This window comes from Carassius carassius, chromosome 34 (assembly GCF_963082965.1).
Source record: "Carassius carassius chromosome 34, fCarCar2.1, whole genome shotgun sequence".
Lineage (NCBI taxonomy): Eukaryota > Metazoa > Chordata > Actinopteri > Cypriniformes > Cyprinidae > Carassius > Carassius carassius.
Genome location: NC_081788.1, coordinates 2005452 through 2077540, shown reverse-complemented (window position 1 = coordinate 2077540; position 72089 = coordinate 2005452). Strand labels below are relative to the sequence as shown.

The 72089-nt window shown below is 38.7% G+C and overlaps 3 protein-coding genes across 8 annotated transcripts; 1 reads left to right on the top strand and 2 right to left on the bottom strand.

Moving 5' to 3' along the window:
* The first annotated feature begins 18795 nt into the window (after positions 1–18795).
* On the top strand, positions 18796–30887 carry LOC132115310 (uncharacterized). Of its 2 annotated transcripts, XM_059523704.1 has the most exons (12): positions 18796–19082; positions 19232–19307; positions 25038–25368; positions 25476–25549; positions 25677–25768; positions 25991–26188; positions 26291–26377; positions 26467–26720; positions 26884–27012; positions 27532–27666; positions 27792–27903; positions 30608–30887. In XM_059523704.1, the coding sequence occupies exons 3-12, from the start codon at positions 25198–25200 to the stop codon at positions 30823–30825; spliced, it is 1470 nt and encodes a 489-aa protein (XP_059379687.1). In that variant the 5' UTR covers positions 18796–19082; positions 19232–19307; positions 25038–25197; the 3' UTR covers positions 30826–30887. The 2 variants fall into 2 exon arrangements, with proteins under 2 accessions (XP_059379687.1, XP_059379688.1); XM_059523705.1 differs by lacking the exons at positions 18796–19082; positions 19232–19307; positions 25476–25549 and having other exon boundaries at positions 25242–25368.
* Positions 30888–31406: 519 nt separating this feature from the next.
* Positions 31407–34818, bottom strand: LOC132115311 (uncharacterized). 4 transcript variants are annotated; one of them, XM_059523706.1, is made up of 7 exons: positions 34277–34818; positions 33449–34121; positions 33303–33348; positions 33127–33218; positions 32245–32355; positions 31846–32119; positions 31420–31686 (listed from the first exon to the last, which is right to left on the bottom strand). In XM_059523706.1, the coding sequence occupies exons 2-7, from the start codon at positions 34045–34047 to the stop codon at positions 31477–31479; spliced, it is 1332 nt and encodes a 443-aa protein (XP_059379689.1). In that variant the 5' UTR covers positions 34048–34121; positions 34277–34818; the 3' UTR covers positions 31420–31476. The 4 variants fall into 4 exon arrangements, with proteins under 4 accessions (XP_059379690.1, XP_059379692.1, XP_059379689.1 ...); XM_059523708.1 differs by having other exon boundaries at positions 31422–31686; positions 31917–32119; XM_059523707.1 differs by lacking the exon at positions 32245–32355 and having other exon boundaries at positions 31407–31686.
* Positions 34819–65797: 30979 nt separating this feature from the next.
* LOC132115067 (mRNA-decapping enzyme 1A-like) lies at positions 65798–71670 on the bottom strand. Of its 2 annotated transcripts, XM_059523469.1 has the most exons (10): positions 71331–71670; positions 70898–70938; positions 70679–70806; positions 69517–69583; positions 69229–69358; positions 68234–68320; positions 67295–67708; positions 66261–66314; positions 65975–66160; positions 65798–65894 (listed from the first exon to the last, which is right to left on the bottom strand). In XM_059523469.1, the coding sequence occupies exons 1-10, from the start codon at positions 71463–71465 to the stop codon at positions 65817–65819; spliced, it is 1320 nt and encodes a 439-aa protein (XP_059379452.1). In that variant the 5' UTR covers positions 71466–71670; the 3' UTR covers positions 65798–65816. The 2 variants fall into 2 exon arrangements, with proteins under 2 accessions (XP_059379452.1, XP_059379453.1); XM_059523470.1 differs by lacking the exon at positions 66261–66314.
* Positions 71671–72089: the final 419 nt, after the last annotated feature.

Below are 72089 nucleotides of genomic sequence, written 5' to 3'. Positions count from 1 at the left end.
TTCCATATGAGATGTGTGCCTCGCTCTCCATGGCCGATCTCTGAAGAGAAATCGCATGTTTATTGTTTAAAAAAAAAAAAAAAAGGCTGCTTTTGCGTTCTAGAGTGGCAGTTGTAAGCACCGCAGTTCACTTCCTATCCACGCTATGCTCTTTGCTCTCACGAGGAACAAGCTGCTTCCCACTCATTAAGATCGCGCTCCGATCTGGAGGATCAGACGGTTCTCGCGCCCACCTTCGAAGCGTGCCCAAGCACTTCTTCGGATTGGGCAGAGGCTGCTGTAGCTCTAGCTTCTGTTGAAATGGACATTGAGAGTGCTCTCTCCTAGCGCTCCTCTCGCTATTATAAGCACATGAGGAGTTACTAGGTGGTGACTCGTGCAGTGACCAGATTAAAGCCTTAAAATTAGATTTTGTATATTATGATTTCAAAGGTGAGAGAGACGCTAGCTGCTATCTCTCCCCTATTGGAGCAACATCATTTAAATAAAAATATAAATAAATGATGATGAAATTATGATGATTATGATGATGGAAAATATATATATAAAATATATATATATATGAAAGGACAGCAATTGTTTCCTGCCAAGCCACGTACTGCAGCAGCATCTGCACTTGGATGGAACACATTTCATGCTGTGGGTCAGACTAGTACTGCCCTGCACACCATAGGTTCTGCAGGCGTATCAGGCTGGGTAAAATAAATAAAGAAATAAGTCTGAGTGCCAGGAGGAGACCTTTAATATGTTTCTCACTCACTGTGCTCAAGTGTCGGGGCTGTCAAGAAATAAATAAATAAACAGTCCCGACTCGATCCAGCTCCTCTGGGGTAGGAGGTTCACAGAGAGTGTGGCGAGTTGTGCGCCCCCTCATAAGACTGGGGAGCAGCTTGTAGCACTTGGCAGCCGCTGATGGAGCTGGACTAAAGTACGGTCATTACGATCAAAGCAAGGGCCTTAAGCTGTGCCCAGGACAAAGGGTGTGTCCCCTCAGGGAGGGCCCTGGAAAATTCTATCAGATGTATAAGGCTCCTCCCTGTCACCCTTAGGGGATCACTGAACAACCTCCGCCACCACCGGTGTTTCGGGGGGCAGTGGCCTCCAGTAAAATGATACATGCTCTGTTGCTTCCTGCCACGTTTCAGGACACCAGATATCTTAACCCCCATCCCCCCCCCCCCCTCCCACACAACAAACAAAGTGCTACGGGATTCAGTTTGCACATCGTCTTCTGCGTTTCAACAGCGTGGTCTCCACCTCTGTGAAACCGGCACGTGCATATCTGTTGACACAGGAATCACAGACTCTGCTGGTCAAAGGGGCCATAGAATGTGTTCCCCTGCCAGACAGAGAGTCAGGCTACTACAGTCTGTATTTCTTGATTCCCAAGAAAGACGGGGGGCTGCGTCCAATCACAGATCTATGGACGTGTATTTTCATTTTGAAATATTGCCACAACTTAGGAGGTGCCTGAGGTTCGCTTTCGGGGGCGAAGCTTACCAGTGTCAGGTTCTTCCATTCGGCCTAGCTTTGTTATCCCGCACTTATACGAAATTCATGGATGCAGCTCTGGCTCCTCTATGACTCCAGGGCATCCACATTTAAAATGTATATAAACGACTGGCTGAATCTGACCCAGTCTCAAGGGCTTGCGCTTCCACATCAGCATGTCGTCCTAGCTCATCTCGAATCTCTGGGGTTGAGACTCAACGGCAAGAAAAGCGTTCTCTCTCCGGCTCAGAGGACAACATATTTGGGTGTGGTATGGGACTTGATCATAATGCAGGCACAGCTGTCTCCTGCATGCATCAAATCCATTCTAAACACCCTAAAGAACATCAAGCCAGGCCAGAAAGTCACTGTTCATCACTTTCAGAAGGTTTTAGGTCTCATGGCAGCTGCATCCACGGTAATACCTTTGGACCTCCTGCACATGAGACCGTTTCAGTTGTGGCTCAGAGCCAGGGGATTTCATCCTAGGGCCAATCTCCAGTGGCAATTAAGGGTTACGCGCCAGGGGCTTCGTACCCTATCTATGTGGTTCAGACCCCGGTCTCTGACTTTGGGTCCCACTCTAGGTCCGTTTTGTCATCGCAAGATGCTAATGACAGACGCTTCCCTCATGGGCTGGGGAGCGGCCTTAGTTGGCTGTCCAGCCCAAGGGATCTGGAGAGGTCATCTTCTCGAATTGGCACATCAATTGCCTCGAAATGAAGACTGTATTTCTGGCCCTGAAATACTTCCTCCAGCAGTTGAGAGGCTACCATGTCCTAGTGCGGGTGGACAACACATCTGTAGTCTCTTAAATAAATCGCCAGAGCAGACTGCAGTTGCGCCGCTCGAATGAGTTAGCGCACCAGGTTCTGCTTTGGGCACAGGACAAGTTCCTGTCCCTCAGGGCGATTTACATTCCTGGGCATATGAATGTGGGAGTAGACTTGCTGTCCAGACAAGCTGTGAAACACGGGAAATGGAAACTCCACCCCTAAGTAGTCAAATCTGGGAAAGATTCAGGTAGCAGAAGTGGACCTCTGTGCTTCACATGAGATGGCACAATGTCCCCTCTACATCTCTTTGACTCATCCAGCTCCCCTGGGTCTGGACGCTATGGCCCATGCGTGGCCAAGACTGCGTCTTTACGCCTTTTCTCCGATTGCTCTGCTCCCGGGAGTCCTGGCCAAGGTCCGTCGACAGGGGTCTCGCCTCTTACTGATAGCGTCCCGTTGGCCGACCGGAGTTTGGTTCCCAGATCTAATATCCCTCCTCGATGGCTCGCCTTGGGCGATTCCAGTCAGGAGAGATCTTCTCTCTCAGGCACAGGGGACAGTATTTCATCCCCGGCCTGAGCTCTGGAACCTTCACGTCTGGCCCCTGAGGGGACCAACCACAGATGCTGGCCTTCCAGCCACAGTAATAGAGACTATTCTAAGTGCTAGGACTCCCTCCACTAAAAGAACTTATGCCCTCATATGGAGTGTTTTTGAGGGCTGGTGCATGACACACCATGCAGACCCAGCTCACTGCCAAATTGTTTCAGTACTGGAATTTCTGCAAGAGAAATTGTCCTCAGGCAAAGGCCCTAGTACTCTCAGAACCTATGTGGCCGCTATTTCGGCTTGCCACGTTCCGATTGATGGGGTTTCTGTTGGAAAGCACCCTCTAGTCGCCCGCTTCATTCGTGGGGCTAAGCGGTTGAGGCCACCCACTAGAGCTACGGTCCCTTCATGGGATTTAGCCATAGTGCTCGAAGGGTTGGCTGGCCCCCCATTCGAACCATTAGAATCAGCGCCTGCCAGGCTTCTGACTCTAAAGATGGTTTTTCTTATGGGCGTTACCTCTCTAAGGAGAATTCGGGATTGACAGGATTTGTCAGTCCTGCCATCCTGTTCCGATTTTGCCCCTAGGCGAGTCAAAGCTATTTTGCATCCTCACCCTAACTATCTTCCAAAAGTTCCTTTCTCGACCATACATCAGGTCATTCTCGAAGCTTTCTGTCCTCCGCCATTCACGACACCGGAGCAGCAAAGACTTCACTTACTGTGTCCAGTACGTGCTCTTCAGACTTACGTCCACCGCACTAGCCAGTGGCATAAGTCAGAGCAACGTTTCATATGCCATGGGGGCTGCAACCGGGGGGGGGGGCTGCCTCCAGGCAAACAGTTTCACATTGGGTGAGGGATGTTCCTGCTCAAGTGTGTGATGCGGCAGGTTGATCCTCTCCGCACACATTTGTCAGGTTCTATAGTTTGGATGTCCATCCTACTAATTTCCAAAGTCTTCTGTCCTCCGCCATTTACAACACCGGAGCAGAAGAGACTTCACTTACTGTGTCCAGTATGTGCTCTTCAGATTTACTTCCACCACACTAGCCAGTGGCGTAAGTCAGAGCAGCTTTTCATATGCCGTGGGGGCCACAGTCAGGGGTGCGGCTGCCACCAGGCAAACAGTTTCACATTGGGTGAGGGTTGCTATTGCCCTAGCCTACGATGCGCGTGGTCAAACTTCGCCTCTAGGAGTTAGTGCCCATTCAACCAGTTGGGTTGCATCTTCAATGGCTTGAGCAAGAGGTGCGCCCTTGCAGCAAGTGTGTGATGCGGCAGGTTGGTCCTTTCCGCAGACATTTGTCAGATTCTATAGTTTGGATGTCGATGCTACTCCGGGCTCCCATGCCCTTGAGTCCACATCCCAGAGTCATGTCTGAGACCTCTTCGATGTTTGTGCACACATACTACACAGCCTTGGGGGTCCAGACACTTACAGTGCGGCGGCGTTGGTATTCTCGTTCCCATTAGCGCTATTGAGCGCAGCATCGAGAGTAGCTTTTGAAAGGGAACGTCTTGGGTTACTTGACTGTAACCCTGTTCCCTGAAAAAGCGGGAACGAGATGCTGCGCCTCAATCCCGCACTGTCGACGTGTCCGGACGTCTCTTCAGACAAAGGGGTAACCTGAGGATGTTTCCGTTTCACGTCTATTTATAACCTGCAGGTGCACGTTATCAGTGACGTCACCTGCCGAGGTTATGTAAGCCAATTCTTGGCGTGTTTGACACACGTGCTTCACAACCGGTCGAACAAAGAATGTTCTCATTAGCGCTATTGAGCGCAGCATCGAGAGTAGCTTTTGAAAGGGAACTGCTTGATTTCATAAAATATTTTATCTCTTACGTTATATCATTATACTATCCTAGTTTATATCAGATACAAGTTTGTTTCTTCATATTTCTCTTACATCTACTCCCGTCCATTCTACCCCGTTAGAGTATCCACGATTTTTATGCTTCTGTCATACTCATTTGTAAGTCTCTTCGAACGTATGCTAAATCATTAAAATCCAAAAAATGAACTCGGTGAAAGAATATCCAGTGAAGGGATTTAAACTTTTATTTCAACAAAACAGTGTTGAATTTACATGCATACAATGAAGTAATGAAGAAAGTGATCAAATTGTTATTACAAACAATAGGGTTGACATCACAAGTTATCTAGCCAGAAAAGAAAATCTCGGCAGGCCCTCAAGTTTTGTTCTATTATGAAATTGACGACGGTTTCAATAATTTCATGTATCGCGAACCCATAATGTTTAGCGACTAACATCATACACAAATCCGTTATGCACGTACACAGACAGAGAGTCTCATTAATGTACATCTCGTCGCCACATTCGGCCGTCAAATACAGAATTTTTCTGGTGGTTACACAAATCGGCGCCTTGCTGGTCGTATACAAGCTCGTCAAATCGGGCCATGGATTATTTTTCAGGCTTCTTACAACGTCCATTTCTTTCTTGAGATTTGTTACCCGCTTGGAATCCGTCTTACAATCATGATTCGGATCAGACGCATCGCCTATGATTTTACGCATCAGATCAATCATTTGCTCTCTGTAACATTGTTTAAACATAGAGTCTATGTTGGCTTTTACAGGACACATCTTTCCTTCGGCACAGCCGCACTCCACTCGCTCATCCACAGCAGCGCTGGTAGTGGCAGACATCCTTTTCAGAATTTATTCCAAGACGTAAACCGAGTGTTTTTAAAATCCACGACGATCCAGGCCTTGTGCAATTTCAGTTTCAAGGCGTAAACTGAGCGTTTTTAAAATCCACGACGATCCGGGCCTTGCGCAGTTTTTTTTGATCGTTTTGATCGTTGAAGCCGATTCTGTCAGTCCACGTAGATAATGTTTTGATTGACAAGATGTTGCAGTTTGATTGACAAGATGTTCGCAGATCATAAGAAAGCCTGCGATAACTGCAGAGTTTATGAGGTCAGCCGCTCACAGGGGCTAAAGACTAGCCGTAGTCACGAGGAAGTAGTGGCGGATCTTCTGTACATTCGAACAAAAAATAAAAATGAGCGGTCTTGTTTCTACGTATCAAATGTTGCTTGGTTGGTTGTTGAAATAGGGGTGTTGCACACAAAAGCAGAGGAGGGTGAAGGGGCTTGGTTACGAATATATATGAAGAAACAAACTTGTATCTGATATAAACTAGGATAGTATAATAAAATATTTTATGAAATCAAGCAGATTCACAGAGATATCGCGGCGTATGAACAAAGAGGTTGACGGCCAAAACTAGAAAACAATCCGCGAGGCCTAGGAATTACACTTAGTTGGTGAAAATAAGATAAGAATGTGAAAGTCGGTTTAAACAAATTTAAACAGAAAGAATAAGCAAAGTCCTGGAAGCGTACGATTGTACTTGTTTAGATTAGATTAGATTCGACTTTATTGTCATTATGCAGAGTACAAGTACAGAGCTAATGAAATGCAGTTAGCATCTAACCAGAAGTGCAAGAATATAGTGTTTTATATACATAAAAGTGCAGAGTAAGTAAAGCTATGATATACAGAATATACAGTGGAGTTGCTATATACGTACAATATTGATCAGAGTATATACAGAATATAAATATGAATGCAATGTAGGGATTGTATGTACATTATGAACAGAGCAATGAAGGATTATATATACATTATGAACAGCAGGAATGTGACAACGGCGGTAATAAATACAGTCGAATGAGTGTGCAAAAGTATTGTTGAACGATGTATTATACGCAACTTAAGACAGTTTATGGTGTAATAGCTTTAACCATGTGCTGTTTTCTTAGCGTAATGCGATGAGAAAGTGTGTGGTTTACAGTTCGCTACGGCGCGATGAGATCTAGAGTCCATTAAACACGGCAAAGTCAAGAAATCTCGCAATTTTAGGGCGAAAGAGTTAGAACAAACATTTGTCTATGCGGTGTTAAGCTATATTGAACTCACGGTCATTATAAAGTTTTGTATGTTTATTTTCATTTCAACATATTAATGAACACTGTTACAGATTTTGTCTTAGTAACACGCAATACAATAGTTTGTTAAAAGATAACGTTATGGGCTGTTTGAGTAACACCGTCGTCTACGATGCTTGAAGTTTTCACCGCTTACAGGCACCCCACTAACCTAAACCTGTAACTCTATCATAATTATTTAAAATAACTATAAACTTCATGCGTGACGACTATGTAACTGACTAAAACTAATATGTATGCTAAAGAAAACATTTGCGGTTGTGAAAAAATGAAGTGAATTAATAGATGTCAGAAACTGCTCGCCTCGTGTTTTCTTAAAGAACAACGGGTTATTTAGACGTGACAAAGCGCAGTTCCAGTCGTAGCGCGGTTTCCGGATCAGACCTTAAGCACGATGAATGACTAAAACAGTCAAAATCATCCCGCCTCTCACTTAAATGAACGACTTATCAACACCGGTTTATTTATTGAAATACTGTACAAAGACAACCAAACAATAATGTATACAGTAGTACAAAAAAAAAAAAGAAGCTATTTACAGAGTTGCATTAAAACTTTCACAATAGTTTAGAATACTGGATTTCACTATTAGGTATTTGTTATTCTGATACACGTTTCCTGTATAAAAGAGTATGTCTATAACCTATTCAAGGGCATTTAGCGCAATCTTATGGATCTTAAACGTAATCACGTTACAACAAGGTGACATAGTCCCCTAACAAATCCGTCAAAAGTGGACAAAGCAGAAAAATCTCAGCACACGGCAGATGATAATGCTTACGACCGAGGGGCATAGGCCTACTCTTTAATGTCAAGCGGAGATGCTGAAACAAGTACTACGAGTAAAATGTGAACGTGGTCATCGGCTATATGAACAAGAGCTCTAGATGTAGGGGCGATATTTTTATGCTGTAAAATTCCTATGAACAGGGACTGTATGTTTGACCGCAGTCAGAGAAAACTCTTTAACCACAGTCAGAGAAAACTGCAAAACAACGTGTCAACAGATCGGTCGCCTATCTCTGGTAAAAATAAATAAATAAAATTATACATGTTTATGAGTCACACATTGACAATTTTTGTCTTATGTGCTCAATACAGCTAAAATCACTGAATTGTGAAATGCAAAAGTGTGTACGGCATTTTTCTATAACCGTTACAAAAGTGAGAACATCGTAGTTCTCAAATGTGATTGTATTACAACGGTAGCCCATCTAACAAATCTGGAGAAGTGGAGAAGCAAAGATGTTTAGCACATACACACGTACACCAGAGATGTTGCTTTATTTGAATCAAAGAAGATGGCCGTAGGAACTGATAACATTTTTTAATGTCGTCGTGTTGTGTTTTGTCAAAATAATAAAAAAAAGTTTGGGCAAATGTTGGTTGAAGGTTATGGATAAAAAATGTATCTCAACAAGAGTGTGGAAACTTTAACACGCTCAAACTTAAACGAGCGTACCGTTTGATTTGTTTAGGTTGTAATAGTTTTAAGTGTAAAACAGCTAGACTTCATTTTTGCGTCGATGCTTCATGCGATCACACTTTTTGGACAGACACAAAGTTGCACTAAAAGAAATATCTCGAAGAGAAAAACTAACTTAATTTCTTAATTTTAATTTATTCCTATTACGATGACGGCGCACAAAGATCGCCTTAAAACGTACGGCCGTCGAAAATCTTGATACGGCTAAATCTTGAGGTGTAAGAAAAATGTCATTTACAAAACATTGTGATTCTTAGATGTGAAACACCCTTGACATGATCTGCTGGCCTGCAAAATAGTCATAAATGTTTAGCACGGCTATTTACACCTATAGTATGAGAACTGTATATTGTGTCACTCGCATAGAAAATGAATTACCGGTTTATCCGGGTCAAAAGGAAATGATGATAATAGTTGACACATCCTTAGCTCATACATTTCTTTCATTTTGAAAATCACAGCTGCCGGCGCTTTAATTTTTTTAGTAAACCATTTAACATTACACGATGCCTACAAAATAATCAAAGCGTATGCTTTCTGCTCTAGGTAAGAACATTTCTGTCGAATGAGAAAAGTTCAGTCGTACATTAAAAAAATGTTTCTGATGTAGAAATTATGTTTCTGCCAAACACATCCAAAGAGAAAGAGTTTTCTACTCGTGTGAGAAAAGCACTCGAGTGCATAAATTATATGAAGAGACGATGCCGGTCATCGGGTTATTTAAAAAATAAGACGATAGACGGTGTGCCTTGCTTTAGTGACACACGATGAGTTTAAACACGTTTCAAATAGTAGGTGTAATTATTTTACTGACTTTAAGCAAAATGTATATTTGTTATTTTACAGTACGCATACAATCTACAGGATAGAAGGATGCGGATACAGTAAAATACAACTATAAACTTTAAGAAAAGTTAACTTTCATTACACCGGTGTAAAGCGATCTTACAGTAAATGAAAAGCACTACGTAAAAAGCCCGAAGGCCAAACAACTGATGGAAAACACTCGTTGGGGGGATACCGTCAGTTAAATATATTGTTTTAAATAAAGAATATAATATGGATAGTATGGATACTTTTAATATAAAAATATAAAAAATAGAACTACAGCCGTTAGATGTACAGGCGGTCATTTTAATATTTTTTTATTTTTGCTTTTAAATGGAGGTATTTTGAGACGGCTAAACAGAGGGACTGCAAATGTCTTTCCTGTTCTGTGTGTGTGTGTGTGTGTGTGTGTGTGTGTGTGTGTGTGTGTGTGTGTGTGTGTGTGTGTGTGTGTGTGTGTGCGTGCGTGTGTGTGAGAGAGAGGGAGAGGGAGAGAGAAAGATGGTATTAAAAACTTTGAAGATCGTGCAAAAAATAAGAACTTTAAAGAATCTAAAGTGATTAATGCATAACGCATCTAATATATATATATATATATATATATAATATTAATATAATCATATATATGATATGATATAAATAATTATTTATTATATAATATTATATAAAAATATACAATATTTTAGGTAATATATATATATATATCATTTTGTTGAATTAAGAAACATTTAAACAGATGTAACCATCAGATGAATTACATCAGATGTAGTGAGGGTATTGATTATTCAAACATTACATTAATGTTAGCTTTGAAATAATGTACCCCTCTGGCTTAGATCATATGGTCTGGAACTCCACCCTCGCCGCACGAGGGGTCTGTGAAGCACCCCCCCTCAGGTCTCACATACAGGAGAATACCCGGACTAGGACCTGTGAGATTCTGTTTATGATTTAAACATTTTACTTTATTTTTTAAGTCGTATTATTTTATTTTGGGGATATTTCATTCATGTTTGGACATCTCTCACCGGTCTAAAAAAAAATGTAAGGGATATTTTTTATATGTTTTATATGAAATGTTTATTTTATAAACTATGCTATCACATTTAAAATAAGTTATCTTTTTTTAAGTTATACTTTTTTTTGTTTAATGAATTGCTTTAGGATGATGATGTCATTATATAATTATTTATTTCCATATTCTTTAACCCCTGGAGTCTGAGTGGGTTTTGGGGTGACTGGAGGTATTTTGGCCTCCCCCAGACATTGGTGTTATAAGTATATGTTGAATACATGATTAAAAATGTATGATAAATGATTTGGTTTGGTTTAGTAACATGTCTGTTACTGCGATGTGTTTTATAAACATGATGAATACTTGTTTAAAACGTGTGTTCTGGTTTAGTAACACGTTGTCATATATAATTTTATTTATTTATTTTTTCATATTTTTTAAAATAGAGATAAGTCTCTTTTTAACTTGATATGTTCATGCGTATGTCCGCTTGTTTATTTGGTTTATCAGAATACAAAATTGTATAGTGGAATGGATATTATAGTGATATAACAGGGTACGTGTGGTTTATGATTAAATGTATAGGGTAGTCATAATTCAGATCGCTTAAAAACTAAATTTAATTAAAAAAATGTACGTGCATGCAGCATTTTAGTGTGTGGTGGTACTGTAGGTGTACGGTTAAAATAAATAATTAAACAGCTTTTTGAAAAAGATATGATATAAAGATGGATATAAAAGGTTTTAAATATAATATAGAAAATGTTTTGCAACGATTAATGTGAAATGAATTTAACTGAATTGTGTCAACGACACATCCGGGTTCCTCAATAGACCATATTCTTTGTTCTGTTTAATTATATATTTTTTCCCCGATCCTGGTAAAATGTATATTTTTAGTGATGACTAAAACTAATGTAAATGTTTTGTTTTATATTGTTTGCGAATGTATAATGTGTTTATATTCATTAAAAGAAGAAAATAATACTTGGAGACGAATGAATGTATGAGAGAGAGAGAGAGAGAGAGAGAGAGAGAGAGAGAGAGAGAGAGAGAGAGAGAGAGAGAGAGAGAGAGAGTGGGGTACAAGAGATGCTAGCCGCGCACCAACCGTAATTCATAGGTGAACCGTCAGAAAACTGTCAAAACACGGTACTCCTGCGTGAGATACGTTAGTTTTAATTAGCAATGGCTTTGAAGATATTGTGATTTTGTAGTAAATTCGGACGAGTGTGCACTGTAGCGTGCAGACGTAAACAGTGGGACACAGAGGGTCAGGATCAAAGCTGATATGAAAACAGCTTCTTCTGCCCCGTAAAAAAAATGGATCTTGTTTTATCTGAAACAGTCGGTTTCAGTATATTTTTTAGAAACGTTTCATGTATAACCTTTTTAAAAGAACACAATGTTTTTCAACCTTAGTTAAATTGCTTTTAGATTATGTATATTATATAAAAGATAGAATATAAAGAACGGCATGTTTTTCAACTTTAGCATGATAATTAATTATATTATATAAATTATATAAATATTATATAAATTATAGAATGTTTTATATATAAATGTGAAATAACTGAAATGTTTTTCAACCTTAGCATAATTAATTATATCATATAAATTATATAATGTTTTATATATATATGTGAAATAACAATGTCACATATATGAAATAACTAAAATGTTTTCAACTTTAGCATGATAATTATTATATTATATAAATTATAGAATGTTTTATATATAAATGTGAGATAACTGAATGTCACATATATGAAATAACTAAAATGTGTTTTAAACCTTTAATTGTTTTAGTAAATTATATAATGTTTTATATATAAATTATATGATGTTATATAATTTATATATATATATATATATATAAAAATATATATATATATATAAATGTGAAATAACTAAAATGTTTTCAACTTTAGCATGATAATTAATTATATTATATAAATTATATAATGTTTTATATATTTATGTGAAATAACAATGTCACATATATGAAATAACTAAAATGTGTTTTAAACCTTTAATTGTTTTAGTAAATTATATAATGTTTTATATATAAATTCTATAATGTTTTATATATATATATATATATATATATATATATATATATATATAAATGTGAAATAACTAAAATGTTTTCAACTATAGCATGATAATTAATTATATCATATAAATTATAGGATGTTTTATATATAAACGTAGAACACACCGATCCCATTTATACACTGCTCAGGAATGTAATGGGAGGGGGGAGAAGCCATATAATCACACACACACACACACACACACACACACACACACACACATAACCGTATAACTGGGATAAACTTCAAACAGCGTAGGGGAGGGTTTCCTAAAACCATGATCTAGAACTAACTAGGGCAGTAGGGTAAAAGCTTCTGTCAAAACCACATGATCGATGCATGGGGGATGTTTCCTTTACAGTTTAAACTACCCATCAAAATATATAATTTAGTACTAACTAGGTCAATAGGGTAAAACTTTCTGTCAAAACCGCATGATCGATGTGTGGGAAAGGGTCATAGGTTAGCCCTTGAACTCATTCCGGAAGTTCAACCCATCCATCATAAGGTCACCGGAAGTTCAACCTGTCAAAAGGTCAAAGGTCAAAGTCATAAATCATCTTGACAGAAGGTATAGAATATATAATACTAGTGAAATATTGCATATATCAATACAAATTAAAATGTATTTTTATTTTGACACCATTGAGAAGAGACGCAGGATGACTGCTAGGTTGATCACTTACAACAGTGATGTCCTGGAGGACCAGCATCCTGCAGAGTTTATCTCCGGTCTGTCCACACACCTGTCTGAAGTGTGTGGTGATCCTGAAGACCACAATCAGCTGCTTCAGCAGCACAGGATTGAGACTGGAGCTCAACTCTGCAATCAGGACTAGATGGCAATCAATACTCAAAAGAGAGAAGACAAACATTATGTTAATGGATTAAAAGTAAAGTAAAAAAAAATAGTATATGGTTTAATATCTGAGAATGGAAAAAGGGAGAAAAAAGAAATTATCACTTAAATATTACATAGGTTTGTATGAATGAATGTACATACAAATTAACTATACAGTCAAGAGAAAACATAATTACACAAATAAGTTACCTTAATATTTTCTAGGCTATATTGCTACATTCACTAAAAATTTTCATAGTTGATTGCTAAACTATTGATGTCTCATTACATCTGACAGTGTCATGTCATCATCTTTATGGATACAGAGTAGGCTACGCTACTCTCTCTCTCTCTCTCTCTCTCTCTCTCTCTCTCTCTCTCTCTCTGTCTCTGTCTCTCTCTCTCTTTCTCTCTCTCTGTGTGCTCGTGCAGCTCGTGTGTGAGATGCACAACTCTTCCTAAATATATTTATAATCTATTATTTTTAAGTAACATTAACATGACAGAAAAATGACTGTATCTTTGTAATAATATTTAAGCGAATGTATATTGTTTGCGAAGTGGTCGTAACGTAACGTTACCTGACAGCGTGGAGTTTACCGAAATCCATCAGTTATGAACGGCCATACATTAATGATAACAAGATTTGATAAGCGTGTGTAGCTGAGGTATTGTATTATGCTATATTAATCTTCGTTTATGTTGCTATTTAGGACTTTATAAGATACATTATACGGACTTAACGTAATTCCATTAGACTAAGTTAAGTTACTGCTCGCTGTAAAACAACAAGACAGAAAAGGAAATTAAACCTAATTAACACCGCAATGGACGTAAAAAATGTTAATTTAATGAATTCATGTGCATTTTGAAAGGATATATTACCAGAGATTACATTACCTCAGAAAACGATCGGAAGTCTGCCGTTAAAACCGTTGATCATTTAAAAACGCCCCTAGCAACATTGTTAATCAAAATTAAAATTTGTTATTTCATTCCTATTAAATAATTAAATCACAACTATTTTGACAAATTTTACAAGTTGTAATGAAAAATTAAGAAATTAACTGAGAAATTTAAAAATCTTACGGAGCTGGGCGGTATCAGTTGAAGTCGGAATGACAGCTCATTAACTATGCAGAGTTCCGGCAGTTCCTGCTCTCATTGGCTAGAATTAATCATGTGCTGAAGAGCTAACGTTAATTTTAATGTATTATATTATTAAATATTACTTTTTCCTTTCAGAAATATTTAATAATTAAACGATCGATCATGAATCGTATCCAAAATAAATAAATAAATATATTTATTTATTTATTTTATATATATATATATAAATATATACTGTACACATTTACATTATATTTACATTTATTCATTTAGCAGACACTTTTATCCAAAGCGACTTACAGATGAGGACAGTGGAAGCAATCAAAAACAACAAAAAGAGCAATGATATATAAGTGCTATAACAAATCTCAGTTAGGTTAACACAGTACACCTAGCATGGGATTTTAAATAATATAATATAAAGAAAACAGATAGATTAAAAAAAGAATAGAGCAAGCTAGAGGTCTTTACACATACACACACACATACAATTGCATAATTAATGAAAAGAAAATATAATATAAAAAGATTAGAAAGGTAGTTAGATTTTTTTTAAAGAATAGAATTAGAATAGTGAGTGTTAAAGTTAGAGGGTCAAATAAAGATGGAAGAGATGTGTTTTAAGCCGATTCTTGAAGATGGCTAATGGCTCAGCTGCTCAGATTGAGTTGGGGAGGTCATTCCACCAGGAGGGAACATTTAATTTAAAGTCCGTAAAAGTGACTATGTGCTTCTTTGGGATGACACAATCAAGCGACGTTCACTTGCAGAACGCAAGCTTCTAGAGGGCACATAAGTCTGAAGTAACAAATTTAGGTAAATGGGTGCAGAGCCAGTGGTAGTTTTGTAGGCAAACATCAATGCCTTTTTATATGAATTTTATACGAGCAGCTATTGGAAGCCAGTGCAAATTGATAAACAGAGGTGTGACATGTATTCTTTTTGGCTCATTAAAAATTAATCTTGCTGTCGCGTTCTGAATTAATTGTAAAGGTTTGATAGAACTGGCTGAAAGACCTGCCAAGAGGGCATTGCAATAGTCCAGCCTGGACAGAACAAGAGCTTGAACAAGGAGTTGTGCAGCATGTTCCGAAAGAAAGGGCTTGATCTTCTTGATGTTGAATAAAGCAAATCTGCAGGATCGGACAGTTTTAGCAATGTGGTCTGAGAAAGTCAGCTGATCATCAATCATAACTCCAAGGCTTCTAGCTGTTTTTGAAGGAGTTATGGTTGATGTGCCTAACTTGATGGTGAAATTGTGATGAAACAATGGGTTTGCTGGAATCACAAGCAGTTCTGTCTTGGCAAGGTTGAGTTGAAGGTGATGGTCCATCATCCAGGAAGAAATGTCTGTTAGACAAGCTGAGATGCGAATAGCAACCGTCGAAAAATCAGGATGGAATGAGAGGTAGAGTTGAGTGTCATCAGCATAGCAGTGGTATGAAAAGCCATGTTTCTGAATGACAGAACCTAATGATGCCATGTAGACAGAGAAGAGAAGTGGTCCAAGAACTGAGCCCTGAGGCACCCCAGTAGTTAGATGTTGTGGCTTGGACACCTCACCTCTCCAAGATACTTTGAAGGACCTATCTGATAGGTAAGACTCAAACCATTGAAGTGTGGTTCCTGAGATGCCTTTTGCCAGTAGGGTAGATAGGAGGATCTGGTGGTTAACCATGTCAAAAGCAACGGACAGATCAAGCAGGATAAGTACTGAAGATTTGAAGATTCCACTCTTGCCAGTCTTAGAGCTTCAACAACTGAGAGCAAGGCAGTCTCAGTTGAATGTCCATTTCTGAAGCCAGATTGGTTGCTGTCAAGGAGGTTGTTGTGTGTGAGAAATGTAGAGACTTGGTTGAACACAGCTCGTTCAAGTGTTTTTGCAATGAAAAGAAGAAGGGAAACTGGTCTGTAGTTCTCTAAAAGAGATGGATTGAGGTTGGGTTTTTTAAGTAGTGGAGTTATACGTTCCTGTCTAAATGATGAGGGAAAAACACCAGTGTGGAGGGATGTGTTAATGATGTGAGTGAGTGCAGGTACAACTGCAGGAGAAATGGCTTGAAGGAGATGAGATGGAATAGGATCAAGCGGGCAAGTAGTAGGGTGATTAGAAAGGATGAGTTTTGAGACTTCTGCCTCTGAGAGTGAAGAGAAGGATGTAAATGAGTGTAAGTTTGCTGGTGATATGAGCTTGACTGATTGTGGTGTGGAAAATTGTGCACTAATGTGAATTAGTAGATGAAGTGACCCCAACTAAGCAAGCCAGAGGCGACAGCGGCAAGGAACCAAAACTCCATCCATGACAGAATGGAGAAAAAAAAAACCTTGGGAGAAACCAGGCTCAGTTGGGGGGCCAGTTCTCCTCTGACCAGACGAAACCAGTAGTTCAATTCCAGGCTGCAGCAAAGTCAGATTGTGCAGAAGAATCATCTGTTTCCTGTGGTCTTGTCCTGGTGGTCCTCTGAGACAAGGTCTTTACAGGGGATCTGTATCTGGGGCTCTAGTTGTCCTGGTCTCCGCTGTCTTTCAGGGCAAAGAGGTCCTTTCTAGTTGCTGATCCACCATCTGGTCTGGATACGTACTGGATCCGGGTGACTGCAGTGACCCTCTGATCTGGATACAGACTGGATCTGGTGGCCACGGTGACCTCGGAACAAGAGAGAAACAGACAAATATTAGCGTAGATGCCATTCTTCTAATGATGTAGCAAGTACATTATGTTATGGGAATAGTTTCCGGTTCCGGTTTACCTAATTAATGCAGCCTAAAAATCCTTTAACGGATTTGGATATTAAAAGCATATTAGTATGTTATGTGTAAGCCAGGTTAAAGAGATGTATGGAAGTTTATTAATGCCAAATGTTTGTGAATTAAAAAAGCTTGTTGAATTACAATAACTGAAAAAATATGCATTGCATTAACCGTACCTGCATTTAAATGCGTTGAATTTTTAAGTCTTGCATTATTACGGGCTGAAATTCAACATGGTTGTATATTTAAGACATGAATATTTCAATTAAAATCATTTCAAACAGATTTTCATAATCAAAAATTCAAGAATTCCTATTCACCTTTCAGATTTCACTTCCAAAATATTTGATCTGTTTAAAAATACAACCTATAATATTCAACAGGCAAGTTTCAGTCCATTTTATTTCGCTTTACAAATTCGCTTCCACAAATTCAGTGGTTCAAATTCGACAGTAAATTAAACATTTCACATCCGGGAACAACAGGAAAATCAGTCGATTACCGATCATAATCTCATCTGCTGTAAATCGTCTTCACCAGCAGGAGGTGCAAGCGCATCTTTTTCTTGACAAGCATCAAAGCAACAGTCACGAGAGGCATTCATAAAACATCATTTGACGAAATGGACCGAGCGGTGAGTACAAGTTATGATTTTATAGGTCAGTATGCTGTATTTATATGCGGAAAATTAAGATTAAGACCCAAATCATTGTTTACTCAAGAGTCTTAAGTGATTCCTCTTGTTACCCCGAGTACACAAGCTGTGTTTTTTTACTACAAAGGTGATATAATGTGATCAATATAAATCCAGAATTCTCTTGCCTTTGGTGTTTACATATTTTTTCAAGTAAAACCACTTTAATACGCTGAAATTGAGAGTATTGTTTGGTTATGCTATGTTTGGTTAATGACAATATACTAAATCGCACCATTTTTATATATAGCACCATTAAATACAACCCAATCACAACTATAAAATAAATCTACCACTTGTAAATTAAGTTACATTTCTACCAGTATATCGGTTAATCTCCGTCTTTTAATTAAATAGGACTTGTCACTGCTATGTCCAGGCAAGGGCTTCATTTCTCAAAAGCATCGTAGGTCTTAAGTAGATGGTAGAACCAATGTCACAGTGTTTCCCGCGCCTTACACTCTATTCATGGCGGCACCCCGCAAATTCATATTCTGCCTAAAGGGTCCGCTTTAATAGCGGGAGAGAAAGAGGTTTCTCCGGTAACAGCAGCTCTGAGCTCACAAACACGGCCTTATCAAGCATTACATGCAAAATGAAATAAATTAAACATTTTCTAAGTGCAGTCGGTTTCCCTCTGAAATGCAGTGATGAAAAACACCGGCTCTGGTTTTTGATTTTGAAACGTGCAGTGGCCATGTTTATTTAATGAAGTCAAAGCCTTTTGGAAAATCCATTTGTGGCGGTCAGTTTTGATATCAAAAGTGTCCGGAAACCCGACCACTCGATGCTTTTCAGAAAGACAGTTCTGTATCTACATTAATAATTTGATGTCTATGTTGAAGTAATATTTTTTAGATACTTTCCATCTTCAATCCATGCCATGTTTGTTTCACAAGGGAGACAATGAAGTGCTGAGATCAGCAAGGCACCTTTTGTCACTTTTGACACAAGAGAGAGCTGATGGGTCTTCTACTAGTCAGGGTATAAACAGGTATTGCTTTTTTTTATTATTAAATGGCAACACATACATTGTGATCAAAATTTAGATTTTTGTTGTTGTTTGGTTTGTCAGATCATCTCATGTTAGAGGACAAACTCCGGGGCCATCTTCTGTCCAAAAAGAAATGACCAGGTCAGAAACTGTATATAACAATATATAACAATATAGAAACTGTATATAACAATCCTCGCCTATTATGAATCATAGGTCTGTTCTGACCTCCATGTTACAATTTTTAAAACAGGTCCTTTCCTGGATTGTTCTCAAATCGTAGAGGAAAACGACGTTTCACTGGACCATGTCCTGTGCCCATTAAACCCAAACCATTTCAGGTTATGTTCCATCTGCTGCCAGCCCAATGTGAGCGGTCCCCTAGTGGTCCAGATCAACTGCTCCATACACAGGCAGGACTGGGACGCAGAACTGCCACTCTAGATGAGAGTATGACTCATCAGGAGGTAATGTGCCATTACACTTCCTGTCAAAAAGAACCTGTTCACTTTATCTATTTTTGTGAATGGTCATATAGATTAGCGATAGAAGCTACATTAATTAATCCTGTTATCTTTAACAGTTATGTTTCTTTTGTTTTTCTTTTTTTTAACAGTTATGTGATAAACTCATGGAATTGTATCCAAAACTTGGTGAGGTAACTGGTGGTTGGCTTCTTTATAAGGCAGCAGGTAATATTTACTGCCTTCAGTAATTGGTTGGCCACCTGTTTAAATAATTAGTTACATTAATTACTAATTATTACATTAATTAATTACACACACATACATACATGCATACACACAGAGAGAACAGTACTGTGCTGAAGCGTTATGCACATTTGATGTTTTATAAGAGAAATCTGCTTTAGTGTGCTATTAGGAAATGTAAGATCTATCTATTTATCCATATATATATATATATATAAGGGGTGTAACGGTACACAAACATTACTGTTCAGTATTAACCTTGGTATCGAAGTCACAAAGTTACAGTCAGCTGTGCAGTAAAGTATACACAGAGAGCACTTTCCTGCACATTACTATAATATGAAAGGGATAGTTCACCCAAAAATGAAAATTCCTTCATCATTTACTCACCCTCAAGTTGTTCCAAACCTGTATGAACTTTCATTTTTGGGTGAACTATCCCTTTAACAGAACCCAAACTATTAAATTCAGTTGCCTTTTTAATTTTTAGATTTAATAATCAACACTCAAATACATACTATAAAGAAACATGTAAATTGCACTTAAGGCAGGTTTTGATACATTTATAGTCAGAATACTAATCATTGTTATATAGCTCAACACGTTTAGTCCTTTTGTTTTAATTCAAATTTTCTTGATTTTTTGCAAGTATCATGCCTTTATTGATATTTTTCCACGATTGAAGCACTGGCTGCAAGATTACATGTAAACATAGATTGTCTGTTATTTTTCTTCTGCTATTTGTCCTGTTGTGGTGGCTACTGGTTCGTAAACAGCGTTGCATTATCATGTGCTGTGCCTTCTGAATTAGAGTGTGGATCGCCTGTGACAGACTGTATTCATCATCTGACTATGAACTGAACCGTGACGTCCATACCGTGATGGTTCAGGCCAATTAAATGTACCGTTACACCCCTACATAGTGCTTAACAAACTTATTAGACCACCTGCCATAGAGAAAACTAATATTTTAGGAAACTATCAAAACTTGTTTAAAACTATCTTGACAATAATAGTGTCATTTATTAGGCAAATAACAAACTGAAAACGTAATATTTGGTATGCAGTCCTTTGACCTTGATAAAAGCTGGCATTCATTGTTTTATGTACAGTACTTTTCCACAGTCTCCGATGACTTCCAAATGATTTCTAGTTGTTCCTAAAGACTTGCTTTTGATTAAACTTTTGTTCAATTTACTGTATCTTTCAATCCATTAAATCCCTAATTTATTCAATAGAATGCAGTCTATACTTTGACGTGGCCAACTGTGACTAAATAGCTCAGTTTACACAAGCTGATGTATTAACATTACAAAAACATAAATTATTTTGGTAATGACCAATACTGTTAGTTTTGGGCAGCTGTGGCACTAACCTTACATTGTGTGGGGGTCTAATAAGCGTTGTTGTAGGCTATATATATATCCTAATATTATTATTATATAGAACATATGGCTTGGTTGTATTAAAGCCGATAAGTGATTGATTATTTCCCTCAGCATAGACACTTCAGATGTGCACTGTTCACAATGATGGTTTTGAATGTCTTGATATATTATTTGAAATCACTTCAGAAAAGGAAAATACTGTTAATGCAACATGTACAGCGCAAGTCTGGCAAATTTACATTTACATTTAATCATTTAGCAGACGCTTTTATCCAAAGCGACTTACAAATGAGAACAATAGAAGCAGTCAGGTCAACAAGAGAACAACAACAGTATACAAGTGCCATGACAAGTCTCAGTTAGTCTAGTATAGAACGCATAGGTAGGGTTTTTTTTTTTTTTTTTTTTTTTTTTAAACAAGAAAAGGAAAAGTGCTAGTGTTAGTTGGTTAAGTGCAGGCGAAAAAGATGAGTCTTTAGCTGTTTTTTGAAAATGAGTAAAGACTCAGCTGTAGGAATTGAGATTGGGAGGTCATTCCACCAGCTGGGCACAGTCCAGGAAAAGGTCCTTGAGAGTGATTTTGAACTTTTTTGGGATGGTACCACAAGGCGTCGATCACTTGCAGAGCGCAAACTTCTGGAGGGCACATAAGATTTAACCAATGAGTTTAGGTAAGTTGGTGCCGTGCCAGTGGTCGTCTTGTAGGCTAGCATCAGTACCTTGAATTTGATGCGAGCAGCTACTGGTAGCCAGTGTAACCTGATGAGGAGCGGAGTAACGTGAGCTTTTTTTGGCTCATTGAAGACAACCCTCGCTGCTGCATTCTGGATCAATTGCAGAGGCTTGACAGTACATGCAGGAAGGCCCGCCAGGAGAGCATTACAATAGTCCAGTCTGGAGAGAACAAGAGCTTGGACAAGAAGTTGGGTTGCTTGCTCTGACAGGAAGGGTCTAATCTTCCTAATGTTGTATAAGGCAAACCTGCAGGACCGGGTAGTTGTAGCAATGTGGTCTGTGAAGCTTAACTGATGATCCATCACAACTCCTAGGTTTCTAGCTGTCCTCGAAGGAGTAATGGTTGCTGAGCCCAGCTGTATAGAGAAGTTGTGATGAAGCAATGGGTTAACTGGAATCACCAGGAGTTCTGTCTTCGTAAGGTTAAGCTGAAGGTGATGGTCATTCATCCAGCTAGAGATGTCACTCAGACAGGCTGAGATGCGAGCAGCTACCGTCGGGTCATCTGGTTGGAATGAGAGGTAGAGTTGGGTGCCATCAGTGTAGCAGTAATAAGAAAAGCCATGCTTCTGAATGACAGATCCTAATGATGTCATGTAGATTGAGAAGAGAAGTGGTCCAAGTACTGAGCCTTGAGGAACCCCAGTAGCAAGGTGGTGTGACTTTGAAACATCACCCCTCCAAGACACACTGAAGGATCTGTCAGAGAGGTAGGACTTAACCCACAGGAGTGCAGTTCCAGAGATGCCCATCTTTCTGAGGGTGGACAGGAGAATCTGGTGATTAACAGTGTCAAAAGCAGCAGAAAGGTCCAGTAAGATGAGTACCGAGGATTTTGAAGCTGCTCTTGCTAGTCGCAGGGCTTCAGTAACCGAGAGCAGAGCAGTCTCAGTTGAGTGGCCACTTTTGAAGCCAGATTGGTTGCTGTCCAGGAGGTTGTTCTGTACAAGGAACATAGAAAACTGGTTGAACACCGCTCGCTCAAGTGTCTTTGCAATGAATGGAAGAAGGGATACCGGTCTGTAGTTTTCAAGAAGCGCTGGATTTAGAGATGGTTTCTTGAGCAGTGGGCTTACCCGAGCCTGCTTGAATGCTGAGGGAAATGTTCCAGAGTGAAGAGAGGAGTTGATAACGTGAGTAAGCGAAGGTATGACTGAAGAAGAGATCGCTTGAAGGAGGTAAGTGGGGATCGGATCAAGTGGACAAGTAGTAGGATGATTGGACAGGAGAAGTTCGGAGACGTCCATCTCTGAGAGTGGGGAGAAGGAGGAGAAAGAGTGTGCATCGGTCATTGTGAAGTTGTCCTCAGTCTGCGGTGTGGAGAATTGGCCGCTGATGGATCTCGTCTTATTTGTGAAGAAAACTGCAAAGTCGTCCGCTGTAAGAGTCGATGGAGGAGGTGGTGGCGGCGGATTAAGAAGAGAAGAGAAAGTCTTGAAGAGTGTCCGAGCGTCACAACAGCTGTTAATTTTGTTGTGGTAGTAGAATGTTTTAGCCGTGAAGACATTTGCAGAGAAGGAAGAGAGGAGAGACTGATACACACTGAGGTCTGTAGAGTTTCTTGATTTCTGCCATTTCCTCTCTGCAGCCCTGAGTTTAGAGCGATGTTCACGGAGAACCTCAGACAGCCAGGGGGCAGATGGGGCAGTGCGTGCTGGTCTAGACAACAGTGGGCAAAAGTTGTCCAAGCAAGATGTTAAAGTGGAGCAAAGAGTGTCCGTAGCGCTGTTCGTGTCCAGAGCAGAGAACTGAGAGAGTGCAGGAAGCGAGGATGAAACCACAGAAGATAGGAGAGCTGGAGAGAGTGAGCGTAGGTTCCGTCGAAAGGTGATCTGCGTTGGAGTGTGAGGCACTTCAGGAGTAAGTGCTAGGTTAGCAGTAATGAGGAAGTGGTCTGAGGTGTGCAGTGGAGCAACTGAAGAGTTGTCCACAGAGCAACAGCGCGTGTAGATGAGGTCCAGTTGGTTGCCTGATTTGTGAGTCGCTGTAGTAGACACTAGCTTGAGATCAAATGAGGCGAGCAGAGTTTTGAAGTCAGCAGCCTGGGGTTTATCTAGGTGGATGTTGAAGTCACCAAGCAGTACCAGAGGAGTACCATCTTCAGGAAAGTTTGATAGCAGCACATCCAACTCCTCCAAGAAGTTTCCCAATTGACCTGGGGGACGATAAATGACCACAAAGTGGATTTTAACAGGGTGGGTTACAGTAATGGCATGTGATTCAAATGAACCAGTACCTGTAGGTGATGGCTGAAGATCAAATTTCCATTCTTTTGATATAAGGAGACCTGTCCCTCCACCCCTCCCAGTGGTACGAGGAGTGTGGGAACAAGTGAAATTAGTGGAGAGGGCTGCAGGGGTGGCAGTATCTTCAGGTTTGATCCAAGTCTCTGTCAGTGCCATGAGGTTGAGACCGGAATGAGTAGCAAGAGAAGAAATGAAGTCGGCTTTGTTAACTGCAGACTGGCAGTTCCAGAGACCAACTGGAATAGAGAGCGTAGTAGTAGAGGTCAGAGGGACAGGCCGTAGGTTTGTCAGACAGGCCTTCCTGCGACGTCCATAGCGTGCTCTCCGAGTGTTAGTAGTGATAGTAGAGATCTGAAAGCACATAGTGACTACAAGTGTAAGATATTTGAGAACAAGGTATACAAAAAGTAAAGAAAGAGGGAAAAAAAGGCAATACTCAAGTGCCCTGTCGGTGTCCTTGCTCGGTGGAGTCGCGCAGGTAGAGTCGATTGTCTTTACACTCGTCCGTCTTCACACGAGCAGGGCTCACACGAGGGCTGCCGCGACCGCTGCCGCGGTGAAACTTAGCGCTTTTGTATTAGCCTGATTACCTGTGATTGAAGTCAGCTGGCCACGCCTCACTATTTAGCAGATCGAAACCAGGCAGTCCCGCGATAGGCAAACGCAAAACCAAGCGCCACTTTCAGCACGTATTAACCAGGGTAAGACACACACAATTTAAACCAAAAACTTTCCTAGCAATGACGATCACACACTAGTCTGATGAGAAAACAAGGCAAAACACTCACAAGCTGCTGTTCTTCTCTGTAGCTCGACTGTTTCTTCTGACAAGTGCTTTCTAAACAGCTAATTAAGTACTTTCACTGGCTTTGGCCATGCCTCACTATTTAGCAGATCGAAACCAGGCAGTCCCGCGATAGGCAAACGCAAAACCAAGCGCCACTTTCAGCACGTATTAACCAGGGTAAGACACACACAATTTAAACCAAAAACTTTCCTAGCAATGACGATCACACACTAGTCTGATGAGAAAACAAGGCAAAACACTCACAAGCTGCTGTCCTTCTCTGTAGCTCGACCAAATAGGCTAGATTAAATTAATTAATGGTGAGACATTTGTTTGGTCTCAAAAATTATATAAAAATTTAGATTTAGATTTTATGGCCAATGCATTGGTTAGCAGCTTTCAGATACAAATAATTATCTGTATCGCCCCGAGATTTTTCATATTGGTGCATGCCATATATATATAAATATATATATATATATATATATATATATATATATATATATATATATATATATATATACATAATAACTCTTGTTGTTGTTTATACTTTTAGGGGGTTGGGGAAGCCGGAAGCTTTCACTTGTTGCACCTGCAGACTGTGGGTACACAGGCAGGCTTATTAAATAGCGGAGAATTCTGTCATCTATATAGCTCCACTACAAGATGAGCTCGATGTCACTCCCTTGCCACCATCATCAGAAGCATTTCGAGATATGCCTAAAGCAATGTGCAAAAAATGCAAAATACTGTACCCACTTCAGATCCTCACAAATCACATTAAGACTTGTTCTGATGTTGTTGTGGTCGAAGATGGAGATGAAAGTCAGGATGAAACTCTGCATGAGGCACAACATGTGGAAAGTGAGAAAAAGAGCAATGAACAGGTAAATTCTCTCTGTATACTTGCATTTCTTGCTAAATGTAGTTGGTCAAATCCTGTAGTTGAGGCAAAAAAAGTTTTTAAGAAATCATTGGTTATACTATATTATAGGCTTGCTGTCCTATTTGTCAAGAAGAAATGCCCCTTGACATCTTGGAAGTTCATGCCAGTGAATGTGGGGAAAGGTGTGCATGCCAAACAGTATTACTTTTGGCATAAACAGAAAAAGATTTATAAAAGTACAGTACTCTTTACCTCATATTAGAAGCAGAATTTTAATTGTTTTTTTTTTCCAACTTTCCTAAATTTTAGATCTATGGATGATGAAAATAACAACACAACTGAGTTGTCATGTATGGATAATGAAGTGAGCGACACTGCTGAGTTTTTATACGTGGATAATGGTAATTAAATTGCTTCTCTTTTTGGCTTTTTTTTTGTACAGTGCAAAAGAGGATGATGATGATTGTTTTTGACATTGTTCTATTGCTGACATTCTAAATAAGTCTTTATTTTTATAGTCCATCTTGAATTTATGGTAAACAAGTAGAGATGGAAAAAATATATACACTTCTGTTGATGTGCAACAAAGCTCTCTTGATTTTGCATGATTTTTGATTTAACAGATTGGAAAACCCATCCGGATCCAAAAGTAGCTATGGCTTTGTACAGAAGGGAAATTCTCAGACTGCATGAGACAGGGAAACCTCTTTTAATGTGTATGGACTTGAGAACATGTGCTGAAGAACAGGAAAGGCAACTGATCAACTTCTACAAGCAAAGAAATGTAGAGTGGGCCTGTCCTGTCAAATGTCAACTTGAAGGTACAGCATAGAGAAAATGAAACTGTGTATGCTATAAAATATGCAGCTCATATAGTGTATCCATGATGTCAGCTTTAATTACTGTATGTTCATTGATTTTAGGGGATGCTGCAGTTGGTGATGGAGTCACCAGACACTTTTTTTCTACAGTTCTTGAAAAACTGAAGTATGGTTTCAGTTTGAACTTGGGTATGCAGTTAATTAGTTGCACTGAAAAATGTTTTGTATTAATTATTTTGATGGGTTTTACTAAAGCTGATTTGCAATTGAATTAACAGGAAACACAGGAGTTACTTGCCTCTTTGAGGGACAGCCAGACCACTTGGTGCCCTCATCCTCACAATTCCTCATTGAAAGTGACCTCTTCCTAGTAGCGGGGAGAATGCTAGGTCATTCTTTTCTGCATGGTGGCCCATGTCTTGCAGGGCTCAGCAGAGCTTTTGTTCATGTTCTACTTCAAGGTTCTCAAGATACTGCCACTTTGCAATTGGAGGACTGCCCAGATGTTGACATACGAGAGACCATCAACTTGGTGTGTGTGTGTGTATATATATATATATATATATATATATATATATATATATATATATATATTTGAAAATGGTTTGGAAAATGGTTTTACCTATTTGGAATGTAATGTTATTGCAGCTATGTATGTATGTGTGTGTATGTGTTACAAATATTTTTATTTTTAGCTCAGTGGACAGTCTCCATTGAATGAGGACCAGTCTAGTAAAGTCCTGGAACTTTGTTTGTCTTGGGATCTTCCTGGTCCAACAGTGGAAAATAGAAGGTGGCTTTACGAACGTCTGCTGTCACATGCGGTAATTAACATTTGTGGATAGTATATGTAACGATGGTAAGTGCCCTTATTTCTATACATTTCAATTATATTTTGCAACTAATTTTACTTGAATACATGGTAATGCATATTTTATTATGCTTCTAATGGCACTGTTACACAGGTATAATAATAGTTTTTTACTCGTTTACTGTTTAGATTGTGTATATATGATCTTTTCCACAGAGCTATATAATGTATGTTATGTAGTATCCTGACTCTTTTCATTTATGAATGTAAACTTCTTTGATGCAGCAGCTCATAATTGATGCTGTGCCCAGCTTTGCCATTATGTAATTGTTTATTACATTTTTCTTCCACTGTGTGAATTTTTTTTTGTGTAAGAATGTAAAAATGTCATTATTATAACAGCAGGACATCAAGAGCATCATGCTCTGTTGTGGAATTATTATTATTTTTTAATCAAAAACCTTTCAGTATGTTCTGTCGGCGTTGAAATTTTAATCTAATTAATTTTTTTCCATTTCTTTGTATTTTGTAGGTTCTCGGGAGAAGAGTACGCCAAATCAAGCAACTCAAACGAGGACTGAAAGACACTTTTGTTTGGCCTCTTCTAACTGAGAGGAAGGATGTGGTATTCTTCCCCAAGGAATCGGAGGACTCATGCACTCCTGAGGTAAGGCTTTCTTCTCCATAAGAGGACAACAAATGGTTTTTCCCTCAAACAGGATATCAATAGCCATTTTTTGGCAAACATGAATACATGACTGATTATAGACTCTCATACTGTTTCTTGTTTAGATGCTGCTTTCACATACCTCCTGGCCTAGAGAGAGTGATGATGAAGATGATGAATACTCAGCTGATATAAAGGAACGGATCACAGGGTATTTAAAGCATTTCATTGAGACAGGTATATGCATTGTCAACATTGTTTTACAGAGTTTTTTTTAAACAGCAGTTGAAGTACAAGTGTAAAAAGCCTAATGTAAGAAGCTATTCTTCCATGTCTCATTTTTTCTCAATGCTAATAATGGCTAGCAGGTGAGCGGAGGCAAGGCTTTTTTTATGCTCAAACAGCAACATTACACACTAACTAAAGTTGAAAAAGTGGAAAAGCATAATAGGACTCCTTTAATATACTGTGGTTCTCAACCTTTTTTGCAGCGGGCCGCATATGGTCCAAGTGCAAGTCGCGGGCCACACGCATATAATTTACATATTACGTCAGCAATACAAACCAACCTGATTCATAATATTATAGCCTAAATATTATGATATCTAATCTATTACATTCATTGAAATAAATAATTCTACTCCCTATAAATAAAACACCTGATGCTGTCGGGAGCTAACCAATTTTGTGAGATTCAGCTCGAAAAGAGTAACAGCACATAGAAGTTGCGATTGTAAAGCCTGTGTTATACTTTCCGCATGAGCAATCTGTACGCAGACACGGCCAGCGTGGACACAGACCTCATCAATTTATACTTCCGAAAGCGTACGCTGATGGTCCGCTCTGCAATTGCCCATTGCACATCTGACTGTCTTTATATTGTTTTATTGACGGATTGCACAGGTTCGAGTAGCAATGAGCTTCTTCACACTACCTGCACATGTGCAATTGTGCTTTTGAGGCCTACTGACTACGCGCACCTGTCCGCGCGGTCGTCTGCTCAGAGCCTCGGCACACACTCTCCGAGGATGATTTTTTACGTCACGCCTACCTAACGGTCCATAGCGGACTCACGGACGCAGAAAGTTTGAGAGGCTTTAAGATGCAGTCTGTAAGACGCGCACAGGAGCATAACTTGACGCGCAACATTTCAGAAAATGTGCGTTGACAAATGTAGCCTATTTTGATCCAAATATGGAAAGCTCTTTTGAATTTAAGTTCTCTCCAGAGATGTTTTGCCACATATTTTCAATTAAGGATTGCTACGTAGTATATGTTTTTCTATTTGCCTGAACTTCTTCAAGTGAGTTGCGGGGGAAACCGACAATCCAGCACTTCTCCTTCACTTCTGATACTGCGACTATTCACAGTTTGTACATGTTCATTCGCTAGCATTTTTCGAATTTCTTTTTTTCTCCCTTAAAAGACAAATTTGTCCATTCTGATGCGCAATTTTACCTTAACTAATGGCTGTTGATGACTATTTGAATTGAATTCTGTCAAAGTGCGCGCTTGTATGTGTTCGTTAAATGCGTAACGTTATGTGAGTAAGTTAGGTCTGCTCATGTCTGAAAATAATATATTAAGAAAACAAATTCAAATAAAAACATTAGGATACAGCTTATATTTCATTAGTAACATAATTTTTTTAATTGATGTGAAATAAAATAAAAATAATTGTAAAACTGAAAGTTTTTTTTTTTTTTTTTTTTAATACAGCATGTGTTGCTGGGTGCATTTGAATTTGTGACGGGCATGTGGCCCGCGGGCAGCCCGGGGTTGAGAACCACTGCTGTACAGTATATTCGCATAGCTATGTGAGATAATGTGCTTGTTAATGATTTCTTATGAACTAGTTACATGAAGATTAACCGATTATTTACTGTAAATCGAAGTGCTTACAAATGTCATTAAACTTTGAATTTATATGATTATGCAATTTAAATAACATTAATTCATAATCACAGCCTATAAGGTCATTAATTTAATATGTTTGCTCATCTTTTGTTGTGGTGTGTATTGTTTTGTTTTTTTTACCAATCATTAAATTATTGTTTTTGCTGTGCCCAATACAAAGTTGAAAATATTCATAATTTGTAAATGTTTATTATTAATCATTTACTACCTTTGTGTGTGTTGGACTTAACGCTAATGTAACAATACTTGTGTAAAGGGTGGTTAGTGTTAAGATTAGACTCCTTTACCAACCCTTAAAGCTACCCATACCAACAAACCTATATAAGTACCAACAAACCATACCAACAAACACTAAGTACATTGTACGTTATATTTTTTGACGCAAGAAGTTTAAGACACCTAATATAAAGTGTGACTGTTCATTCTTATATTCAATTTTCTCTTGAATATCCAGATCACTCTTTTTGCATTTGTGCATTTGTAAATGTAAAAAAGTGCATTACTTAATATATGAACTGGAGTTTAATGACATTTGTAGATTTTCAAGAATTTTAGTGTAAAATTCTGTCATTACTCACCCTCATGTTCGTTCCACACCCATAAAACTGCAGTTCATATTCGAAACACAAATGAATATCTTTTTGATGAAATCTGAAAGATTTCTATCCCTATGTTGACATCTATGCAACTATCAATTAGATGCTTCAAAAAGTTTATCGCGATCGTAAAACTAATCCATAGGAATAAAGCAGTTTAGTTCACAGGCTTATAAGAACAGTTTGAATTTAGGGGTGAACGATCCCTTTAACAAGCACATCTCATATTTATAGCTATGTATGTTGTCATGATTTAATCATTATATAATGCTTATTAAGGATTTATTAAAGTTATTATAAAGTGTTACCCCATCTTTAAACCCTCTGAAATTCCATTATATAAATCTAATCACAAATATCAAAGGGAAAGACAACAAATAAGAGAATTATAATTTTAGTGTGAAATTCTATAACTTCTGTTATTTCAGCATCCAGCAAGGATTTAAAAAACCTTATGAAGTTCTGGGTCGGATGGGAGCAGATGGAGGCAAATATGGCTGTGGAAATTGTGAAAAGTGATCTCCCAAAATCCTCTACCTGCTTCTGTGTTCTCCGGCTACCAGGGCACTACAACAGTTTCCAGTCCTTCACCAAGGACTTGATGATGTGCATTGGCACTTGCAAGTATGGTTTTGGCCATGTGTAATTTTTAGACACATGTACATGTTACATTTGTTACACAGTGATTTACACTTTTATTAAATGCTGTTACTGCACTTAGGACCAATTCTTTGTTCAAATCCAGCTTACAAGTTTTTTTAGTTTTATTTTTTTGGATTGCTTTGTACATGATGTTTGTTGATCATGTTGTTATTTTTTGATACTATGCTATAGGATATAGTACATTAAGTAATGGGTTAATGTTATGTACATGCAGTCACTTACACTATAAACTTGTATCGTTCCACAATGGCTTTTTTCATGCATGGGCTCATGCAGTGATATAGAAATGTTGAATGTTAGTTGTTCCATAGCTTGTCAGAATTTGCTAAATATCGTCAAGTACTTTATTCTTTTAAAGTATTAGAATTTATGCAAAATGTATATTTAAACATGTTCAATGGAAGTACAAATATTAAAAATAAGTCTATTCTTGAATAAATCCATAATCCACTGTGATTATTACTAACTGATGGAAGTGTCAAATCAAACAAGTACAAATTAAACAAAAACAACAATTCTTGCATACAGGTTTTTTTATTCAGATATTTTTAACGTATTGTTGAGTACAAATATTAATTATTTCTTAATTGTTTCTGCTAGAAGCCTGCCTCTTTAAAGCAGATGACAATCACATTTATTCCATAATCGATTGGCAAAAATGAAGTGAAGCTAGATAGATGTCCCAGCCAAAAGTCTGTGAAGGTCCTTTTGGGTCTACATTTTCTCTGAGTGCTTCTATTTGCTCATCAGTCAGGGGACTTTCGGTTTGAGGCACGACAATACTGGAATGGGCATCCACACTCAGTCCACTACTCTCCCAGTCTATTTGTGGTATGCTTAATCCCTTCAAACAATAACAGAGCATTTAATGTTACAAATGCGATACCAATTACTGTTCTGAACAGAGAATAAAGTTGCATCAATACAGTATAAAAATTAAATGTCTTGTATTGAATACAGTGTGATTACTCAAAGTTTTTACTGTCAAAATCCACAAACATACCTCTATGTCAGGCTCAGGTACAGCATTGCGGACACTTCCCATCACCCACAGCTGGTTAGGAGACATATTACCCTCTGTGCGTATTGGGTGATTGTCCCAGGTGTTTCGGAATAGGTTGAGATCATCTTGAAGCCGTGGGAGAAATACATAGTGGCAACAGAACAGATCAGTAAGGTCAGAAATATCAAGGTGGCCACCTTCTTCCAAAGCATGCAGAACATCATAGTAGACATTTGTCACTGATGACCAGACGTCTCTCCACAACCTCTCTATACTGAAAAGAAATATGTCAGTTAAATCTAACATTTTTAGGCAGATGTTATGTACTGGTTGATAAATCATAAAAAAGGGGGTAATAATAATAAAATTGATTTTCAACAAAAAATTATTTTAACTCACCGCTGATTGTGGACGCTCTTTCCTGAAATAAAGCTTCCTCTTTCTGTCCCACGAACTGTGAACATCAGGCGGGCCACGTCCACATTTTCGACACCCTGATCTCCTCGTACCCTAAGAACATGGATGTTTAAGCACAGAGATTGAAACGCATTTCTCAGAAATGTTAAATTACTCAATGCAAAATTCATAGACATAAGCTCCGGTTTTACAGCTTAATCTAGTGCTAGACTAAAATAAAAAAGCTGTTAAAACTGAAAGCAACTTGCACTGGAATATCTTAACATATGTCAGCGCCACTGTTTGGTCTTAAGATTCACAACAGTAATGTTTAATCTTTTTAAATCATGTTCATAATAGCTGCCTAAATTGAATTAATGCCTAATTCTGGCCTAATATGTTAAATCAAGCCTAAATGTAGAGTTTTGCAAATAAATAAAATATATGTATACTTTGTCTGAAATGTATTAATATATATATTATTATACAGCATCTGTGTCCAGGTAAACACACAGACTACAATGCGTTATAATAGATTTTGATGAATGCGTGTGCTATAAGTAAACCAGAGAAATCCCGGAGTATGACGTAAGAGAGGACAACCCCAGTATGGCAACAAGTTATAGGCTACTAGACACTGAACGTTAAGGAAACAAACACTGCAGCAAATTTCGCTGTTTGCAATAGAAAATTTAAAGTTCTTTACATGTACACGTGTAAAGAGTATCAGCTAAAATAATAATAAATAAATAAAATATATATTAACGTTGCTTTCGTGCCTTAATGTAGAAAAGTTGTTTAAAAGGCTAATTAAGAGTGTCGATCATTTCATTTATTGAACTGAACTGAATATTATGACGAGATCTTACTCTAGATCAGGCCTACCTGAGAGGGAAGCCAAATGTTTCCACTGCTTCTTGAAAAAAATCCAAGGTGGTTTTAGCAAGGTTATTAGATGCAGCTCCAAGGTACATTATCTATTAAACAGAGGAAATTAATTGCCCGGATGGTTAGTGAATAGAATATAGATAAGTCAAAAATTAGTTAATAGTGGGCACTACCTTGCGTGAAAAGCCATCCACACCCCCGAAGATGACTATATTGTAGCTGAAACAAAAATATCATGCAAATGTTTTAAAAATGCACTCAGAGCTCTGGAAAGGACTGCAACATGCAATAACGGAGTAAACAAGCCTGACAAACTTACCGAATCAGTTTATGGTTGGTGTCAATGTGCATTATTGACCTAGGACCTGACACTGAATAGGTCCTTCGTACCACGCAGCCCAACTGTGCCATTCGGGACGCGACTCCCACTGTATCTACTCGGTGCATTGCTGCCCTGACCCGGTCGAACTGCACTTGGTGTCCTCGCGCCTTTAAAGCTGCTCTCATCATTCTGTATCCACACTGAGGCATGTGTTGCTTTACATCTGTCACACAATCATCTAACTCTTCGTCGGTGAGAGTGCTATATCGTGCCCGAATGGAGAGGTTACATTCAGCCATTTGTCTGAAAACTGTGCGTGTACTTACTCCAATCATGCAAGCAATGGTTGGAAAAGAAAAGTTCATGTCCAGGAGATTGGTGATGTAGTCTGGTGAGATTAGAAGACGTGGTCGTCCCATCGACCCTGACTCCTGCATAATAGTCGAAGTGCGCGTCTCCCCGTCTGACAGGTTTAGTCGAACTAGTCTGAGCAGTTCTGTGATGCCCTCGAAAATATCAGGTGGGATGGTAACTAAATTGGACACAGCACTTAAAAAGACTAATTCTTGAGAGCAGATAAACTCCAGGTAGTCCATGTCAAGGGGTAGGCGTCCAACAGCATTTTCCAAGCGTGAAGGAGTCTTTCCAAAACATAATCCAAAAGCAATTGCTAAAGGGAAATAATAATAGCAAGTTAAATACCTCAGTATTGCTGGCCAAATAAATGAAATACAAATTGCATCCTACAATGAACAAACACTTCTCTAAAACACACTTTTAAAAAATTATTACTTTAAACACTTAATATAGGCCTAATCAACTCACCGCTCGGTCCATTTCGTCAAATGATGTTTTATGAATGCCTCTCGTGTCTGTTGCTTTGATGCTTGTCAAGAAAAAGATGCGCTTGCACCTCCTGCTGGTGAAGACGATTTACAGCAGATGAGATTATGATCGGTAATCGACTGATTTTCCTGTTGTTCCCGGATGTGAAACGTTGAATTTACTGTCGAATTTGAACCACTGAATTTGTGGAAGCGAATTTGTAAAGCGAAATAAAATGGACTGAAACTTGCCTGTTGAATATTATAGGTTGTATTTTTAAACAGATCAAATATTTTGGAAGTGAAATCTGAAAGGTGAATATGAATTCTTGAATTTTTGATTATGAAAATCTGTTTGAAATGTTTTTAATTGAAATATTCATGTCTTAAATATACAACCATGTTGAATTTCAGCCCGTAATAATGCAAGACTTAAAAATTCAACGCATTTAAATGCAGGTACGGTAAATGCAATGCATATTTTTTCAATTATTGTAATTCAACAAGCTTTTTTAATTCAAAAACATTTGGCATTAATTTACTTCCATAGAGATGGGTCTTTAATCTAGATTTAAACTGCAAGAGTGTGTCTGCCTCCCGAACAATGTTAGGTAGGTTATTCCAGAGTTTAGGCGCCAAATAGGAAAAGGATCTGCCGCCCACAGTTGATTTTGATATTCTAGGTATTATCAAATTGCCTGAGTTTGAGAACGTAGCGGACGTAGAGGATTATAATGTAAAAGGAGCTCATTCAAATACTGAGGTGCTAAACCATTCAGGGCTTTATAAGTAATAAGCAATATTTTAAAATCTATACGATGTTTGATAGGGAGCCAGTGCAGTGTTGACAGGACCGGGCTAATATAGTCATACTTCCTGGTTCTAGTAAGAACTCTTGCTGCTGCATTTTGGACTAGCTGTAGTTTGTTTACTAAGCGTGCAACAACCACCCAATAAAGCATTACAATAATCTAACCTTGAGGTCATAAATGCATGGATTAACATTTCTGCATTTGACATTGAGAGCATAGGCCGTAATTTAGATATATTTTTTAAATGGAAAAAGGCAGTTTTACAAATGCTAGAAACGTGGCTTTCTAAGGAAAGATTGCGATCAAATAGCACACCTAGGTTCCTAACTGATGACGAAGAATTGACAGAGCAACCATCAAGTCTTAGACAGTGTTCTAGGTTATTACAAGTGCAGTTCTTAGGTCCCATAATAAACACCTCTGTTTTTTCAGAATTTAGCAGTAAAAAATTACTCGTCATCCAGTTTTTTATATCGACTATGCATTCCATTAGTTTTTCAAATTGGTGTGTTTCACCGGGCCGCAAAGAAATATAGAGCTGAGTATCATCAGCATAACAGTGAAAGCTAACACCATGTTTCCTGATGATATCTCCCAAGGGTAACATATAAAGCGTGAAGAGTAGCGGCCCTAGTACTGAGCCTTGAGGTACTCCATACTGCACTTGTGATCAATATGATACATCTTCATTCACTGCTACGAACTGATGGCGGTCATATAAGTACGATTTAAACCATGCTAATGCACTTCCACTGATGCCAACAAAGTGTTCAAGTCTATGCAAAAGAATGTTGTGGTCAATTGTGTCAAACGCAGCACTAAGATCCAATAAAACTAATAGAGAGATACACCCACGATCAGATGATAAGAGCAGATCATTTGTAACTCTAAGGAGAGCAGTATCAGTACTATGATACGGTCTAAATCCTGACTGGAAATCCTCACATATACCATTTTTCTCTAAGAAGGAATATAATTGTGAGGATACCACCTTTTCTAGTATCTTGGACAGAAAAGGGAGATTCGAGATTGGTCTATAATTAACTAGTTCTTTGGGGTCAAGCTGTGGTTTTTTGATGAGAGGCTTAATAACAGCCAGTTTGAAGGTTTTGGGGACATATCCTACTGACAATGAGGAATTAATAATAGTCAGAAGAGGATCTATGACTTCTGGAAGCACCTCTTTTAGGAGCTTAGATGGTATAGGGTCTAACATACATGTTGTTGGTTTAGATGATTTAACAAGTTTATACAATTCTTCCTCTCCTATGGTAGAGAATGAGTGGAACTGTTCCTCAGGGGGTCTATAGTGCACTGTCTGATGTGATACTGTAGCTGACGGCTGAATGGTTGCAATTTTATCTCTAATAGTATCGATTTTAGAAGTAAAGTAGTTCATAAAGTCATTACTGCTGTGGTGTTGGGAAATGTCAACACTTGTTAAGGCTTTATTTTTCGTTAATTTAGCCACTGTATTGAATAATTACCTGGGGTTATGTTTGTTTTCTTCTAAAAGAGAAGAAAAGTAATCGGATCTAGCAGTTTTTAATGCTTTTCTGTAGGATAGGTTACTTTCCCGCCAAGCAATAGGAAATACCTCTAGTTTGGTTTTCCTCCAGCTGCGCTCCATTTTTTGGGCTGCTCTCTTTAGGGTGCGAGTATGCTCATTATACCATGGTGTCAAACTGTTTTCCTTAACCTTCCTTAAGCGTTAAGGAGCAACTTTATTTAAAGTGCTAAAAAAGAGAGAGTCCATAGTTTGTTCTGAGGTTCTGGATATGCTAAGGAATTTGGATACATCAGGAAGATAACTTAAAAAGCAGTCTTTTGTGGTAGAAGTGATGGTTCTTCCATACTTGTAACAAGAAGTAGAATTTACAATTTTGGCTATATGAAGTTTGCACAGAACTAAATAATGATCTGAGATATCCTCACTTGGCTGAATAATTTCAACACTATCAACATCAATTCCATGTGACAGTATTAAATCTAGAGTATGATTTCGACATAGGTCCTGAAATGTGTTGTCTAACACCAATAGAGTTCAGAATGTCTATGAATGCTGATCCCAATGCATCTTTTTCATTATCAACATGGATATTAAAATCACCAACTATTAAAACTTTATCTGCAGCCAGAACTAACTCGGATGTAAAATCACCAAACTCTTTAATATAGTCTGTATTGTGCCCTGGTGGCCTGTATACAGTAGCCAGTACAAACATAACAGGGGATTTATCGTAACATTTGTTTCTTTGGATAATGTTATATGAAGCACCATTACTTCAAACGAGTTATACTTGAAGCCTGCCCTCTGAGAAATCCTGAAAACGTTGTTATAAATTGAAGCAACACCTCCACCTTTGCCTTTTAGACGCGGCTCATGTTTATAACAGTAATCTTGGGGGGTGGACTCATTTAAAATAATGTAATCATCAGGTTTTAGCCAGGTTTCTGTCAAACAGAGTACATCTATATTATGATCAGTGATCATATTATTTACAGAAAGTGTTTTCGTAGAAAGGGATCTGATATTCAATAAGCCAAGCTTTATCATTTGTTTATCCATATTGCTTCTGTTTTTTATTTGTTGAACCTCAATTAAATTGTTAATCTTAACTTGGTTTGGACGTTTTTTGTTTTTTCTAGTTCGGGGAACAGACACAGTCTCTATAGTGTGATATCTAGGTGAAAAAGTCTCTATGTGCTGAGAATTAACTGACCTCTGTGACGGGAGGCAGCTAGCAGACGGTCGGTTTAGCCAGTCTGTCTGCTTCCTGACCTGGGCCCCAGTTAGTCAAGTATAAACACTAAGACTATTTGCCATATTTCTAGAGAGAAGAGTGGCGCCACCCCAGGAGGGATGAAGACCATCTCTTTTAAACAGGTCAGGTCTGCCCCAAAAGCTCGTCCAATTGTCTATGAAACCTATGTTAGCCTGTGGGCACCACTTAGACATCCAGCCATTGAATGATGACAATTTGCTATGCATCTCGTCACCACGGTAAGCAGGGAGGGGACCAGAGCATATTACAGTGTCTGACATCGTGCTTGCAAGTTCACACACCTGTTTAATGTTATTTTTAGTGATCTCCGACTGGCGAAGTCGAACATCATTAGCGCCGGCATGAATAAAAATCTTACTGTATTTACGTTTAGCATTAGCCAGCACTTTTAAATTTGCCAAGATGTCAGGCACTCTGGCTCCCAGTAAACATTTGACTATGGTGGCTGGTGTCTCTATATTCACATTCCGTACAATAGAATCACCAATAACTAGAGCACTTTCATCAGGTCTCTCAGTGGGTGCATCACTGAGTGGGGAGAACCTGTTTAATGTTTTGATCGGAACAGAAGAGCGGTGTTTTGACCCACGTCTACGCTGCCTCACCGTCATCCAGTTGCCCTGCTGCAGGGGCTCTGTTTCCGGAACCGAACAATGTACAGGAATCCCTGAGCTAGACGCATCCAAAGCCGTATCTAGAGCCCTAACATTCTTACTGTCCTCAATTAAAGTTTGGATGCGTGTCTCTAATTCTGAAATCTTCTCTGTCAGCCTAACTATTTCCCTGCATTTATCACATGTGAATCCCTCATCAGCGACAGAGATAGATAAACTGTACATGTGGCAAGAGGTGCAAGTAACAATGACGGGAGAAGCCATTACTCACCGTGCTTGATGAAATATTCTTACTGCGGTTGTTTGATGAACTTGTGAAAAACTGGAGCGAGGGAGAGGAGAAAAGAAAACAGCGATAGGTTCGAATGAAAACGCTAATGACAAGCTAACGAGTGCTAACGCTTTGCAGGTGTACTGCACTCACGGATATAAAATAAAAGTGAACGATCAAAGTTAATCTGATAAGATTGATTGATAATATCAGAAATATGGTGTGAATTAAGTTATATTTTACCACTTTAAAAAACAGAGAGTGATAGTAAGATAAAGATTCTAGAGAAAAAATAAAATAAAAACAGCTACACGGAGCTACAATTTGCTACAGAAGGCCAACAGGAAGTAGAGAAAACACTGTCCAACGAGTTAAATAGTCCAATTCCTTCTCCTTCATGACTTTTTGCCGAACAATCTGAGTCTGAACAATCTGCAGACTGCCATTCAAAATCAGGCAGTTATTGCAGATGTGGAAACTGCAAGAACAGCAATGGAAGAAGCAGGATTATTCATAGATAAAACACCAAAGACGGTCAGACATGATTCTCCATTTGTGAAACTCTTTGCAGGTATATTCACAGATAACAAGAAAAAGATTATAATAAAAAAGGGGTTGAGCGCTCCCTCAAATCCTTACTACTGCCCGTGTTTGATTGACATAGTACCTACATCCCAACTCTGCCACTTTGGACTGGGATGATGTTAAAGCACCTAAACCAAACAAGAGACACAAACTCCAAAGCAGAGAATTGGTTCCGCACCACCAAAACAATAGTCCTTAAAAACAAACTCCACAGACGGCCTGGAGATTTCATTCAAACAATGCACGAATTCATATCTGATCGAATGCGTGGTGTCAGGATAACAGAAATTCGGCAAAAAGTCATGAAGGAGAAGGAATTGCAAGACATTGACCAACCATTAAGTCAGGAGGAGCAATGGAGGAAAAAAAAACAGAAGAGAAAAAAATCTAAATACTACAATCCCCCCAAGGCTAAGAAAGCCAAGGAAGTCTCTTTCACATGTCCTCCATGCTCTGGTTATGGAAAGCTGGGACAGCAGTCTATAACAATGACGAACACATGCACAATTGACAATCTACTGTACATTATGTTCTTAGCCATGAACACAAGACCATTCATTCTTTTGGAAATTGAGCAAATGAAAATGAAGGATAATTGGATGAATGCATTGTTGGAGGTCTACCAGCACTTCTCAGTTGGACAGTGGTCTCAGGGAAAGATCTCCTGGTTTCAAAACATGGATCGTTTTAAAGGAACACTCAACCGTTTTTTGAAATAGGGCTTATTCACATTATTTCCTATATTTAGATAGGTGGGCAAATGCATTTTTGTGTCAGTGCATGCATTGTTTTAGTTTGACTGGGTCGGCGTTAGCTTATCTTAGCACAATGAATGGAATCCTTTGTTGCCAGCTAGCATGGCCTGAGTAAAAGTGATCAAAAAAAAATAAAAAACCCACCTAATTACTTCTTGTGGCCTGCGTGTTCACAACGAGTACAAATAGCGATCCAGATTAACACTAGGCGATTTCCTAGGCAGATATTGACTTGGGACTATATTATGGGGAAGCACACTGCTGCTTAGGCGAAACACTGCTACTTCGGTGCAGAGATATCACGCAACACATTAAATCCCACGAATTCCGTCAACATACCGGCGTGCAACGCGTCAAAAAAAACAGAAGAAGAAGAACATACCGGCGTGACCTGCACCGAGTGTCTTCGCTTTTGGATGATTTATTTTGAGAAGTTACAGCAAACATGGTTATTACCTGCATAGCAAAAGGTTGTGAGAACAAGCAAAGGACATACACGAATGTAATGTTTCACGGAATTCCACCTAATGTGGAACTGAGAAATAAATGGCTAGCAGCTCTGGAGATCTGTTGTTCAACGCCTCTCAACAAAATAAAGCAGTATCGTGTTTGCGAAGAACATTTTGCACCAGAGGACTACTTTGAAAACACAGGAAGAACAAAGTGCACATGTAAGTTGTCTTTTATTTCTCTTCCTATATAACCTATATTGCCTGTGAAAACATCAACTATGTGAATACAGCTATAATATGGGTCGATCTATACATGCGTCATGATTAAAATAATCACTTACTCTGTGGACAGCTGTCCATTTGGTCCATTCGGCGTGGGGCGTTTTTTCCAGTTCACTTTGTCACACCGGAAAAAAAATCGAGTACCGCAGAATGGATCAGCGCCGTAAAATCCTCTGTAGATGTGACACAACTTCGGGCACGCTCATCTTGATCTAACGTGTTGAGCCTGGTCATCAATGGCAAAAACATGTCCCACTCTCTACAGCATAGACACTCTATTTCCGTCGGCATAGATTGGCATATTTCCCCACATTCACACCACCAGTTCATGTTGGCTCTCATCACGAGCGATCCTCCTCCTGTCGTTCCATTTCCAAAGCACGCAGCTCGTCTTCTGTAAACTCTGGTTCAAATAGGTATGGTTCTGGTTCTTGACTGTCTGAGAAGTCACCCTCTTCGTATCTCTCAAAATCAGCCATGTTCATCGCCATTCGTGTACTGTAAGGAAAATAGCCAGGCAGCTACTATTCACGCCGGTATGTTGACGGAAGTCGTGGGATTTCATGTGTTGCGTGATATCTCTGCGCCGAAGTAGCAGTGCTTCGCCTGTGCTTCCCCATAATATAGTCCCAAGTCAATATCTGCCTAGGAAATCGCCTAGTGTTAATCCGGATCGCTATTTGTACTCGTTGTGAATACGCAGGCCACAAGAAGTAATTAGGTGGGTTTTTTAAATTTTTTTGATCACTTTTACTCAGGCCATGCTAGCTGGCAACAAAGGATTCCATTCATTGTGCTAAGCTAAGCTAACGCCGACCCAGTCAAACTAAAACAATACATGCACTGACGCAAAAATGCATTTGCCCACCTATCTAAATGTAGGAAATAATGTGAATAAGCCCTATTTCAAAAAACGGTGGAGTGTTCCTTTAAAGGAAAAGATCAGTGGGATACATTTGGGACTGAAGATGACTTTGTGGTTTGGCGTCTAGTCTACATCCATGACACTGAAAGAATGTCTGTATGTGATGTTGACAAATGTCCTTCCCCTCAGATCCCAAAGCCTTGCTGGAATGTTGATGTAGTGTAAGTAACCAACATTTATTTTTTCAAATATTTTGGTTTCATAATGTCAATAAAAATGTGATGTCAGTACCATATGCTAATTGCCTTTAAAACAACAAAATAGGTGTAATGACTTCTCAGACCTACAACAGTCAATTGACAACTGGGTTGTTAACAGTCATTCATATCCATGCAGAAAAAAGCAGACGTAGGCCTACATAACAATTTAAAAACAAATACAGTAACTGCAAGCAAAGATATGTCTATCAAAAGCAGTTTCCTCCGGATCTTTTCACACAGAACATTACTTCCGGCGGAGAGTACGCTGGCGCATGTTGGCTGCCGCTTCTCTGTCCTTTTTATTTCCTTTTTATTTTTGTAACCTACATTCTAAATTAAGTTTTTCTTAAATATTAGTTGGTGTGTTTCACACTGCTTTTAATGATACTGGAGTTCTACTGTGGAGTTTTCGATGTGCGCCTGTTTGATCGGATTTGACAGCGTGGGAACGCTGATCTTGTCAACTGGGAACGCTTTGTGTGACTGTTTTCTGTGCTGCTGTATGACATACTGGACTCTGGATTCTACTTCAAGTAACCCAAATCGGATTTCTCTGTTTCTATCATCATGCGGATATCTCTGATATCTATTGTCATCATCATTTTGACCCTGTCTGGGCTTCGTGGAGAGCGGGTCCTTCAACACTTGGATTTCATCATGATAAGGTACTCTTTCATTGAACTTCTTTCATTGGAACATCATTTACTTCCTGGCGTTTGCATTCAAAAGACTCTGAAATCATTTGGACTTTTACGTCGACCGAAATATCTGCACAGAGGGTCGCGGCAGATCACTACCGGCACGGGGAGTGGTATTAAAGTGATACGCACTCGGTCTATGGACACAGAAACTAACAAACATTCTCTGCTCGGTCTTTGCCTTGCAAACTTGCGTTATCCACAAATGACTCGTCAGAAATTGCGTCTTGATACTGCGCGATTTGCACATCTAAATGTTCGTTCTCTTAACAATAAGACTGCTCTGCTCTATGATACCATATTGAACAATGCATTGGATATATTTTGTATCTGTGAGACTTGGCACCAACCAAATGACCAAAATACTACTCGTCCGTCATTAGGGATGGTGCTGCAAATCCAAATATGATTTTTAAGACGATTAACAAAATTCTTGCTCCAATTAAACCTTCAATTTGCTTTTCTGTGCAGGAGTGTAACAAATTTCTCATGTTTTTTACGGATAAAATTTTAAGCATCTACAAGTCTATCAATCTTCCATCTTGTTCTGCAATTCCCGAGACCTATCCAGTTTACATTATCCAATTTTGACTTAGTCACTACTGATTGTATTTCAAAATTGGTGATGGCAATGAACACCACTACCAGTGCCCTTGACCCTATCCCAACATCTGTTCTCAAGGGGTGTCTTTCTTCAATTAGTCCCCTCATTTGCAGCATTGTGAACACCTCACTTACTACAGGTACTGTTCCGAAGGCCTTAAAGGTTGCAGCTATTACACCAGTCCTTAAAAAGCCTGGTTGTGATAAGTCAGACCTATCAAACTATAGGCCTATTTCAAATCTTCCCTTTCTTTCCAAGGTTTTCGAACATGTGGTTGTAGCACAACTCCACTCACACCTGGTATCCAACAAGCTTCTTGAACCTTTTCAGTCTGGGTTTAGAAAGGGACACAGTACAGAGACAGCCTTGGTTCGTGTTATGAATGACCTGCTTGTCTCAGCTGACTCTGGAGCCTCAACCATCTTGGTCTTGTTAGATCTGAGTGCAGCGTTTGACACAGTGTGCCATTCTATCCTGCTGAATAGGCTAGAGAGCTGGCTTGGTATTACTGGCACTGTACTGGACTGGTTCAAATCATACTTCACTGATCGTTCCCAGTTTGTTGTCTTGGGAAACAACAAATCGGATAGTGGACAAGTCTGTTCTGGTGTTCCTCAGGGGTCTGTCTTGGGTCCTACATTGTTTAGTGTTTATATGCTTCCTTTGGGGCAAATAATTAGGAAATATGGTCTGGGGTATCATTTTTACGCTGATGATACTCAAATTTACATTATTTCTAAATCAGACCCAACTGTCACCTCAAAAATTCTCTCGGAATGTGTGCAGGAAATGAAAACATGGATGCATCATAATTTTTTTAAACTAAATTCTTCTAAGACAGAGATTCTACTCATTGGCACACCAGCAGCTACTCGCAAAGGAAATCATTTTAATTTGACCATAGATGAAAGTGTTTTAGCTCCATCTACTAGCGCTCGTAACCTTGGTGTGATTTTTGACGCTCATCTAACATTAGACTCTCACATTAAGAGTGTTACCAAATCTGCATTCCACCATCTAAGAAACATTGCAAAAATTAGGCCCTACCTTACTCTACCTGACGCGGAAAGGCTAATTCATGCATTTGTTACTTCTAGGATTGATTATTGTAATTCGCTTTTTGTCGGTTTACCTGTCAAATCTATTAAACGCTTGCAGTATATCCAGAATTCAGCAGCACGCGTGCTTACATATACATCATCTCGTCAGCACATTACAGGTGTGCTTTATAGTTTACATTGGCTACCTGTCCAGTCGCGTATTGCTTTTAAAACTCTCACATTAACTTATAAAGCTATGCACGAAACAGCTCCTTCTTATATCTGTGATTTAGTTAGCCTGTATACGCCTTCTCGTTCCCTCCGGTCTACGGATTCTCTAACTCTTCAGCAGCCCCCCTGCAGATTAAAATCTATGGGGGAAAGAGCGTTCTCTGTTGCGGCACCCAGGTTATGGAATGCACTTCCTTTTGCTATTAGGGATGCTCCTACATTAACCAGTTTCAGGAAGTTGTTAAAAACACATCTTTTAAAAATTGCTTATTTTAATCATGAATAGTATTTTACTGTGTTGTATTGTATTGATTATTTTGTTTTACTCTTGTACTTTTGTATTTTACTTGTTTTCTTTGTAGCGCTTTGGGTTTTAGAAAAGCGCATTATAAATAAAATGTATTATTATTATTATTATTAATATTATTATTATGTAATACATTACATAACTTTTTTGAAATTATGAAAATTATGAAAATAATAAAATGAAAACACACACGTGTGTGTGTGTGTGTGTGTGTTTATTTTATTCTTTTCATAATTTTTTTATGTATTGTGTTGTGCACAGGAATGGAAAGGTGTGTCAGGGAAGAACAACATACACAGCCCGGAGGTTCATTCACGGAATACCTCCTGTTGTGATAATGGCAATAGATGCTACAGTCTTCTGTAATGCTCATCCAGAAATGCAACCACCAATGGTTCCTTTAGCAGTGCTACTGTGTGACGAAAGGCAAGAATCTACTTTTTGAAAATTAAGAAATATTATAAACATAGTAAAGAGTCCACATTTGTCAAAGGTTAAAAGGTTATATATTAAAAACAAATAATTACATCTACTTTATTTATATTATTTATATGTTTATGTAATTAACTGTTTAATTGGAATTATTCAGTTGCTTTATGTCATAAGAAGTCTTTGTTCACAATCAGATACCAACCTGTTGCAGTGACGTTTCACCTTGCGTCAGAAAATAATTTTGTTTCCTTTCATCGAATCACTGGTAGTCACTGGAATTTTTATGATGGGATCGAGGAACTAAAACAGCCAGGCTCTGGAGACCGACAGGCAACCGGCCAAGTTTTTAGAAGTGTATTCTCAAAAATATGTACAGTGGGACATGTTGTACTTGTAAGGGTAAGTAACCACTTTAGTACAGCAAATGTACTATTTCACCTTAACTATCTATTTGAATTACAAAAGGGATTAACATAAATCTATACGCTTTAGGAAGCTTTTTTTTAACAATATTTTGTCGTTTTAAGTGTCTAGTGTGTAGTAGGTTATACAAATGTGTGTGTGTGTGTGTGTGTGTGTGAGAGAGATAGAGAGAGAGAGAGAGAGAGAGCGACAGAGAGAGAGAGAGAGACTTGACTTTAACAATCACTTTAATACAAAAGTTAAAATGTCTTACAAAAGTCCTTCCTTTTTCTTCTTCTATTCTAAACAATTATACAGACAATAAAGCTTCACAAGTTCACAATAAGGCTTCACAAAAAAAAAAAATTAAACATCAACATCACAAATACATTGGTTCACACCCCATTTATATTTAAACATTTCAATGTAATTAACCAATTTGTAATAAGTGTACTAAATTTTTAATCGTGACCTTATTAACCCACTTAGGACAGACTCAACATCACAAGACTCATTACCATTCATTTTTTCTTTACGTGACACCCATATAGCCATTTTAGCTTGTCCACATAAAAAGTTCATTAAGACATGGGCCTCTTTTTTACTCTTTTTATACTTCGGACCATATATGAAAACCATAGGTGAGAAAACTTCTCCCAGGTTCTGACACCACCCTTCTATTATTGGAACCAACTGTTGTAATCTAGTACAGTCTAAAAATAAATGAAAAACAGTTTCTGGTATCCCACAGAAAGGACATCCCTCCCTCACCTGTGGATCAAGACGTGCTCTGTGTCTGTTTGTAGCTATTATACCATGCACTAACCTCCATTGAACATCTCCAGTTCGTTTTTCAATTGGAGGTTTGTACAAGGTCCTCCAGCTGCCATTGGGGAAGCACCCAATCCAAACACCTCTTGCCATTTAGACTCTTTTAAACTCATAAGAGCCTGAAAATGCAGTGTCTTGACACACAATGTGTACAATGATTTTTTATCCATTTTACTGAAAAGTCCCAACTGAGGTGTCTTAAAAGTTAATAGTCCACCCTCAGTTTCTTCCCAGCTTCCAGTCTCAGCTTCCAGTCTCAATGTTTACTTCTGGGAAATCACATATATTCAGTTCTCCATTATACGTTTCTAAGGAGAGTCTGTAACTCTGTGGCAAAAACTCAACTATCCGAGTCAAAATTCTCTTTGCCACTCTAATAAATCTTATGTCCATTTTTTCAGCAAAATTCTCAGCTGATATCCATTCACCTTCAGGTATTAAGTGTCCAATTTTAGTAATTTTTGCAGCCCACAGACTTTTTCTGAGTGATAGGTCTCTAAAAATGCCCAGATTCAATGCAGAGTTAAAAAGCAATGGTTCTTCTTTCTGCCACAAACTTTGTGCATTGCTTGACTCCCGAGAAAACTTAAAAAGTGTCCATGCTTTTAGGAGTGATCTGTAAAACGATGTTAATCCTGCAAGATCCAACCTATTTATGTCAATCAGGAACAAGTGGCGATCTAGTCCCATGTTCCCTGCTTTCCTCAATAGGGTGCACGCTATCCCAGCCCAGCTCACGTCCTTCCCATAGAGGAGTCTCTGAGCCACTTGAAGCCTGAAAGTCTTTAGTCTGGATCTGATATCCACTAGGCCTTGTCCTCCTTCCTGTCTGGGCAGAGACAACACTGGAGCCTTCAGCCAATGCTGTCCCGACCAGAAAAAAATCCACCAGACATTTCTGAATTTGTCTCACAAGTTCTTCTGGAGGTTCAAGGATCACCATTCTGTGCCAAAGGGAAGAGGCTACAAGGTTGTTACATATCAGCACTCTTCCCCTGTAGGACAGCTGGGGCAGCAACCATTTCCAATGAGACAACCGCACACATACTTTCTCCAACAGGCCCTCCCAATTTTGCTTTCTATATTCAATTGTATATTCAATTCATAGGTGAGTTCGGTCTCTAAAAAAAGTTTACGCTTCGGGGTTAAAACCGGAAGGTCAAAAAGCAGTTCTTTCCTACATTGTTCTTCTGATTCCTCAGAGGTGTATAAAGTTGAATAGAAGTCCACAGCAATTTTTCGCATCTCTGTTTGATCATAAATATCTTGACCATTACAGTCTTTTAAACAGTACATCAATTTCTCTTGTCCTTTTTTACGCTCTAGATTAAAAAAAAAGAAGTAGGAGCATCCATATCTCTTATTGAAAGTGAAAGTGACGTGACATTCAGCCAAGTATGGTGACCCATACTCAGAATTTGTGCTCTGCATTTAACCCATCCGAAATGCACACACACAGAGCAGTGAACACACACACACTGTGAACACACACCCGGAGCAGTGGGCAGCCATTTATGCTGCGGCGCCCGGGGAGCAGTTGGGGGTTTGATGCCTTGCTCAAGGACACCTAAGTCGTGGTATTGAGGGTGGAGAGAGAACTGTACATGCACTCCCCCCACCCACAATTCCTGCCGGCCCGGGACTCGAACTCACAACCTTTCGATTGGGAGTCCGACTCTCTAACCATTAGGCCACGACTTCCCCACAAAACGACAAAACGACAAAACGACTAAACGACTCCTTACAAGAGCACCCTTCACTCTTTCATTTAAAATTGAGCTCAACAGCTTATTCTTTTCAGTCCACCTATCTTTCAGGTTTACAGAGTCATTTGTAATCATACTTTGCTCAACACCAATAATTTCTTTTTCAAGACATTCCAAAGTCTTCTTTAACCAAAATGAAGAATGCGATAAATATTGTTGACAAAAATTTCTTATTTGTACCTTCCCGATTTCCCACCATTGAATGCAATTTTTATAACAATTCTTCTCATTCTTCCAAGACTCCCAAAATGACTTAAAATTGTCCAAAAAAAGTATCCTCTAATAATTTATTATTAAAATGCCAATAATAACTTTTATGCAGTTTCTTTAATAAAGTACACTCAATAGTGACAAATTTATGATCAGACATTGAAGTGGGAAAAATAGTTGCATTTGTAACTCTATTCCTCATGTTACGTGACGTATAAAGTCTATCCAACCGTGCAGCAGAAACCGTCTCATTACTAATCTTCACCCATGTATATTGACGCGTTAACAGATTATACTCTCTCCATACATCAGATAGGTTTAGATTTTTAATCACATTGGCTAAGCACAATGCACTCCTTAAATGAGGTTCCTCACCATTCCTGTCCTTTGTAAAATCCAATGTACAATTGAAATCTCCCCCTAAGATAATGAGATCTCCTTCATGTTGTTGTCTTAAAAAAACTCTAATTTATTGAACAATTGTATTCTCTCTGCACCTATGTTTGGAGCATAAATATTCACAAAAACAGAAATAAGATTACTAATTTCGGCCCTCACAATCAGCAATCTCCCTGGAACAACTTAATTTCTTGACAAGATTTTTACTTTAACTATAGGGGAAAAAAGTACTGCCACTCCAGCACTCAAATTGGTCCCATGACTAAGAACTTTCTCTCCTTCCAACTTCCAAAGTACGCTCCGGCGAAGTCAGAAACATAAAAACTTGGCGGCGAAAAGACGTGACGTGTTTAAGCGCGATGTTTTTACAGCCTAAAGGAATCATTCTCACTGGACTTGCTATTTTTCCGAATCTTAGCAACTCTTTAGTTATGACATCATTACTAATAAAAGGTGGGACATTCGAAATCGTTATTTTTGTTGCTGGAGCAGATAGTGGGTTAATCGGGACAAACATTTCCTTTACCCATATTCCGCTCACAGTCAGCTGATTTATTAACGTTTCAGATCTCAAAAAAACCACAACCGCTTTGTTCATGCGTGAAGCTGAAACTATATTTTCAAAACCTACTTTTTCCCCAACAACTACAAGTAGTTCCTCTATTGTCACACCGGCCTCTGGTACACACCTGCACCCATTCCGGAGTGATAGATTAGGTGACGTTTGTCCAGGAATTGACGCCATCCCGGCGTCTAAAATTCCACGGGCACACAATGAAAAACTATCCTTAATTTAAGTAAAAAAATAACGAGGGGAAAGGCAAAAAAAAAAGAAAGAAAGAAAAACGAAAAGAAAAGAAACATATAAGCTTATGTCTCTCTGTGTTAATCTTGTGTTAGGGTTAGGGTTAGGCTTAGAATGCAGTTTAAAATCATTGTTTACTTTATTAATTTATTACTTTATTATTTTTATTAATTGTTTAAAGTTTTTTTTTTTTAGTTTTCAAGTTTGTTTTATATATCCCATTATTTTTTATTATTTATACATACCTTTTGCGTAGGAAGTGGCGTTCGACTCTTTCAGGACAGGATTTGTGCATATGAAACGGTTATAAATGAGGCCCCTGTTGAATAAAAACCGACTGGATATTATGTTTTACATCTTCTAAAGTTGGTTCTGATTTAGTATTTAAGTTTCAAAATGTCCTAGTCTTTTAGCGTTGATGTTTTCAAACTTGCAGAACTGTCCATGGGACTGAACCCATGATATTATTAAAGATATTTCAATCAAGACATTAAACAGTATGTCTATAACTAATTTAAATTTTGGACCAATCATGACAATTTATTGAACCATGTAAAGTGTGAATGAAGAAAACAATGGGAGATGTAATTTCCTTTACAAAGCAAATAATTGTCCAATGAATAGTTGTAGTGTGTTCTACAGGTTGAAATAAACGTATTTCACCATGTTCTGTAACAGTCCACAGGGCGTTTTAAAAACTGTTGAACTGAATAATTTGTCATTTAGGAAATGAATGCAACAGGTTGAGAGTACTTGTTCACCATATGATGCAAATGATTGCAAAACAAAGAGTTGTAATACGTTTATTAGGGTCAAATTAACATTTTCCAACATGTTCTGAAACAGTCCATTGAGCCTTTTGAAAGCTATAGAACTGGATGATAGAAGAATCAAATGCAACACATTGGCAGTGTAAATTGACCACATAGAGCAAATAATAGTACATTGAAAAGCTGTAGTGTGTTATTTAATCTAAAATGAATATTATACAATTTGTACTGGATAAGTCAGTGTCTTCCTTCAAAAGACATTGAACTGGAAGAAACCCAAAGAAAACAATGATGGTAGAAATTGAACATCTAGAGTAAATAATAGCACATTAAAGACTTGTAGTATGTTCTATAGGGTCAAATAAATATTTTCCACCATGTTCTAGAATAGTCTATCGAGCTTTTTAAAATCTATTGAACTAAATGGTGTGTCATAGAAGAAACCGATACAACACATTATGAAGTAGTGGAAATTGATCACATAAGGAAAATTACGGCACAATAAAGACCTGTAGTGTGTTTATTAGGGTGAAGTTAAGATTTTCCAATGTGTCCAGGACCAGTCCATCAAGCCGTTTAAAAGCTATTGAACTTAATGTGTCATTAAAGAAACCACAGTAGTTGGTTAACAAAAATAAAATAAAATAAAATAAAATACACTTGAGGCACAAACTGTTAATTAAATATATAAATCATAAATGTATCATATGTCAACATGCTCTGGAACGTTTTTAACAAAAAGCAAGCAGTGTTTTTCAGTTCAAATGAGTCTTAGCTACTTGTCAGAAAAGTAGTATTTTGTAGATGGTCCCTCTGGTGGAGATGACGTCACATCATTCCATAGGCATAAACCTGTTTTTATGCCTTATAAAAACATCGACTTCTGCAGAAAAATGGATTGTAGGCAGTGTTGGGAAGGTTACTTTGGAAATGTAATAGGTTACAGATTACAAGTTACATTGTTTAAAATGTAATAGTAGTGTAACTTTTTCAATTACTTTATTAAAGTAATGTAACTAATTACTTTTGAGTACTTTTTGATTACTTTCATACATTTGTGAAAATTAAAGAATAATAAATAAAAGCATATACATCAACTTAAATACAGTTATCTAATAAGCATGTGACGTATTCTGTGTAATAAACTCCTGAAATATTGGTGTTTTTTTTAAACTGCTGTCTCTGTATATGATGATAGTTTTCTCAAAATAAGTAAAATGCACACGAAGTGACACAGAGCAGTTCTAGAAATTATGTTTATGTGCTCATGTACTCCTATATTGAGGCGGCAGAGGTTGAAAACACTGCGAGCTTCAGTAGGCCTATGTGTAGTAAATGAAGCCATGTCTTTGCCATTAATTTACAGGAGGGGGGGACTGGGAAAAAAATTCAGACTGGAAAATTCAAACTCATACAAACCAGTTCATGGACAAAACTATTTTTTGTTTGGACCTGACATAAAAAAAAGGTTTAAATCTTTAATTTGGGGACATGCAAAATAATTAAAAGTTCTCTCCTGAACTGCACCTTCACTTCCATTTTTCTCTTCAGTCTCTTTATTTTGCCCTGTTCTCCATCTCTCTCATGACTTTAATACTCAAGATTGAACAAAACTATACTTTACAATACAATACTCTACAATACTACAATATCTTTATAGAAAAATCCTTATACTGTACACGAGTCATGTTTTTCCCTTACAAAAAATTACCATGCTTTTATTAGCCTATATAAAAGTAAAATAACCTTTTTTTTTTTTTTTTGCAAATGGATTTGTATTTATTTTTAAATAAATACATTTGTAAAATAATTTTACATTTTTGGTTATCACAGTTAAACAATAGTAACCATTTTCTCTAGATTTATAGTTAAATATTAAAATGTTAATTTTCGTAAGGGTTGTGTTGTTGTCTGTCGTAGCTCCCCCTAAACCTATAAAAAAAAATCAGATTTTTTTTCAGCTAAATTACTACTGTAACATTGCAACAGATAATAATGATGTCCTTTATATAGTATTTTGAGTGATGACTGATGAGCAACGTGCTGCTGCTTGATTAAAAAAACAAAGACAAAAAAGCATCTTTACAGATGAAACTGACCTGAAACCCTGAACAGGAGTTCTGCTTCTCTGCTCCAGCTGTGCGCTTCCAAAGTCCACTCTCTCTCTCTCTCTCTCTCTCTCTCTCTCTCTCGAATTGATTACTCTGAGTCTGATCCAAACCGTTTGGCGGAGGCGCGGAGAGCGCGCGAGTCATGACTAACACTTCATGACTTATTAGAGATTTAATTATCAAATGGCGGATTCACAAATGATCGCTTTAGTACATTCGGCAGGCAATTATACAATAATGATATTAAATAGCGGGCCAAATCGGCTGCCAGGCCACCGGGAATTGTCCCGGTTCTCCCGGTGTCCAGTCCGCGCCTGATTTCCAACACGCAGAATGTGCAAGTCATATATTGCATTTGTGGGGCTTAATATTCACAGACACTAGTCCATGTCATGTTTTGATTCAAGTGTACTGATCTACTTTTGATTTAGTCATCCAAAATGTGGCATATTCCGTCCGCGTTAGGCATTCCGTTTGTATGACTGGATTCTACGAACCAGACTGTATTTCCGCATCCCAGAAATTATTAGTGCCGTATGTCTCAGAATTGTCAGTGCAATTTGGGAAAGAAATCAGTTAATTCTGTATTTGGATGTGTGTAAATATTCAAATGTAATCCCCTTTGTAATCGTTAAAAATTTCATAAGTAACTGTAATTTAATTACTCACTTTTTCTTAGTAACTGTAACTAATTACAGTTACAATAATTTTGTAATTAAATTACGTAACGCCGTTACATGTAACTAGTTACTCCCCAACACTAATTGTAGGTACTGCTTATTATAGTCAGTAATGAAAATTAATTGTAAGTATCCCTTTTAAATGCATATTAACAAAGTTATTGAACCCGGAAGTCCGAATGTTTGAATATGAAACCAACTTTACCACAGTATTTCGTGCTGGGTTAAATTCTGGAAACACTCGGGCGTGAGGTGCCTCGAACACAGCCGCGAGTTTACCGTTAACCTTTGCTCTTCAAAATGCAAAAACTCAAGCCAGCGGGACCGTATCCAGGGCAGCCGTGGGATACTGAAAAGAGTTTTGTTGGGTAAACAGCCCGAAAACACACCTCTTTGCCAGTTTTTGCAATCGTCACAACTCTTTCAACAGCTGCTCTTTTAATCTCCTTCTAATCTTTATATGGCATCTGCAAATCAGATTAGGTACATTTCCGCCATCATCTGGATAGTGCGTGGAGCGCCATCACAATAATCAACCCAAAATCCTAATATAAATCCTGTATTGGACCAGTTTTAAGATGATTTTGCATTGTGATGTTAAAAACACCCATAGTAAATAGCCTTTTTTTTAGTTCAAGCCTTTCCTATCATGTGCATAGTCTCTGTTTGAAATGCATGCATTGTCCCATTTCATGTTTTCTGAGATGATTAATAATATCCTCTTTTTATTTATTATGGACTATCCTCTCTGTATTAAAGGAACAGGTCACTCAAAAATAAAAATTGGCTGTTATTTTATACACCCCTTTTTTAGAAATGTAGCTTCCCACCATTAGCTTGCTCCTCTGCAGTGAATGGGTGCCGTCAGAATGAGAGTCCAAACAGCTGATAAGAACATCACAATAATCCACAGCCCTCCAGTCCATCAGTTAACATCTGGAGAAGATGAAAGCTGTATTTTTAGAAACAAATCCATCATTCAGATGTTTTTAACTTCAAACTGTAGCTCTTGGCTAAAATACAAGGCCTTTATCTATAATTTTACTTTCTCCAGTTGTCTGCTCTAAATCAGGAGAGAAATATGCACAGATCAAGCAAGCCAAAACAGTCCAAAACTGCTCTAAACAAATAAGGTGGGTGGATTTAAGGTAAAAAATAAAACATCTTGATGGCTTTGTTTCTTACAAACACGCAGCTTTTCACATCACAAAAGGTTAATTGATGGATGGAGTGGTGTGGATTACATAGTCCCAATCATACTTTAGATTTAATACTGTCACACGAAATTAATGATGATGACATTGAAATTTTTCCAGCAAGGCAAAGATATCTCAGATTGTAATCTAGTCTAGTGTTTAAATGGTTCAAATGGTAAAACCATCCTGCTTTGTAAATAATAAAATAAAAAAAAAACTGCTTTGTAAATAATATTCATGACTGTCTCACAATGGTTTAGAAAAAAAAATTGTTGGAACAGAAACAACATTTTTTTTTTTTTTAGCACTTTAGATGCGGTTGCTCTTTTATGCTTAAAGATTAAAGAAGATTAAGGAAAGCAGTCTGACACCGCGGTATAACACTAGATTCACAGGGCATCGGCGTCATCGCTTGAAAGAGGGCGTGTCTGAAGCTTGATTCAGTATAGATTCATTGGAGCCAGAGTCTGCGCGGTAGAGATTGGTTTGGAGCCAGAGTCTGGGCAGTAGAGATTCGCTTGGAGCCAGAGTCTGGGCGGTAGAGATTGGTTTGGAGCCAGAGTCTGGGCGGAGTCTGTGCGGTAGAGATTGGCTTGGAGCCAGAGTCTGGGCGGTAGAGATTCGTTTGGAGCCAGAGTCTGGGCGGTAGAGATTGGCTTGGAGCCAGAGTCTGGGCGGTAGAGATTGGTTTGGAGCCAGAGTCTGGGCGGTAGAGATTGGTTTGGAGCCAGAGTCTGCGCGGTAGAGATTGGCTTGGAGCCAGAGTCTGGGCAGTAGAGATTGATTTGGAGCCAGAGTCTGGGCGGTAGAGATTGGTTTGGAGCCAGAGTCTGGGCGGTAGAGATTGGTTTGGAGCCAGAGTCTGGGCGGTAGAGATTGGTTTGGAGCCAGAGTCTGGGCGGTAGAGATTGGTTTGGAGCCAGAGTCTGGGCGGTAGAGATTGGTTTGGAGCCAGAGTCTGCGCGGTAGAGATTGGCTTGGAGCCAGAATCTGGGCGGTAGAGATTGGTTTGGAGCCAGAGTCTGGGCGGTAGAGATTGGTTTGGAGCCAGAGTCTGCGTGGTAGAGATTGGTTTGGAGCCAGAGTCTGGGCGGTAGAGATTGGTTTGGAGCCAGAGTCTGGGCGGTAGAGATTGGTTTGGAGCCAGAGTCTGGGCGGTAGAGATTGGTTTGGAGCCAGTCTGGGCGGTAGAGATTGGTTTGGAGCCAGAGTCTGGGCGGTAGAGATTGGTTTGGAGCCAGAGTCTGGGCGGTAGAGATTGGTTTGGAGCCAGAGTCTGCGCGGTAGAGATTGGTTTGGAGCCAGAGTCTGGGCGGTAGAGATTGGCTTGGAGCCAGAGTCTGTGCGGTAGAGATTGGTTTGGAGCCAGAGTCTGGGCGGTAGAGATTCGTTTGGAGCCAGAGTCTGGGTGGTAGAGATTGGCTTGGAGCCAGAGTCTGGGCGGTAGAGATTGGTTTGGAGCCAGAGTCTGGGCGGTAGAGATTGGTTTTGGATTCAGAATCTGCGCGGTAGAGATTCGTTTGGAGCCAGAGTCTGGGCGGTAGAGATTCATGAGAGAATTATACTGCACAAATATAAAAATTTTTGATTGATGACTTTGGTAAATGGATTGATGATCCTGGTACAATGTATTACGATTTTTATATTTTAAGTGATGACTAAAACTACTGTAAATGTTTTGTTTTATTTTGTGTGTGATTGCATAATTCATTTATTTTAATTTCATTTAAAAGAAGAGAATAAGACTCTGGACGATTGAATGTGCACGCATGTGTGTGAGAGAGAGAGCCCTTGTTCCTATAGTCTGGTATAGTCTGTCTGACTGTGTGTGTGTGTGTGTGTGTGTGTGTGTGTGTGAGAGAGAGAGAGAGAGTAAATATTTCCTTAAGCACGTGTATAAACTCAGGGATCCCCTCTCAGTCTGTCTGTCTGCTGTTCTGGTCTCATTTCACTGAGGAGGAGAAACTCTCTGCACTTGAATTCAGCTTAAACTATCAACCAGCATTGTGTAAGACGTTATATTCCATGCCAACCCCAGAAAAATGTAAGACATTTTTTTTTATTTATTTCTTTGGTTTTATTTGTTTCATCAAGCTAAACTTTTTTATTTATTTAATTCAGGATACAACGTTATGCATTTTATTGAATCCCATATTTTTATATTACTGAAAATCTGAAAAACAACCATTATAATGGGTGTGTGTGTGTGTGTGTGTGTGAGTACAGGTGCATCTCAAAAAAAGTGTAATTCTTTGGTTCTTTTAAAGGTACAGGTTGTAGGACCTGCCAATAGAGAGCGCACTACCAAACAATAATAACCGCGTGGTTTGATGACACTAAGAAGTAGCGTGGAATGATGGGATTTGTTGTCTTCTACCCAACAATACAGCAAATATAGTTTGACAGTAAATTATTAAATTAATTGATTACTGTTTAGTCAGATGATATGAAAACGATTACCACTTATTCAACAAATATATACACTCGTGTACATTCAAACACAATAATTGGGCATACATAGCAAACTAGAAAATGCAATACCGATATTGATCTTCACTCTTTCTCTCCTCTTTTCCCAAACTCTTCTTGGTTCGTTTGGTTGGCCTGTAGGCGGCTGCATATATGAAAATAAAACACCTAACCCTAAAAGAATTCTAACAAAAGGTTTCTCAGCTGTTTTTTTGTAGGATTAGGTGTCCTTAATAACATACTAAATGTTTACCAAAGTTTGACCACTAGAAAGGTGTAATTTTCAAGATGGCGTCCAAGATGGGCAGGGAGCCCTTAAAATATCCTAACTCCTTCATTATTTGACTTAGTCAAGTAATCTTACTGTCTAACCCCATGTTTTCTGGGTCTATGAATCCATTGGACTTGTCTAAATTGCACTGACATGATTGACATACTGACATACTTATGGAATACATGATTTTTTGAGAATACTGTAAGGTTTTATCATTGTTTGGGGTGAACCAGAGATGTAAACAATTTAGCCTATGTCATGTAACTCCTACTCAGTACCGTTTTTTTTGCTAAAACACAGACTTTTCATTTGATGTAAAAGTTATTACAGTAACAGTATTAAGTACAGTATTAAGTAACTTAAGTAACTTAAATTAAAGTTGTATAACTTTGATCATAAACAACCCTGTATTAGCCTGAACAGAGGCCTGTGTGTGAAACCTCTAAAATTGTCACTCATTTCCATTTTAATAAGGTAATACATATGTAATGCATCCTCTATAGATGTTTGGGAGTATAAAGGTGGCATTATACTAAACCCAACAAAACTAAATTCACAATGTTCAGCAATTCAGAAGATGGTGGAAGAGAATACCGACTTTTGATATTGCTTGACTCATTGAAATGTTGTTGGCAGCACAGTGTATACGATTTTGATCAAAATTCATCCTTGACTACTTAAAGGAAAAGTTCTTTATTTTTTGTAATTTAATTCAAAAAAGTAAACTTTTGTATATTCTAGATTCATTGCACACAAACAGAAATATTTCAAGAGATTTTTGTTTTAATTCTGTTTGTTACGACTTACAGCTTAGGAAAATAAAAAAATTCAGTATCTCAAAAAATTAGAATATTCCATTTTGAGCTTGATTGGTTTTATTAATTAGGAGTATAAATACTGGGTACCTCCTGGGCTAGCTCAGAACGTGCAACCACAATTATGGGAAAGACTACTGACTTGACAGTTGTCCAGAAGACAATCAACATACTCTACAAGGAGGGTAAGCCACAGAAGGTCATTGCTGAAAGGGCTGGCTGTTCACAGAGTGCTGTATCAAAATATATTAATAGAAAGTTGACTGGAAGGAAAAAGTGTGGTAGGAAAAGGTGCACAAGCAACAGGGATGACCACAGCCTTCGGAAGATTGTCAGGAAAAGCAGATTCAAGAACTTCATAGAGCTTCACAAGAAGTGGAATCAGAAGCATTTCACCTGGAGTAAGTAGGAAAAGAGCTGGACTGTTGCTCAGTGGTTCACAGTCCTCTCTTCAGATGAAAGTTAATTTTGCATTTCATTTGGAAATCAAGGTCGGGAGTCTGGAGAGGCACAGAATCCAAAGTCCAATGTGAAGTTTCTGAAGTCAGTGATGATTTGAGTGCCGTAATGTCTGCTGGTGTTGGTTCATTATGTTTTAAGTCCAAAGTCAATGCAGCCATCTACCAGGAGATTTTGTAGCACTTTATGCTTCCATCTGCTGACAAGCTTAATGGAAATGCGGATTTAATTTTGCAGCAGGAAATTAGCACCTATGTCAGGAATCTAGGAGGGAGGACCCAATTGCAGTGTGAGGTAATAAGGTTTTATTGACAAAACAGACTGATACAAGAGGGTAGTGAAGTGAACAATAGATACCACAACAGGAAAACAGGAACAGCTAGGGGAGGCCACTGGGAAAGCTTCAGGAAACAACTGGCAGAATACTTGGCAACAGAGGGGGCAGCAAAACCAGGCTGATGGAGAAGACTACACAAGGCACCACAGAGCAGAGCTCAGGAACTTGTTGACCACAGACTCTGAAACGGACCAAGTGCCAGGTAGGTAGATCCAGGGCAGGACACACGGGGACAGGTCAGGAACTCGAACACAAGACTAGACAGGACAAAGCACCACAAAAACACAAACTCGAGACAAGGAAAGATATAAGCCAATGAACTAGTAAAAGGTTAAGTACCAATATAAGAAATTACCAATTTAACCAACTTAGAGAATAATCAATCAAGACAAGAAAAACTAAATAAATATTACAAATAAAAGCAATAAGCAGGAACAAACAAATTACTCAAATAAGGAGCAAGACAAAAACATAGAACTACAAGGACTAGACAAGGGCACAAGACCAACCAGACAAGGAGACACAGACACATATTCAGCCACATCCAGAGACAGAGAGGGGGTGAGAATGACCATGAACCAGCAAACACAAAAGTGTAAGGGGCACTATAAATAGGGAGGAAAATACATGAGGGACAGGTTAGCACAATAAGACTAACCAGGCTAACAAGAGGGTGTGGTAAAAAGGAAACAAGGAGGAGGGGCTAAAGGAGCACATGGCCTAGAAAACAATTAACCAGGCCATGTGCTGACACTAGACACAAGAAACAAAACAAAACAAAGTGACAGTGCAAAACCCTGACAACCTACCCACAGTGCCAAAATCACTTCCAAGTGGTCTGCTGACCATGATATTACTGTGCTTGATTGGCCAGCCAACTCACCTGACCATAACCTCCCAGAGAATCTATGGGGTATTGTGAAGAGGAAGATAAGTAACATCTGAAAAACAATACAGAGGAGCTGAAGGCCCCATCAAAACAACCTGCAGTGCCACAGACATTAATTGCAAAAGGAGCCCCAACCAAGTTTGAGTGCATTATTAAACCTACTTTGGAGATCTTGCTAATGCTAGCTATGCTAAGTTTAAACGGGAAGTAAAGGACACTTGTCTCCTTGCCTTTACTGAAACATGGCTCTGTGATGCAAACCCTGACTCGGACCTGAACTTAACTGGGCTTGGAAGCCCAATTCGTATGGACCGGTCATCGGAGATCACCGGCAAGAACCGAGGCATGTGCTTCTACGTGAACGAAAGGTACTGTAATCTTGTCTTGATCAGAGAAAAGATATGTACCACAGATGTGGAATTGTTGGCTATTTCTCTTGGTCCTTTTTATCTGCCTCACGAATTTCAACAGCTCTTTTACACATTAGTATAAATTCACCCACAGTCCAATGCCACAGTTGCTGCCCAGCTGATCGCTGACGTCACGCATAAACTGGACTCTATTTGCCCAGATGCACCTAAGTTTATTCTTGGAGATTTTAATCATTGCAATTTAAAAAAGACTTTATGAACAGTATGTGAGTTGTTCTACAACAAAGAAGAACACTATGCTAGATTTATGTTATGGCTCAGTAAGCAGGGCTTACAAATCTCTGCCTATGCCTTCTTTTGGTGATTTTTACCATGACAGTGTCTATCTCATGTCTGTATACAAACCATTCTTCAGGCGCCTAGAGCGGGAGGAAAGGACATTGAAAATTTGGTCAGAGGCCAGCATCTCCTCTCTCCAGGCATGCTTCGAGTGTACCGACTGGCAATGTTTTTATGATGGTTGTGATGATAATAATGAACGTATAGACACTGTTTCATCATATATAACATTCTGTATGGACTCAGTAATCCCATCTAAAGTTGTTATTTTCCCAAATAATATACCTTGGGTGACCAAAATTCCGGGGAAGTCGTGGCCTAATGGTTAGAGAGTCGGACTCCCAATCGAAAGGTTGTGAGTTCGAGTCCCGGGCCGGCAGGAATTGTGGGTGGGGGGAGTGCATGTACAGTTCTCTCTCCACCTTCAATACCACGACTTAGGTGCCCTTGAGCAAGGCACCGAACCCCAAACTGCTCCCCGGGCGCCGCAGCATAAATGGCTGCCCACTGCTCTGGGTGTGTGCTCACAGTGTGTGTGTGTGTTCACTGCTCTGTGTGTGTGCATTTCGGATGGGTTAAATGCAGAGCACAAATTCTGAGTATGGGTCACCATACTTGGCTGAATGTCACTTCACTTTTTTCACTTTCACTTTCAAAGAACTTAAATCTGCCATCAATAAAAAGAAAAGAATATTTTATTCAGGAAACCCACTGGAGAAAAAAGCAGCTTCTAGAGAAGTTAAGGTTGAAATAAGGAAGGCCAAAATGAATTACAGAAATAAAATTGAAAGTCTGTGTTGTAGAGGGGACCTTAGGGCAGCCTAGACAGGTATAAAATCCACGACATCAATTAATCAGTATTCCTGTGAGACCAAGCAGGTCATTCATGTAAAGGGTGTGGAATATGCTGATTTGGCAAATGGCTTTAATTCTTTCTTTTCTCGTTTTGAAAGGTTTGATTTTCTGAATAATATCTCCAAAATGCGGGAATCTTTTGTTCCAAAGAATGGTCTAGTGATAACACAAGATAATGTCACAAATCTTTTCAAAAAAATAAACGTACGTAAAGCTGCTGGCCCTGATTCCATCTGTGGACGCGTTTTGTGTTATTGCGCGGACAAGCTCAGTGAGGTGTTTACAACACTTTTTCAGATGTGTATCGAGTGTGGTCAGATTCCTGCCATATGGAAAACATCAATTATAATTCCTGTACCTAAATCTAAAAATCCAAGAGAAATGAAAGAATTCAGACCAGTTGCACTAACATCACTTGTGATGAAAACTTTCGAGAAAATATTGAAAGATGAAATTGTTTCCCTAATTGATGGAAAATTAGATCCATTACAATTTGCCTATCAAGCTGGGAAAGGTGTGGATGACTCTAAGATTTTCATCTTAGATTATACAAGCATCTCGAAAGACCTAAATCACATGCAAGACTTTTATTCGCAGATTTTTCTTCAGCTTTTAATAAGATGCAGCCTCATATTCTAATTGAGCGACTGGCCTCTTATTTTAATTTACCTGATCAGATTTTATTACTGCTCTTAAATTTTTTAACAGACAGACTACAGAAGGTATTTGTGAATGGCCACATGTCCAGTATCCTCACTTCAAACACAGGGTCTCCGCAGGGCTGTGTCCTTTCTCCCTTGCTTTTTATTATGTACACTGATAGCTGCAGGACTTCCCTATTGGGTAGCTACCTTGTGAAATTTTCTGATGACACTGTCCTACTGTAACTTCTTCAGGGGGACCGATCGGGCCATGGAAGTGCCTTAACACAATTCGTGAATTGGTGTGATGATAACTTCCTGGACCTTAATGTGACAAAAAACTAAGGAGTTAATCATTGATTTTAGAAAGAACCGTTTTAACCCAGAAGCCAGCATTATTCATGGCGGAAATGTTGAAATTGTAGAGACGTATAAGTACTTAGGAACCACGTTTGACTCAAACCTCAAGTTTGATCAAAACACAGAGTCTATCATTAAGCGGGGACAACAAAGAATTCACTTGATGCGGAAGCTAAATTCTTTCAATGTATCCCAAAGGATCTTATGCAATTTTTATTATCCCCCCCCCAAAGGAAAACGAACAGATATGCAAATTATTTTATCCCCTCTGCCATCAGGTTTTTAAATACTGCTGATAGTGGCAACTAGATAGGTCCAGGCATCGCAAACCTCTGTACTATTATTTATTAATTTATTTACTCAAATGTTGGTCGCTGCTCAGACTTAGTATTGTGGCCTGTGTATTTGCTGCTTGTTCTGGCACCCAAATGCAATATGATCCTACTGACAGTGTTTCTAAATGCTGGATTAAGTGTTGTCTTTGTCTTGTTGATACGACTGGTAGACTAAAACTGAATTGCCCTACGGGGATAAATAAAGTTGTTTGAATCTTGGTGCTTTTGGCAGTGTGAGCAGGTGCCAAATCCTGCTGTAAAATCAGCATCTTCAAAAAGCTGGTCAGCAGAAGGAAGCATGAAGTGTTCCAAGATTTCTTGGTAAATGGGTGCAGTGACTTTGGCTTTCAAAAAACACAATGGACCAACACCAGCAGATGAAATTGCACCCCAAATCATCACAGACTGTGGAAACTTAACACTGGACTTCAAGTAACTTGTGATATGAGCTTCTCCAGCCTTCCTCCAGACTCTAGGACCTTGGTTTACAAATGAAATACAAAACTTACTCTCATCTGAAAAGAGGACTTTAGACCACTGGGCAACAGTCCAGTTCTTCTTCTCCTTAGCCCAGGTAAGACGCCTCTGACGTTGTCTGTGGTTCAGTAAATCTCTTGACACTTCTGTGTGTGGTGGCTCTTGATGCCTTGACCCCAGCCTCAGTCCATTCTTGTGAAGTTCACTCAAATTCTTGAAACGATTTTGCTTGACTTGCTTTTTCCTTCCACTCAACTTTCTGTTAACATGCTTGGATACAGCACTCTGTGAAAAGCCAGCTTCTTTGTCAATGAATGTTTGTGTCTTACCCTCCTTGTGAAGGATGTTAATGATTGTCTTCTGGACAACAGTCAGATCAGCAGTCTTCCCCATGATTGTGTGGCCCAGTGAACCAAACTGAGAAATCATTTTGACGGCTCAGGAAACCTTTGCAGGTGTTTTGAGTTGATTAGCTGATTGGCATGCCACCATATTTGTTGAGATAGTGAATTGGGGGATTTTATTAAATGTGAGCTAAAATCATCACAATTAAAAGAAACAAAGACTTGAAATACTTCAGTCTGTGCACACAATTTATTTAATACATGAGTTTCACAATTTGAGATGAATTACTGAAATAAATGAACTTTTCCTCAACATTTTAATTTATTGAGAAGCACCTGTATATTTGAGGGGTGACTACCATAAGCCCTCAAAGTGACAGCACTTAAACTATTATATTATTGTTTTATCTTTTGACGGAATGCTTTTAATTACATCAGTATATCACAAACACTACACAGCTCTCAACATTAGTAAATCACAGAAACTCACAAATGTCACAATCTGGAAAATGGATTGAAACTCTTATGGAAATATTTAATTTGCATTAAATTGATCTCACTCAAATACGTATATCTTTTTGACATTTAAATCTTTTGAACGTAATCATTAAACAGTAATCAATAAGTATTCAATGATCAAGGTATTGTGTAGTCTAGAACAGGGGTTCCCAAAGTAGGTGTCTGGAACCCCAGGGGATCGCAAAACAACCAGGAGTCGCCGCAAGATGATTTCCAGAAATCAAATAATTTTTTTTAAAGGATTCATTCATATTTTACCAATAAATAAGAAAAAAAATATAAAGTCGAATTAAAAATACAACTCCAACGTGGGGTTTTGTACTCCAGCATGTTGCCTACCCAACTAATTAGTTAAGATTAATGTTAAAATGTTAAGTAAATTACTATAAAATAAAATTATTGTTGTTATACTGTTGTGTCCCTTTGGAACCCCTGGTCTAACTCTTAAGCGGTCACTCAGCTAGTGTGAATTCGCCAGGTGTGTCTTTATATGTTTTTATGAACGTTAGCAATATGTATCAGATATGACATGGTGTGATGAAGGCAAAGGCTGAGGCCCCAAGGGATTTCGGCCACCTTGAAATGTAACTGTTGTCTTTATAAACTACTGTGAACCTGTTTCTTCATCCCTTTGCCTACTTTCTGCAGAAAATTAAAGCAAAGACAAAACTCTGGTTTTTATTCTGTCTTTAAAATTATTTTATTACTTTATAGAATCAGAATTCCGGCGACAAAACCTATTTAACATGATTATTAGAGCACTAAAATGTATAAGCAGATCTGTTTTGTGGAAGTTTCATCATAATAAAATGTAAACAACGATCCAAATTATGGCAACCGTTTATTTGCACATGAACTCAAGACAAACCGTTGTAATGGAGAATCCTGATGCATTTGAGAGAAGTTATTTTTGCGTGAAATGAGTATATAGCCTTGCAGCTGCGCTGGATGACAACTTTAATTCTGGTGAGGTTTTAAAATTCTCCATGATAAAAGCAAACGGTTACAAAAAAAGTAATATTAGATAAAAACTATATGTGTAAACAATCATTAAGTACATAAAAGCTGTGTAAACTTAAAAAAATCTGAAAATAAAAAGATTCTGGTAAAACAAACACCACGAAAAAAATAAATCTACTTTTAATGATGAAATTAAATGCAACAAGTGTGGCTTAAGTTAAATGATCTTCTTGTCTACTGACTACACATCTGCTGTTGATACAGATGTCAGCTATCAGAGCTAGCTAGCAGTCTCAAGCTAGCTGATATACAAGACACTTTAATTCAGGAACACTGAAAGGTATTTTTGATGCATCTCACTTTAAATAATCTTTCATAATTCAATCTGTCTGCAAATTTAAAAAGCAATAAATGGCACCATAACTGTTTGCGGATGCTCATAGAGTCTAACTTCCTGCACATGGTATTGAGAAAACATTTTTTCTCATCTTCAACTCTACTAACCTTCATTATAATATGGCCAAATTAAACAACCAAGTTTGTAAGAAAAAAAAATTGCACATCCTACTCAAAAAACCCATCTTTGCTGGGATCTCAAAGAATCCCAATGCAGGACACAATACTGATTCAACAGTAAAATACCACTATCCATACATCTAAGGCAGGATCATGAATGAAAAGCAATTCTCCAAAGAGACAATGCTTTATATTGCACAAGTCCCTTAAAATAATTGTACACAATTGTGCTGGGAGTCATAGAGAGAAAATGACTGAAAACATTAGATTGGCAGAGGGATATAAATTAGATTCAATTGGGAAAGCTCAGCAAGAGAGCAGTGACATCAGCGGGTGTTTCGTCCAGTAGTGTCAACGAACGTGGATGTAGTCAAGCTTCACACTGAATCTGAGATGGCTTTGTTTAGTTTGTGACTGTTACTTGACATTGTTGAGGCCTTTAGAGAGGCTCTGTATGTAAGCCTCATGGATTGCACTGAGGAAATGGGCGTCATTCTGCAAAAAAGTATAGGCATACAATTGAAGACAAAAATGATTCACTGTAGGTTTGTGAAAATGCAGGTGCAAGTCTGTACCTTTATGAGATGTATGAGTGCATCTTTAAGCTGGCTGCGACTGTACAGAGAAGAGGACAGGTCTGCTGTGGGAGGCATCGGGGAGGCAGAGATCTTCAGTGGCTCGGCTGTCTTGCTCCCTGACTGCTGGAACACACTAGGAGACAGCAGCAGTGAAGACTCCTCCCCCTGAACAGCTGGCCCCGCCTTCACATGACAGAGAGAGAGAGATCAGTCATAATGGCCATGTCCGTGTACTGCCACCTGTCAATACATCAAAGCTGACCGTGCTCTCAGAAGCACTTACTGGACTGGGTTTGACCAGAGTCGAGGACTGTGTAAAGGCATGCGCCTCTTTACTCTGGCAAAGAGAAACAAGATACACTTCGAAGCTGTATTTTAAATGTTTTCTGTGTTTTTCACTAACGTATGTCAAAATTAACAAAACATAGTAAAAAACGAAAAGAATATTACGCAAAAATGTGTTAATCTGTAATGTGAAGAGAGAAAACTTCATACAAACATGCTCGGTTTTGCTTTTTTACTTTGTGTTTATAGTGAATGGATCTTTACCCGTACAAACATAACTTGTGATTAAAAAAAAAAAAACAACAACAACAACAGAAAACCAGTATATTTGTCTGAAAGAAAGAGGCACAGCAAGATGAGGTTTGAAGAAGTAACGCAACAGTAAAGCAGCAATTTACTTTCCATACAATGTAAATGATGTAACTATATTTTATAGGACAATACTAGAACAAGGCTAGCACGGTCTGATTCACCAATGAATCTGAACGAATCAGAGCCGGAGATCAATCACAGCAGCTGTGTAATCACAAAGTGGTTTAGACCTGGTTTCCACCTGTGTTTAGCACTAACACACAACACTCGTTAATACCAGGTGTAAAGTATAGTTTATATATATATATATATATATATATATATGCTGAACACAATGCAATACGGAAATCGCAATGGGTTACTCCTGATAATGCCAAGTCTGAAGTCTGAGTTTTCGATTTCCGTAATCGAAACTATGATCTTACATTCGGTCCCTCAGCCCGCCCTCTGTTCGTTGATTAGCCGGCTGTGTGGGAGCCAGAGGAAAACTGGGAGATAGTTCTCTATCTCAGACTGAGTACAGAAGCGAACTGAAATTGAGCGGAAGTACGAAGTCTGACGTAGTCAGGTACATCTGTATGAATCAGAACATATTTTAAAGTGCATAAAGAGTCCCACTCCTGTACTGCAGGAAACAGTGTGTCATTTTAACAATCATTTCTGCACTTGCATAAAAAAAACAAAAATAAATACCATGAAAATATTGCTTGGTGTATTCACCTGTGCCGACAATGCAGCCTTTCCTGTAAAGGGCCCTGAAACTTTACTGGCAGATTCTCTGAAGCTCTGTGGGGTGACCAGCGGGCCGGGCATGAACCCAGGCAGAGATACAGGCATCCCATGACCCTCTGTGGGAGGAAGAGGACCAGCCGAACCACGACCGATCCCACTCTCCTCCGTATTTGAAGCAGCTGGTCTTGGGTCTCGGGTGCCACAACCCTGAAAGAGAGAGACCAGCGCCGGGCCTCCTGGGTCAGTGGACAGACGAGGAGCGAGGAGCGGCTCCACCGAGTGAGACACAGGCCCACGCATGCTTTCTCCCACAGTGGAGCTTGTGGACTGGGACACTTCTTTGGGTAAAGAGCTGCCAAACAGCTCTTCCACTGTGATCTGCTTCACTACTGAGTGACCTGACTGTAGATAGGGAACAAAAACAGATGCATGTCAAATATAATTTATTCATAAGTCAATAACACACAGTGACATCACAAAGCTCCCTTGCTGTATTTTCAAAGATTAAGCCTTATATCCTTACAGTTCTTTCACTGCCTGACTAACATGGGTCCATCACGATACATGAACTGGGACAGTCAAGTCACCTTTCTATAGCGATTCATACAACACAATTGTGTCAAAGCAGCTTCACAGCAGTAAAAGGAAAATCAACAGAATCAATGATGTAAACTCAGCTAGGGAGACTGCTTTTGACAATGCACACTGCTTTAAACCATATCACATTTTAATATTAATGTACCTTGGCAATTCATCATTCCTTTTAAAATGAACACAAAATCAGCCATTGACTTGAGCGTGTTTTCTTAACTTAAGGGCTTTGTTGCATCTGGGTGGAGATGATTATACAGTATTGACTATAATAGAAGAGCGAAAAAACATTTCTTCCACATCTAGAAGTGCACTTGGCAGTGTGTTTCGCAGCACCTTCTCGTGTTGAGCTGCTGTGAAGTCCTCTCTCTTCACGTGTGATGGCGCAGATTCAGAGCTCACCTGAACATCTCTCTCAACTGACTGACTCAAGAAACACACACACAAAAATGTCTCATCACATTGAATTTCCACTTGCGCCTCTTTAAAAAAAAAAAAAAATTACAATAAGGACAAAGCATTAAACATGAACTCTTTGGTTAATTATTATTACTCAAACATTTCTATGTTAAAATGTAAGCCTGCAGAGGGATTACCAAAATTAATGAAACTTATTGATACTTCTATCTTTATCGTTCCTGTTATGATAAAATATTATTAGTCTATACTGAAATTTTAAAAATGACTCGGTTTGGTTCCTCTGAGAGGCAACCGCATGCTGGCGAATGCTTTCATCATTACCAACAGAGTCCACCACAGTGAAAATAAGAGATTTACTGTGCAGTTTAAACACACAAACAAGCATTTTTGATTTAGGTATTTGATATATTTATGCATTTTTTTTTTTTATTATAACAGGAGTTATATTTAATAGAAAATATATAACATAATCAAGGGCTGTAGTCTAAGCTCAGTTGCATAGTCAGAATTTTGACATTTTTTGTATAAAAATTTTTTTTTTTATGATTTTGACAAAAAAATAGTAGTTACTGATGCATGTACATTTACATGTGCATCCCAACTTAAACTCATTGATTTAATACACGTTCCCACGAGACTAAATATGGAATACCAAATGCACGTATTTGTGAAATACAGCAGCAAGATTCTTAAATTTCCATTGTATCAACGATACTGATATTGTGATTGAATGTGTTATTGAAGCTACTTGAACATACCGCTCTCTGGATAGTGGGAACATGTTGATGATGATGATAATAGAGCTTAACAAAGTGGATAACCAGGTCCAGGTGCTTTCCATTTGAGCAGCAATTTTGCAATGAAAATGAAGAACAGAAACAGCAGGGAAATGAGACGTGGGGGGGTCTTACTCTTTGATACTCCTCTTTAGCCTTGCTGAGCAGCTCCAGGATATCTGTGGGTCTGCTCTGAACACAACCATTGGTCCTGCCGCTCGGACCTCTGTTGGGAGACGCTCGCAACGCCTCCTGCTTGACTATCCTACACACACACACACACACACACACACACACACACACACACAGAAGAACAGCTAAAACTACAGGGACCACACAGATTGAAGAGCACTGTAGGCTTCTCTAGTTAAATTCATTCTTCATTCAAACAGTCAGCAGACAGTGTTAATCTCAGGTACTCACTGCAGCATGAGCTGTGCAATCCGCTGGCAGTCGGCCTTGTCGTAGAACCAGATACTGTAGATGCCCACTGACACACAGAGACACACACACGATCACACACAGGTACAGAGCGGCTGTGAACACGTGCACAGTTACAGAGAAGAGCTCAACATACAGCCAGTTACAGAGACTTACAGCAAGATATCAGCCGAATAAACAACCGGAAATATGTGAGCACACTGGAGAACATCACCGGTTTCAGTTAAATCACTGTCACATAGCAGATTAGAGCTGGACAATAATCTAGACATACACAATCAATCAGCTGAAATCAGCTATATATCACTTTATGTGCTCATGCAGATTAAGTTGCATCCACTATATATCCATTACTTCACATCCAACCAGACTGACAGTGACATGCTGTTATGATATTCAGAAATATTGTTTCATTTATAGTAAGAGCTAGGCCTAATATTTTGCTTCACTCTTTATTAAGAAACATTTCAGCCCTATAAAGCTTGACACATAAAATACATATTTTTTTAGTTTACTGAACCTTTAGACAAAATATAAAACTCAGCTAAAATAAGTTTACAACGTGTGCTCTATGTTTAGTGTCATGTTTGATACATCAGGCTTTTATGACTCAAATAGTATGAAATATTGAGGAAATGGAGCTCCATAGTTAGTTTATTCAGAGGGCCAAAGTGAGCATAAATATGCAATTTGACGCAGATGCTTAGTTTATTTTATTAAAAGCTTAGTTTCATGATCAAAACTCTATAGTTTTAAAACATATGAGGCAGTGCAATACAATGAAGATTGAAGTGATGAACAGACAGCCTAAATGTTCCTCAAAAGCATGATGGAGGATTTAATCTCCACGATTTAAAAAAAACAAAATGAATAAATCGACGTTGCTTCAGTCAAGCAACTGTTAATACCACTGATGTGAAAGCTACTCTTGTATTTATTTGATTAAAATAGGTAAAAATGTGACCGCAAAAAGAAGCACAAGCTGAAGGTGGATGCCTTTACAATTATACTAAAACACTTAAAAGATCTTCCGGAAAAGTTCTGATTAATACACGTATGGAATATGATACAGCACACTGTATAAGAGACATACTGAGGAGACAATGATGACAACAGAAGCCCGTCGATCAGTGTCTTTACTCACAGCTGTTATTCCTGTACAGGAGGAAAGGGTCCTGCAGCTGGAAGTCCAGCTCTTTATTGATCGGCTCCACTAGGTTCTCTGTACTGAGACGGTTCATGATTGTGAAGCCGTGATGAGGAGATGCTGACCTGCAGAAAACAGTCATCCTCACATCACATCACATCACAGATCAGTGTGTTATTAGTAATATAAGGGCAGTTCCAGTCAGTCATGGCTCACCTGGCATAAACAAATAATGTGCCCTCAATCTCAGTCTTCTCCTGAAGTGAGAGAGAGGTGTTAGTTTTCAAACAACAGTTCATATCCAATACTGTTCAGATCACTAATGATAACTAAACAAATCCAACCGTTGACTGAAGCGTGGCTTTGAGTTTTATAGTGATTTTACTGACAGATAAAGGCTGATATCATTTTCAATTCCAGAAGCCTGATTTTACTCTCATATTAGTTTATTCAGTAGTTTATCATCAGATGACGAGTTCGCCCTTAATCATGTTGATCTCGACTGTTAATACACACGCTCTCATAATTCCCCGTATGTTCCTGGTGAAGTGATAAGATGGTAATAAACGGACAAATACAGTAAACACCAGAAAGGAGAAACGGAGCTGACGTGCGCGCGCTCGTGTGGCGTCGCGTTCTGAAGTCTCACCCATTCGTTCGCTTTGGAGTTGAAGGTGTAGAGCGCGACCTGTCCAGCGACGTCCAGCAGCTTCACTATGTAGGGGTCATGCTGCTGTAGAGCAGCCAGACTCATGAGCTGACCCGCTTTATTCACACACTCCATCTTTTCGCTGTGCCTACACGGAACACATTCCTGGACGAACACTTCCCGTTGCCGTTTTCTTATGCTCGTGCTTCGGCCAGGGTTCGCTCATGGTTCCGTTGAGTAATCGTTGTCACTCAGGCCCAGTAACCTAGGCACCGCATGAAACTGATTTTGGACAGGCTTCTGAAGCAGAGTAATGGTTTAATGATCTAGGCGAGAACGGGGTAATGTGAGACACCCCCTGTATCTAGGCAACGGAACACACTTGCGGTCATGTGACCATTATTTTTTCAAGTCTCTCCCATGTCGGAGGTGGAAAGGCGGCATTTACGGAAAACAGCAAGTAGAATTTCTATAATTAAGAAAGATTCAAATAAAACGGAGGATAAATTGGCACTGAAACTTAAAACAAACAAACAAACATGGATGATAGATGGTAAAGAGTGGACAGGATGAATACGAGGAAGTAAGATATAATACAAAGAGGAAAGGTTCAAGCAGTTCGTCAACAAAAAAGAACAATAGTCAGATAAGGGTAAAGAAGTGACTTAGGGCTGAAGAGTTAAGTGAACAATGAAAAGAAGAAATGCAATTCAAAGCGATATTAGAGTTTGAAAACAAAGAAAGGGGACACCTGCATCC

Bases quoted from the DNA above. Each gene is read 5' to 3' on its own strand.
- LOC132115067 (XM_059523469.1), bottom strand. From the start codon at position 71,465: ATGGAGTGTGTGAATAAAGCGGGTCAGCTCATGAGTCTGGCTGCTCTA. The intron at 67,709-68,233 runs GTGCTGCGAAAC...CCCTATCTACAG, and splicing joins CAGCAGCTCAACACGAGAAG to TCAGGTCACTCAGTAGTGAA. The intron at 66,161-66,260 runs GTAAGTGCTTCT...TGTCATGTGAAG, and splicing joins CTCTGGTCAAACCCAGTCCA to GCGGGGCCAGCTGTTCAGGG.
- LOC132115310 (XM_059523704.1), top strand. From the start codon at position 25,198: ATGCCTAAAGCAATGTGCAAAAAATGCAAAATACTGTACCCACTTCAG. The intron at 25,369-25,475 runs GTAAATTCTCTC...ACTATATTATAG, and splicing joins AGAAAAAGAGCAATGAACAG to GCTTGCTGTCCTATTTGTCA. The intron at 26,189-26,290 runs GTACAGCATAGA...CATTGATTTTAG, and splicing joins TGTCAAATGTCAACTTGAAG to GGGATGCTGCAGTTGGTGAT.
- LOC132115311 (XM_059523706.1), bottom strand. From the start codon at position 34,047: ATGGACTACCTGGAGTTTATCTGCTCTCAAGAATTAGTCTTTTTAAGT. The intron at 33,349-33,448 runs GTAAGTTTGTCA...TTTTTGTTTCAG, and splicing joins ACCAACCATAAACTGATTCG to CTACAATATAGTCATCTTCG. The intron at 32,120-32,244 runs GTGAGTTAAAAT...ATTTCTTTTCAG, and splicing joins AAGAGCGTCCACAATCAGCG to TATAGAGAGGTTGTGGAGAG.